General features: G+C 45.7%; 7 protein-coding genes across 7 annotated transcripts; 1 reads left to right on the forward strand and 6 right to left on the reverse strand.

The window, feature by feature from the left end:
- Window positions 1–27505: 27505 nt before the first annotated feature.
- Window positions 27506–28552, reverse strand: HRG_08948 (zinc-binding dehydrogenase domain-containing protein; the record flags this gene model as incomplete). The annotated part of the gene is made up of 1 exon (XM_044867419.1): window positions 27506–28552. The coding sequence occupies one exon, from the start codon at window positions 28550–28552 to the stop codon at window positions 27506–27508; it is 1047 nt and encodes a 348-aa protein (XP_044717440.1).
- Window positions 28553–29601: 1049 nt separating this feature from the next.
- HRG_08949 (kinase) lies at window positions 29602–31984 on the forward strand (the record flags this gene model as incomplete). The annotated part of the gene is made up of 3 exons (XM_044867420.1): window positions 29602–29843; window positions 29895–31807; window positions 31854–31984. The coding sequence occupies 3 exons, from the start codon at window positions 29602–29604 to the stop codon at window positions 31982–31984; spliced, it is 2286 nt and encodes a 761-aa protein (XP_044717441.1).
- A 1709-nt stretch (window positions 31985–33693) lies between these two features.
- Window positions 33694–35438, reverse strand: HRG_08950 (sugar transporter domain-containing protein; the record flags this gene model as incomplete). The annotated part of the gene is made up of 4 exons (XM_044867421.1): window positions 33694–34668; window positions 34748–34903; window positions 34966–35178; window positions 35241–35438. The coding sequence occupies 4 exons, from the start codon at window positions 35436–35438 to the stop codon at window positions 33694–33696; spliced, it is 1542 nt and encodes a 513-aa protein (XP_044717442.1).
- A 6785-nt stretch (window positions 35439–42223) lies between these two features.
- Window positions 42224–42661, reverse strand: HRG_08951 (cysteine-rich TM module stress tolerance domain-containing protein; the record flags this gene model as incomplete). The annotated part of the gene is made up of 4 exons (XM_044867422.1): window positions 42224–42299; window positions 42361–42428; window positions 42491–42560; window positions 42633–42661. The coding sequence occupies 4 exons, from the start codon at window positions 42659–42661 to the stop codon at window positions 42224–42226; spliced, it is 243 nt and encodes an 80-aa protein (XP_044717443.1).
- A 2512-nt stretch (window positions 42662–45173) lies between these two features.
- HRG_08952 (CFEM domain-containing protein) lies at window positions 45174–45786 on the reverse strand (the record flags this gene model as incomplete). Its single annotated transcript, XM_044867423.1, has 2 exons — window positions 45174–45638; window positions 45709–45786. 2 exons carry the CDS (start codon window positions 45784–45786, stop codon window positions 45174–45176), a joined length of 543 nt encoding a protein of 180 aa, XP_044717444.1.
- Window positions 45787–47515: 1729 nt separating this feature from the next.
- HRG_08953 (fungal specific transcription factor domain-containing protein) lies at window positions 47516–50341 on the reverse strand (the record flags this gene model as incomplete). The annotated part of the gene is made up of 3 exons (XM_044867424.1): window positions 47516–49145; window positions 49350–49502; window positions 50028–50341. The coding sequence occupies 3 exons, from the start codon at window positions 50339–50341 to the stop codon at window positions 47516–47518; spliced, it is 2097 nt and encodes a 698-aa protein (XP_044717445.1).
- A 5334-nt stretch (window positions 50342–55675) lies between these two features.
- Window positions 55676–57164, reverse strand: HRG_08954 (pyridine nucleotide-disulfide oxidoreductase domain-containing protein; the record flags this gene model as incomplete). The annotated part of the gene is made up of 3 exons (XM_044867425.1): window positions 55676–55833; window positions 56029–56847; window positions 56924–57164. The coding sequence occupies 3 exons, from the start codon at window positions 57162–57164 to the stop codon at window positions 55676–55678; spliced, it is 1218 nt and encodes a 405-aa protein (XP_044717446.1).
- Between the last annotated feature and the right edge of the window lie 1927 nt (window positions 57165–59091).

A 59091-nucleotide genomic window follows, 5' to 3' on the forward strand; every position in this document is an offset into this window, starting at 1 on the left:
GAAAGGGTAATCTTTATAGTCCGTATAGAGCTTTCCTAAGCTATAGAACCTTTCCTAGCTATTAAAAGCTTAGTAGAAGGCGTATATAGATAACTTCTTCTTCCTTAAGTAGGTAGTTAATAAAGGCGTTAACTATATCTATTTAATCGAGCTCGAGGTCGAATTCTATTACTATAGCTATAAGGGTCTAAAAAGACATCCCTACTAAGGTAGTTACCTTAGTAAGAAGATCCCCTTTTTCTTACTAGTTCCTATAAATAACTAGCTAGGCTTTATATTTTTAAAGGAAGCCGTATTTATTAGTCTTATAGATAAAGACCTACTTATAGCTAAGGACTTATTTTCCTCTTACTTTTTCCTTAAGGACCTCTTTAAAAGACCCTATCTCCTTATATAAGGCTAGGTGGTTTTTCTAGGCCTAGAAAAACTAGTCTCTAAAAGGGTGTTTTTCTAGCTACTTCTAGTTTACTAGTAGGTCTAGGAGGTCTCTTTTATATACCTTCCTTACTAATTGCTATAGCTTAAAGAGCCGGCCTACTATAAATGCTCTATAGGAACCGTCTTCTATAGGCGTTAGATAGAAGTCGGAAAAACGATCGAAATAAGGGAGAAATTAGTCTTCTTTCGTATCGGGCCCTATACCTTCCTTTACTTCTCGAAGTAAGAATAAAAAGGCAGCCTAATAATCCTTTAAGAGAGGTGCCTTTCCTACCCCTTTAAGGGTCGAGATAGGAAGACTAATAAAGAAAGCTACTTCTAGATCTTCTTCTTACGTAAGAAGAAGCATAGGGAGGTAAGCGTATTCTAGCTCTACTACTTTCCTATAGTCTCCTTCTTTATCTAGATTATCTAATCTAGTAGCTTCCTCTTCTTCTTTTTCTTCGAAGTTAGCGTTATCCTTAACTACTTTAACGTCGGTTTCTTTTTTCGTTTCCTTATCTAAGACCTCTTCTTAAGACTATTAGGAAGGGGGGATTTAAATCTTCTAAATTAGCTAACGTTATAAGAGTAAGAGGGGCTATTAATCCCTCTTTTTATCGAAGAAGCTAGATTTATCGAAAATTATATCCCTAGTCGAAATAACCTTCTATAAAAGAGGAATCTAGATCTAAAAGATATTCGTAGAATTATAGCTAACGAGGTAACTAATAAAGGCTCTAGGATTAAGCTTTCTTTTTTTCTTCTTTCTTAGCTATATATCGGTAGTTATAGTATATACCTTATAGCTATAGGCACGAAGGTAAGCTAGTAAGGCCCTCTTCTTAGTAAAGAGCTTAAGGGGGGATTTTTAGTTTATTCCTTAGGTAGTCCCTCTAAGGGTCCGGTTTTATAGGTAATAGGCGGTCTTAACGACTTTCCTTTAAAGGTCGTATAGAAGCTTTATAGTAAGTCTTATTATATAGGCCCTTTCTATTATAGCACCCCTTAATCTTTCTACCCCTCCGTTTTAGGCCTAGGTATTTAGTGCTAATAGGAGGGGTAAAATACCCCTTTTTCGTAGCTATTTTAAGATATCCTTCGTAAATAGCTCTCTATTAGACTATATCTTCTTTACCTCTTAGCTAAAGTAGGATTTTATTTAGTTAACGAAGTCCTAGAGGGCAAACTAGTTATACTTACTTAGGTAGGTCTATAAGAAATAGGGGAAAACCATCCCTAAAAAAGCGTCTATAAATAATATTACCCTAATAAAGCTTTCCTAGTCCTTAGAGACGTCGGTCTAATCGACCTAAATTTCCTTATATAGCTAGTCCGGCCGTAAAGGCGTTCGTCTAGAAATTCGTCTCTTAGTCTTTCCTTAGCTATAGTATTCGTATTCGACGGTCTTTAGGCCCTTTATTTATACGCCTTATTATTAGCCTAGCTTATATAAAGCTAGGGGGCCTAGGTAACTAAGTTATATATACTAAAGAAGACCGTCTTCTTAAGCTGCTAGAAGAGGGTCCTTAGAACCTACCCTCTTAGTAAGGAAAGCTAACTTCTTAAGAGATTCCTTTCTAAGGATAGGTCGGAATTCGAGAATAAATTAACTGAATTTTTCCTCGATAAGCCTAATAGTCTAATTCTTTTAGACTAGCCTTATAGGCTTAGACGTCGTATCCTAAAAGATTCCTTTCTTTTAAAGAAAGCGAAAGGAAATTAAGCCCGTTAAAAATTAAGGGCAAAAAGCTACCTTTTTTTATCGAAGAATTTATATAGACCTATTAGGTAATTTTATCGTGAAATTTACCCTTCTATATCCCTCTATCTATACTGTTAATTCCCTAGTAATAAGGTATTCCCTCTATACCTTCTTAAAGGACCGGAATCGTAAGAGTATATTATAGATATCGAGGGAAGCACCGGAGTTAAGGATAGCTGATTTTTATAGGGGATAATCGGAGGGTCCTAATAGGTAGTCTTACTAATCCGTAGGGAAGACGAATACCGGATTTACTATACTAACGATTTTTCCTTGAATTTACGGCTCGAATAAGGGCAGCGGCGTTAGTTACTATTTCTTAGTAACCCGAATCTTATCTATCTTCTTCTATAATAAGTAGTCCTCCTTAAGAGACTATTATATTATTTCTTATAGCCTCTTTAAAGGGTTAAATCCTTTAAGTTAGTTTTCCTTAAAGACCTACTAGTATTAGAATAATCGATAACCTAGGGATTTATATACTAAGTAGCTGTTTTATTATTTAGTCTTTTATTTCTTTAAGGAATCCTCGTCCTAATCTAGAAGGTCTGCTTAAAAACCTTCCCTTTTTACCCCTTATTGCTAATTTTAATAAAGAGGTTCGATTTCGACTAGTTCCCTAATTTTTCGACTAATAGACTAAAAGGTCTATTAAGGGACTAGTCGGGCCGGTCTAACTAACGGGACCGGGGCCGGGGTAGAAGGCGGAGCCGAGACCGGGCCTAGGGCAGCCGTTAAAGACAGTGTTAATACTTTCGAGGGAGGAGGAGCCGGAGGGGCAATAGCTATAGCAGTAGTAGCGGGAACCATAGTAATAAGGGCTATAGTAGCTATAAGGGCAGTAGGTCGAGCCGTCTAGGTCGAGTGCTAGCTACGAAGGAATAAGACTACTTACTATTATACTTAAGTAGCTTCTTTATTTAGTTCCTAGCTAGCTTCTCGAAAGATAGTTAAGTAACCGTTACTAATAGGCTTTATTAGTAGAGATATATCCTATAGCTACTAGCTAGAAAGAGCTTTTATAAGGAAGTATTATTTAGCTTCCTCTAGGATTTCTTCCTACTTAGCTAGCTATAAAGAAGCTAGTAGGTTCCTAGTAGAAAAGGCTCCTAAGTATACCGTATAGGTCTTCTTAATACGGTTAGTTATATAGCCCCTTAAGGGAGCTATCGAGGTCTCGAGCTTTAAAAGCTACTACTTAGGAGTCTCTTCCTCTTAAAGAGAGATTAGCTTTACGGCACTAACGGATTCCGTTATTACTATATAAGTAGTAGTTAGTAGCTTCGTCTCGTAAAGGTATTCTTTTTAGTAACTCTCGTAGTCGCCTAAGGTAGTAGAAAAAGCTCTCTACTATACGGAGGTTAGCTAGGAGAAGAGGGACTCTCCCTCTATAAATTCTATTACTCTAGGATAAAGAGGGGGCTTAAGAGGGTCCTACTTATTAAAGAAGACTAAATTATAAATAGTTCTATTTATATAAGCCTATAGCTCCTTTACCTACTTATCTTAATCTTAGGGCTTTATAAGAATCGTCTTATAGACTATAGGGATAGTAAAGGAGTCGGTTTTCGTTATTATTATAGAAGAGGGGGTAGAAAAGTCGGTTAAAAATCGGCTTTTCTAGTAAGAGGGGTAAAAGGATATAAGAAAGGTGCCTTTTATAGCAGCCGGAAGGTATAAGAATACTATTCCTCCTAAGCTTATAACTCTTATAAAGAGAGATATAAGAAGTATATAAAAATATATAAAGCTAAAATTAAAAGTAAGGGGTCGGATAGGTAGGGCAGAGAGATTTAATTCTTATAAGGGCAGTAATTATAATAGGGGAATAATTATTATATTACCTTAATTATCCTTCTTTCCTCTATCTAACGCCCCTCTTTATACCTATCTAACATCTTAATTAATAAAGAAGATCCTACTTAAAGAAGCTATTAATATCCCTTTAACTACTAAGCTTTTTACTAGTTTTTCCCTTCCTTTTTAGCTGTTGCCGGTATATCTATCTTATCTCTCGCTACCTCTATAAGAAGCTATCGCTACTTTTACTTCCCCTCTTACTTTTACCCTCCTTTTTATACCTCTTTTTAGCTCCTTCTTCCTTCTTCTATACTAAGTGTTTTTAGCTTCCTTAGTCCCTTATACTAAGGGATATCTCTAAGAACTATAAAATTAAGCTATGCTTCGCGATAATAAAGTAACTTTAGAAAGTAACTCTTTTATATATATAGGGTATATAGCGTTAATTAGTAGTACGAGCGTTTTTAGTTAATAGTTAATTATATAATTATCCTTAACCTTATCTTATAACGATATCTTATTAAGCTCTACTTTATTTTTCTACTATAAGGCTTAATAGGCTATTTTTATTAATACTAGCCTTTAGCTAAGCCGGTAGTTAAGTTATCGTACTAGCTTTATACTATACTTATTAAGTTACTAGTATTAGCCCTAGGTTTTTATTTTCTTAGTTAGGGGGCCTAGACTAAGGTTAAGGGGAGGTCTTAATAAATTTATTACTAAGTCTAAGTAAGCGAGGTCTAAGCTAGCTTACTTATAGTAGGGCGGGACTACTAGTATATTTATAAGCGCTTTTAAAAGAGCTAATTAGCTAATTAATAAGTAGGTTAGCGTAGTTTATTAGTTTAACTAAAAATTAATTATACCCTTAGCTAGATTTAAACTAACTTTAGCGTTATAGCTAGTAAACTTCCTAGGTATAAAACTATTATACTATAAGGGTTACCTTTAATTTTAATTCTTTTTTAAATAAAAATAAGCTAGAAAGCTATATTTTTATAAAGGAAGTTATTAAAGAACTTAAAGATAAAATTCCCTTACTTTTTATAAAAGAAAAGTCTCTTAATAATAATCCTATTCTTACTACTAGTAAAATAATAGTAGAATTACCTAAGAAGCTAAAAGGGTTCGATTTTAACTATATTAAATACCTTAATATTAATTTATTTCTAAAATATAATTATAGAAAGTTAATTCTAGCTAGTATAGAAAATTAAGATTTAAAAATTCTAAAGACCTATAAATAAGTAGTAAATAGCTCTAAAGTAGTATTTTAAAAAAGAAGCTATAATTAAGGAAATAATCTAGCTAATTAAATATAAAACTTAGGAATTTTCTTACCTCCTTAAGAATAAGGAGGCTATAAGAAGCTACTAGGTTTATACTATTAAGAAGGATAGTTAAAATAATATAATAAAATATAAAGCCCGTTTTATAATATAAGGATTTAAGTAGATCTATAGCTTAGATTTCTAAGATACCTTCTTAACTATAGCTAGACCTAAATCTATTAAAATTCTATTAATTTTAGCTATTATCTATAAATTTAAAGCTTTATAAATAGATATAATAAATGCTTTTATATACGCTAATATAAATAGTAAAGTATATATTAATCTTCTTATAGGCTATAAAGAATACGCTCTTAAAAAAATTTAAAAATATAAGTTAGCTTATAAAGCTAAAGGAATTAAATAAACTAAATTTCTAAACTTATATAAAACTAGTTAAATTAAAGTAAAGCTAAAGAAAGTATTATATAGCTTAAAATAAAGTCCTAAGCTCTAGTATAATTATTTTAAAATCATACTAAATAAACTTAGATTTCTTTTTTTTTAATAAATAAAGAAGTATTTATAAATAAAGACTATAGTATAGCCTTAGTAATTTATATAAACGACTTTCTTATAATAAGGCCCTTTAAATTTATAATAAAAGAAAGATTATTTAAAGAATTATTTAAAATCTTAGATTTTACTATCTTAAGAGATATAAAAGACTTCTTAGGTTTTATTATTATTAAGATTATACTAAGGACCTAGCTAAAGGTATTTAAAACCTTAATATTAAATAAGAGGGAAAAACTAAACTACTTAAAGGAAAACCCTCTTTTTTTTTAATATAAGTTTATCTTAAATAAAGTCTTAGTAGTAATATATAGGAAATTTATACTAGCTACTATAGGCTTCTCTTATATATTTATATTTTAATATAGGCCCTCTTAGGCTATAGCCGCTCCTATCTTAAGCGGCCGCGGCCTAGGCTTATTAGCTTAAGCTTAGGGTTATAGGTAGTAGTCTCTCTTTAAAGGCCTAACTTATAAGCGCTTATATTCCTTATAGCTCTTATATCGCTATTATATAGCTATAGTTATATTAGCTTATTAGTTAGGTAGTTAGTAAGGTAAGTAATATTTAGTTACTAAGCTAAGCGCTAGTATAAGTCGCTCTTAAGTAAGGCTAGCTAATTAAAATTTAGTTAGCTAGCTCTATTAATTAAAAATCGGTTCCTATTTAGCTATATAACTTCTTAATAAAGGGCGCAGTAGCCTATATTTACTATCTATTATATAGTTACTAATTATATATACCTAGCTTATATATATATATACCTACCCTCCTTTTATAGTTTTATTCTTACCTCCTCTTACCTCTTTATCTATTATCTCTTATATAAGCTTAAAATCCTACTTATTTTATTTCCCTATCTTTAAGTCTTACTAATACTATACTTAGATCTCTTACCTTTATTTTATAATATCTAACTAAGAAGCTAGCTTAGGTAGTAATAGATCGCCCCCTCTTAAGCCCCCTCTTTATAAGAAGGTTACTACTATAATAGGTTTAAAGCGCTCTATCTTATATTTTATATATATTAAGCGCCTTACTAATAAGCTAACTTATAAGTCCTTTACTAGCTATTAAAACTAGTCTTATAAGTAATAGCCTTAAATAAATCTTAGGTTAGCTTTACTTTTAATATTTTTATTAACTTTACTAGCTATAAAGGCTAAAGTATATATTACTTATACTAACTTTAACTAGTCTTATTATTAAGTAAGTATCTTTATCCTACTATAATATAGTCTAAGTTTAGCGCTAATTTATATTTAGATTACCTTTAAGGGTAAAGAGGCTATATATACCTTCTACTAAGCTTAGTCTAAGGTCGACCGTCCCCTTTTTATTAAGGGTTTAGTATAAGAGCGCCTTTACTATACTATTTTAAAGACTTATATTCGCGCTAAGTAAAAGGCCCTTACCGTTAAAGGTAAGGGCGCGTTAAGTAAGTCCGCCCTTAGTTTAGCTATAGTAGCTAGGAATATTAAGATACTTACCTTAGCTTTTACTTATTTTATAGATAATACCTATTATATATATAAGTCCTTAAAAAAGTACTAAAGTAAGTTTAGCGATACTATTAAAACCCTAGCTTAAGTTAAGCTTAAGTCGCTCTTAGTTACTTAAAAGACCTTTATAATAGTTAATAATCTCGCTAACTATTTCTATTTTATTACTAGTAATAACTATAATAATAAGGATAATAGTAATAATTATACTAAGCTTAGTTTAGCCTCCTTTAATAAAGGGAAGGGTAAAGGTAAAGGTAAAGTATATATTATATTTAAGGCCCTATTTAATACTAAGGCTAGGGGGTCTACTATTATTTTTATACTTATAACTATCTTAAAGTTAGTTTAGGATCCTATTATATCCCCCTTAGTTAGCTTTAATATTAAGCTATAGCTTAGTAGTTCTCTTATCGCTAAACCTACTTTAAAGCGTCCTTACTTTATATTACCTATTAACCCTATTAATACTCTTAACTTTATTTAGTAGTATCTTTATAATTATTAAAGTTTAGTCTTAGCTTAAATTATTATTAGTCTTAACCTCGATTAGATTTATAGTTATAGTATAAGCTATAGCTACTGCCTTTATACTACTACTAGTATAAGTCTTACCTTAGTATAGTCCTTAATTATTACTTTATTTTATAAGCTAGCTATTTAAACTAGCTTTAGTTTAAGCTTAAGGTCGGGCCTAGCTAGCTATTATTAAGCTTCTTATAATAATAGTAGTTCTTATACTCCTTATAAGTCTTAAGTTACTCCCTCCTACGCTTTATATACTACCTTAAAAGGGTCTTATTATTCTTACTATAATAGTAAGGTAGATATTACTATTAATAAGTTAGGCTAAGGTTATAGTTTAAGGGCTAGTTATTAGCGCTATCTTAGTTTAGTTTTAAGTTAGGTTTTATTTAATTATAGTCTTTTAATAATAGGTCTTATTTTATAGCTATTAAGGCTAGCTTAGTTAAGTCTCCTTAGTTCTATTAAGTCTATAGTTTAAGTAGTAAGGTTTACGCTTAGTTTAGGTTTAGTTTAGCTAATACTATAGTCTTATTATTATAAGTCCTCTCCTTTTCTTAGGTCGCTTTAATAAGGGAAGTAGTTAGCTAAGGTAGTCTTAGTTAAAGCTACTTTATTTTTAGCGCGACCTTAGTCTTATTATTTAGTATATCTATATATAGCCTTTAAGCTAGGTTAAACTAATAGAGCCTACTTAAGTAAAGGAACTATTACGCTAGTAGCGCTACTATTTTTTTCCTTTAAAGGCCTACTCTTATATTACTTATATCTTAGGCCTATATTAAAAGGGACTCCCTTACCCTTACTATTAATAATTAATTAATTATTATTTAATATATAGTATCTTATTTTTATTTATAAGTATATATTAGCGAGACTATATTAAGGACCTATTATTACTATTAAGATTATACTAAGGACCTAGCTAAAGGTATCTAGAACTTTAATATTAAATAAGAGGGAAAAACTAAAGTACTTAAAGGAAAACCCTTCTTTCTTTTAATATAGGTCTACTTTAAACGAGGTTATAATAGTAGTATATAGGAAATTTACGCTAGCTACTATAAGCTCCTCCCGCGCTATTATATCTCGGTATAGGCCCTCTTAAGCTATAGCCGCTACTATCTTAAGCGGCCGCGGCCTAGGCTAGTAAGCCCGGGCCTAGGGTTATAGGTAGTAGTCTCTCTTTAAGGGCCCGACTTACGGGCGCCTCTATTTACTATAGCTCCCGCGTTATAGCCGCGTAGCCGCGGTCGCGTTAGCTTATCGGTCTATTAGTTAGTAGGGTAGGTAATATCCGGTTACCGGGCTAGGCGCTAGTATAGGTCGCTCTTAAGTAGGGCTAGCTAATTAAAATTCGGTCGGCTAGCTCTATTAATCGTAAATCGGTTCTTATTTAGCTACGCGACTTCCTAATTAAGAGCGCGGCGGCCTATATTTACCTTCTATCGCGTAGTTACTAATTACGCGCGCCCGGCTTATATATATATATACTTACCCTCCCCCTTTAGTTTTATTTATACTTCTTCTTATCTCTCTATTATCTATTTCTTTTATAAGCTTAACTACTACCTCGCTTACCTTATTTCTATAACTCTAAGTCTCCTTAGTACTATATTTAGTTTACTTATCGCCGCGTTATAATATTTAACTAGGAAGCTAACTTAAGTAATAATAGCTCGCTTCCTTTAAAACCCCCTCCTTATAAGAAAGTCGCTACTATAGTAAGATTAAAGCGCTCTATTTTATATTTTATATATATTAAGCGTCTTACTAGTAAGCTTACCTATAAGTCCTTTACTAGCTATTAAAACTAGTTTTATAAGTATTAATCCTAGTTTTATCTTAGGTCGGTCCTACTATTAGTATTTTTTACTAACTTTAATAGTTATAAAAGCTAAAGTATATATTACTTACGCTAACTTTAATTAGTTTTATTATTAAGTAAGTAACCCCTTCTTACTATAATACTATTTAAGTTTAGTACTAATCTATATTCTAGATTACCTTTAAGGGTAAGAAGGCCGCGTATACCCTTTACTAAGTATAGTTTAAGGTCGATAGCCCTTTTTTTATTAAGGGTTTAGTATAAGGGCGCCTTTATTATACTACTCTAAAAATATATATTTATACTAGTTAAAAGGCCCCCGCTACTAAAGGTAAGGGCGCGTTAAGCGAGTCTACCCTTAGTCTAGCTATAGTTACTAAGAATATTAAGACGCTTATATTAGCTTTTACTTATTTTATAAATAATACCTATTATATATATAAATCCTTAGAGAAGTACCTAGGTAAGTTTAGCGATACTATTAAGACCCTAGCTTAAGTTAAGCTTAAGTCGCTCTTAGTTACTTAAAAGACTCTTATAGCGGTTAACGATCTCGCTAACTATTTTTATTATATTACTAGTAATAGCCTTAATAGTAAGGATAGCGGTTTTAATCTTACTAGGCCTAGTTTAGCCCTAGTCCCTTCTAATAAAAAAAGGGTAAAGGTAACGGTAAGGTAGCTACTACGTATAAGGCCCTATTTAAGGCTAAGGCTAAGGAGTCTATTATCGTTACTATACCTATAGTTATTACGAAGCTAGCTTAGAAGCTTACTATATCTCCCCTTATTAGTTCTAACGCTAAGCTATAGCTTAGTAGTTCTCTTAGCGCCGAGCCTACCTTAAAGTATCCTTATCTTACGTTACTTACTAATCTTACTAACGCTCCTAACTTTATTTAATAGCGTTTTTATAGCTATTATAGTTTAGTTTTAGCTAAGATTATCGCTAGTCTTAACCTTAATTAGATCTAAGGTTATAGTATAGGCTATAGTAAACGCCTTTATACTACCGCCGGTATAAGTCCTACCTTAGTATAGACCTTAGTTATTACTTTATCTTATAAGCTAGCCGTCTAAGCTAGCTTTAGTTTAGGTTTAAGGTTAGGCCTAACTAGTTATTATTAGGCTTCTTATAGTAGTAGTAGTCCCTATACTCCTTATAAGCCTTAGGTTACTCCCTCCTACGCCTTATATACTACCTTAAGGGGGTCTTATTATTCCTACTATAATAATAAAGTAAACGTTACTACTAATAAGTTAGGCTAAGGTTATAGTTTAAGGGGGCTAGTTATTAGCTCTATCTTAGTTTAGTTCTAAGTTGGGTCTTATTTAGTTATAGTCTTTTAATAGTAAGTCTTATTTTATAGCTATTAAGGTTAGTTTAATTAAGTTATATTAGTTTTATTTAGTTTTTAGTTTAATTAGCGAGGTTTATACTTAGTTTAAGTCCGGTTTAGTTAAAGCTATAGTCTTATTATTATAAGTCCTCTCCTTTCTTAGATTACCTTAATAAGGGAAGTAGTTAGCTAGGGTAGTCTTAGTTAAGGCCGCTTTATTTCTAGCGCGACCCTAGTCTTATTATCCGGTATATTTACGTATAGCCTCTAAGTTAAGTTAAACTAATAAAGCTTACTTAAGTAAAGGAACTATTATATTAGCGGCGCCGCTATCCTTTTCTCTTAAAGGCTTACTTTTATATTACCTATATCTTAGGCTTATATTAAGAGGGACTCTCTTACCTTTACTATTAATAAATAGTTAATTATTATATAGTAGATAATATCTTATTTTTATTTATAGGTATATATTAGTAAAACTATATTAAGGACCTATTAGTTAAAGAGGAAGTTATTAAGCCCGATCTTTCTTATATATATTTAAGTAATTACTATACTAATATACTTAAGGAGGCCCTTATAACGGTTTAGTATTATCGCCTTATTAAACTATAGTAGGAAGTTAGCAGGGTAAAAGGTAGTTTAATATTATTAGATTATATCTTCCTTAACGTTCTATTAAGCGGCCTATTCCTTATTTAGCTTTTTAAGTAACTTAGCTTTATTTAAGAGGTCGTTTAATCTTATTTAACCTTAGACCCCCTTTATCTCCTCTATAAGGGGGGGTCTACCTAGAGGTAGCGCTGCTAGGGGCTTACTCTCTCTTTAATATCGCCTCCTTTTAAGTATACTCGCGACCGCGTTAAACGCGCGTTAGATTTAGCTTAAGAGCCCTAAGTCCTTTAGCCTTTAAAGGGTATCCGTTATTCTTTAGTTTAAGTAAAGGTTAATTAAAGGTACCTATACCTCTACTTTAACTTAGTAAACTAAGGTCGTATAGTAAGCGCCTATTATTACTTAAAGGTAAGCTAACTAGTCCTATATAAGGTCCTACGCGATCTTATATAGTTTCCCTTTTATAAGTATTATTTTATAAAATATAACTATAGTATAAGAGATTAAGGACCGGACTACCTTACTATAAACTTCTTTAGCGCGTAGTAGGGTATAGCTTTATATAAACGCTATAAGCCTAGTTAGGGCTATAGTTTAGCGCTTTAACTTTACTTAGAGCTATTTTAAGTATGCCTTTTAATATAGTTTCTAGTATACCTAAACCCTTAGTAAGTAGGCCTCTTAGACTAAAGTTACTACGTTAGCCTTAAAGCGGACTAGTATTATTATTACTTATCTCCTTTATATAAAGTATATTAACTCGCTTTTTAATAGTTTAAAAGTAACCGCGAACTTAGTCGCTTACTTTATATATACCCTTTAAGCTTCCTTTAAGTATACTACTATAATAGCTTTATTAAGTTTAATACTAACTATATTTATATTATTAGCGAAGCTAATAGTATAAATACTATATATTATACTAAGCCTTTTATATAAGGGGGTTATATAGTATAGAAATAAGATTAAGGATAAGGGGGAGCCTTAAAGGACTCTTATTAGTACTTATAAGAAGGTATAAGTAATAAGCGTAGAATCGGGTAATCGATAACGTAAGCGGAAAGATCGGTCGAAGGAGTATAGGTTAGGACTTTATCCGGAATTTATAACGAGTATATAAGGGGCCGAATAATATATTAAAAGAATAGTATTGCAAAAGATACTTTCTAACTTACTTATTCTATCTACTACTCCTAGGGAAATCCTTCGTCTTTTATAGACTATTGCTCGCCTACTAGTAGACTAATTAGTTAGCTTTCTAGCACATTCTATAGTACTTAAAAAGCTCTATCTATAGTATATCTTCCTAACTTAGTAGGTGGTTTAATTGTAGCGTGATAGTTAACGTAAGACTATAGGTTCTAGTATAAGTAGTGGATTTAACTAGAATATTCTATGCCCTACCTATTCTCGTATCGCGGATATCTTTAGAACCGCTAGGCTAAAATAGGCAATAGGGTATCCGTTCTGCTCGTAATTAACTTATGTATTTTATATATATTTTTGTTTATAATGATAGGCTTATCCTAACCCGCTTTTCCTAGAGGAAGGTATAGATATCTAGTAGAGGTCTTTGTCTTTTAAGGGTTATTCCCTTAGACTATATTATAGAGCCTCTTTTTACTAGCTTATTCTATAAAGCCTCCCTATGCTTATTATTTCTTTATAATAGTAAAATAGGAATATAAGGGTATATTCTTATAGTACTTAAGTTAGCTTTAAGGTCCTTTTATTAAAGTAAAGGGTTAATCTTTTATCGCTTATAAAGCTTTATATTAACCTTATAAGCTATCTAAGGTATCCCTTAAGCTTTAGTTCCCTTATAAGCTTATTATGGTTAACTATATTAAATACGCCCTTAATATCTAGCTATAGGAATAATATAATACCCCTTTAAGCTTAGGTCGCGTATATTAGTTTTATTACTAATAGGATCGCTACCTTTATAAAGCGTTCCTTTTTATTTCCTATTTATTTATTTAATAAGATACCGTTTATCTTTATTACTCCCGCGATCTTTTAAGCTAGTATTTACTTAAGTACTTTTCCTACTATAGGTAGGAGGGAAATTAGTTTCTATCCCCTTATTATATAGTAAGCTTCTAGCCTCTTACTTAGCTTTTAAATAACTATTATATTCGCGCTATAGAACTAACCTAGGAAATATAAGAGTTAGGTATAAGCGTTAAAGATTATAGCTAGTTACTAAACTAAAGCTAGGCTATACTTCTTAATAAACCTTAAAGGGACGCTATTTAAACCCGCTACTTTCTAGCTTACTATCTTACTTAGCGCTACTATAATATTAGCTAGCTAGATTTATTAGTTAATTATAAGGGTCGCCTTAGCTATAGGCTAAGATAGCCCTTAGGTTATACTAGCCTTTAATAAGAAGAACTTAGCGGCTAATATTTAGGCCTTTCCTTTAAAGGGTTTTATTAGTTAATCCTTACCTTCCTTAACTAATAGTAAGATATAGGTCGGTTCTAGTAATAGCTTACTATAGAGTCTAGCTTACCTCTTTATATTTTAGAGCTTAGTATTATTAGCGCTAAATTCCTCTAAGAACTCGCGCTAGTAAGCCTTCCTCGCTTCGCGGACGGTCTACTTTTAAGCTATAAACGCCTTATATAAGTCTTCTTAGTTTACCTTACTCCTTTCCTACTTATACTTCCTTCTTACCTTCTTAGCCTCCCTTATTACCCTTCTTACCTCTAAAGTAAACTATATATTGCCCTTAAGTAATACTCGCCCTTAGCGTAGAACTATAGCTATCGCGATCTATATTAAAGTAGTAAAGATATAGTCTAGGTCTTAGTTAATATCCTTAAGCGTCTAAAGTATTAGCTAGTATAGTCCTAGCTAAGATATAGTCTCGGCTTTAACTAGCTTTACTTTTACTTCTTTCTACCTTAGGGCTAGTTTAGGTACTTAGGCCTAAGTATCGACCTATAGTATAATAGTCTAAGGGATATAGTCTAACCTAGTTAGGTCTAGGTCGGGCCTAGTATACTATATCTTAGTTTTTAGTATTACCTAAGCTAGGTTAATAATACTATCCCTTTAGCTATAGAAAAATCTTATATACTCCCTTCTGAAAGTAGCGAGTTTAAGTTATAGTCTTATTGCCTTTTATATAAGTTATATCGCGCTATCTAAGGTTTTATTATATCTATCCTAAAGTAAGTAATAGATATTAAAGTCCCTTACTATTACTATAAGGTACTTTAGTTCGATTACGCTTAGGTTATATAACGCTTTAGCCCTCGCGGCCCTTAGTAGTAAGTAAATTACTTATAGTTTAATACTATCCTTAAAAATTACCTCGCTTTAGTTTAGTTTAAACTAAGGCGACTAAGTCTCTAGCCTAAGCCTTTTATATATATATAGTATATACCTCCCCTCTTTATAAACTAAGCTATAAAGCGCTGCTTTAAGGGAACTCTTAGTATAGCTTTTACTTCTTATAGTACTATTAAGTTAAAGCTAGCTTAGTAGTAAAGCGCTAACTAAGCTAGCTTATATCTCTTTTATATATTTTAGAATAGTACTTTTAGTTATATATAGGTAAGGTTAAGGTAAAAAGGGTTATTTATATAAGGAGGGAGGCGCTTTATCTCTTAGCGCTTCTTTATCTATTATACCTATAAATATCGTTTATACTTAGTTCGGCCTCCTTAGCCTTACTAGCTAGCGGGTGTCTTAAGCTCGACCTCTTATCTTAACGCGGTCTACTTAGTTCTTACTTTTAAACCGCGGTCGATTTAAGACCTAGGTTTTAATAGTAAGGAGCACCTATTACTTAGTATACGTCTAGGTATTCGTAAACTATTAAGGTTATTATAGGTAGTTTTCCCTTACTTTTTCCTAGGCTTTATCTACTATAGGGTAAGTCTAGGTCTATAATAAGTAGTCCCCTTAGTATAAGATATAGTTATAAAGGATTTCGCCCTTCTTAGCCTTATATTTATTATTACCTTTATTATATACTATACTCCTATATTAGCTATAAAGTTATATTAATATATACCGCTTAGTAATATAGCTATATTTATAGTAGTTATAGTACCTTTATAGTTAGACCGACTTATTATAAGGTTTATATTAAAAGATTTATACTTTAAAGACTAAGCCTAGGTTATAGAGCTTATTAGCCTCCTCTAAGCTATTAACCTTAATAAGTATAGTTATTACCGTCGATATCTTAGATTAAGGGTATAGCGCTTAGGCTTAGAGGACCTTAACTTTATTTACCTCTATAATCTTATAAAGTAATCGCTCCTTATTTACTATTACTACCCTTAAAGGGATATTCTTAGCGACTACTATATACGCGCGGTAGGTAGTTATAGCCTTTAGTTTAAACATAGCCTTAACCTAGCCTTAGTCCCTTTAATAGGCTCTCGCCGCAGTATTAAATATAACCGCGATATCTCCGCTTTAAAGGCGCCTCGCCGCTATAGCGCTTATAGCTTTTAAGGCTATATTTACTACTTTTACTATATCCTTTAGTTCGCGGCTTAGGATTTTAGGCGGTGCCTTAGTAAGAACTATAATAATCTTATATTTATAGCGTAGTAAGACCTATTTTACTATAGCTTTATATTAGGTCGGTCTCTTAGTCTTAGCTACGACTATAGCCTAGGTTCGCTTAAAGCCCCCTAGGCTTAAAGCGATACTTAGGCAGAGTTCTTCCTTAACTACTTACTAAGGACTTATTAGTTAAAGAGAAAGTTATTAAGCCTAATCTTTCTTATATATATTTAAGTAATTACTATACTAATATACTTAAGGAGGCCCTTATAATAGTTTAATATTATTGCTTTATTAAACTATAATAGAAAGTTAGTAAGGTAAAAGGTAGTTTAATATTATTAGATTATATCTTCCTTAGCGTTTTATTAAGCGGCCTATTTCTTATTTAGCCTTTTAAGTAACTTAGCTTTATTTAAAAGGTCGTTTAATCTTATTTAGCTCTAGACCCCCTTTATCTCCTATATAAGGGGGGGCTTACTTAAAGGTAGCGCCGCTAAGGGCCTACTCTCTCTTTAGTATTACCTCCTTTTAAGTATACCCGCGACTATATTAAACGCGCGTTAGATTTAGCTTAGGAGCCTTAAGTCTTTTAGCCTTTAAAAGGTATTTATTATTTTTTAGTTTAAGTAAAGGTTAATTAAGGGTACTTATACTTTTACTTTAACTTAGTAAACTAAAGTTATATAATAAGCGCCTATTACTACTTAAAAGTAAGCTAACTAGTCTTATATTAAGACCTACGCGATCTTATATAGTTTTCCCCTTATAGGCGTTATCTTATAAAATATAACTATAGCGTAAGAGATTAAGGACTAGATTACCTTACTATAGACTTTCTTAGCGTATAGTAAGGTATAGCCTTATATAAACGCTGCGAGCTTAGTTAGGGCTATAGTTTAGCGCTTTATCTTTACCTAAAGCTATTTTAAGTATACCTTTTAATATAATTTCTAGTATACCTATACCCTTAGTAAGCGGGCCTCTTAGACCGGTATTACTACGTTAGCCCTAAGGTAAACTAGCGTTATTATTACTTATCTCCTTTATATAAAGTATATTAACTTACTCTTTAATAGTTAAAAAGTAACTATAAACTTAGTTACTTACTTTATATATACCTTCTAAGCCTCTTTTAAGCGTACTACTATAGTAGCCTTATTAAGTTTAATACTAACTATATTTATATTATTAGTAAAGCTAATAGTATAAATACTATATATTATACTAAGCTTTTTATATAAGGGGGCTATATAGTATAAGAATAAGATTAAGGATAAAGGGGAGCCTTAAAGGACTTTTATTAATACTTAAGTTAGCTTTAAGGACTTTTTATTAAAGTAAAAGGTTAATCTTTTATTACTTATAAAGCTTTATATTAAGCTTATAAGCTATTTAAGGTATCCTTAAAGCTTTAGTTCCCTTATAAGCTTATTATAGTTAACTATATTAAATATACTTTTAATATTTAGCTATAAGAATAATATAATACCCTTTTAGGCCTAGGTTATATATATTAGTTTTATTATTAATAGGATCGCTGCTTTTATTATCGTAAAGTATAGCTTAATTTTATAGTTCTTAAAGATATCCCTTAGTATAAGGGACCTAGGAAGCTAAAAATAGGTTTTAAAGAAGGAGCTAAAAGGAGGTATAGAGATAAAGGTAAGGGTAAAAGAGGAAGTAAAAGTAGTAATAGCTTCCTATAAAGGTAGCGAGAGATAAGACGGATATACTAGTAATAGCTAGAAAGAAGGGGAAAAACTAGTAAAAAGCTTAGTAGTTAAAAGGATATTAATAGCTTCTTTAAGTAGGATCTTCTTTATTAATTAAGATATTAAATAGGTATAAAAAGTAATGCTAGATAAAGGAAAGAAGGATAATTAAGTTAGTATAATAATTACTCCCCTACTATAATTACTACCCTTATAAGAATTAAATATCTTTACTATACCTATTTAACCCCTTACTTTTAATTTTACTTTTATATACTTTTATATACTTCTTATATCTCTCTTTATAAGAGTTATAAGCCCGGGAGGAATAGTATTCTTATACCTTCTAGCTACTATAAAAGGCACCTTTTTTATATCCCTTATAGCTCTCTTTTACCCCTCTTACTAAAAAAGCCGATTTTTAACTAACTTTTCTACCCTTCCTTATAATAATATTAAAAAACGACTCCTCTACCGTTCCTACGGTTTATAGGACGATTCTCGTAGAGCCCTAAGATTAAGATAAGACCCTTTCGAGCCCCCTTTTTATCCTAGGGCAACGGAATTTATAGAGGGAGCTTCCCTCTTCTCTAAGCTAACCTCTATATAGTAAAGAGCTTTTTCTACTACCTTAGGTAACTATAAGAGTTACCGTAAGGAATACCTTTACGAGATAAAGCTATTAACTACTATACTAATAATAATAACAGAATCTATTAGTACTATAAAGCTAATCTCTTTTTAAAAGGAAGAGACCCTTAGGTAGTAGCTTTTAAAGCTTAAGACCTTAATAGCTCCTTTAAAGGGCTATATAACTAACTATATTAAGAAGACCTATATAGTATACCTAGGAGTATTTTCTACTAAGAACCTACTAGCTTCTTTATAGCTAGCTAAGTAAAAAGAAATCCTTAAGAAAGCTAACTAATACTTCTTAATAAAAGCTCTTTCTAGCTAGTAGCTATAGGATATATCTCTATTAATAAAGCCTATTAGTAACGGTTACTTAACTATCTTTCGAGAAGCTAGCTAGGAACTAAATAAAGAAGCTATTAAAGTATAATAGTAAGTAGTCTTATTCCTTTATAGCTAGTACTCGACCTAGACGGTTCGACCTACTACTCTTATAGCTACTATAGCCCTTATTACTATAGCCCCCGCTACTATAGCTATTACTCCTTTAGCTCCTCCTCCCTTAAGAGCCTTAACCCTATCTTTAACGGCTTCCTTAGTCCTAGCCCTAGCTCCGCCTTCTACTCCGGGCCCGGCCTTAATAGTCCGTTTAGCCCGACTAGTCCCTTAATAGACCTTTTAGTCCGTTAGTTAAAAAATTAAGGAACTAGTCGAAATCGAACCTCTTCCTTAAAATTAGTAGTAAGGGGTAAAAAGGGGGGGTTTTTAAGTAGACCTTTTAAACTAAGACGAGGATTCCTCGAAGAAATAAAAGACTAAACGAAATAGCTACTTAGCCTATAAATCCATAGGCTATTAGTTATTATAATACTAATAGGTCTTTAAGAAAAACCGACTTAAAGGATTTAACCTTTTAAAGTAGCTATAAGAAATAATATAATAGTCTCTTAAAGAGGACCCCTCGTTATAGAAGAAGATAGATAAGATTTAGGTTACTAAGAAATAATAACTAATACTACTACCCTTATTTAAGCTATAAATTTAAGAAAAAATCGTTAGTATAGTAAATCCGGCCTTTATCTTCTTTATAGATTAATAAGGCTAAGACTAATAGTTAGAGCCTTTTAATTATCCCTTATAAAAATTAGCTATCCTTAACTCTAGTACTTCCCTTAATATATATAATACCCTCTTATAATTCTAGTCCTTTAAAAGGGTATAGAGGGAATATCTTATTACTAGGGAATTAACTATATAGATAGAGGGGTATAAAAGGGTGAATTTTATAATAAAACTACCTAATAGGTTTATATAAATTCTTTAATAAAAAAGGGTAGCTTTTTACCCTTGATTTTTAACGAGCTTAATTTCCTTCCGCTTTCTTTAAGAGGAAGGAATCTTCTAGGATATAACGTCTAAGCCTATAAGGCTAGTCTAGAATAATTAAACGATTAAGCTAATTAAGGAAATTTTAGTTAATTTATTCTTAAATTCCAACCTATCCTTAGGAAGGAATTACTTAAGAAGTTAGCTTTCCTTACTAAGAGGAATAGGTCTACTATAAAGGACCCTCTTTTAGTATCCTAAGGAGATAGCCTTCTTTAGTATATATAACTAGGTTACCTAGGCCCCCTAGCTTTATATAAGCTAGGCTAATAATAAGGCGTATAAATAAGGGACCTAAAGATAGTTAAATATAAATACTATAGCTAAGGGAAGACTAAGAAACGAATTTCTAGACGAACCCTTATACGGCTAGACTAGCTATATAAAGAAATTTAGGTTAACTAAACCGATATCTCTAAGGACTAAAAAAGCTTTATTAAGGTAATGTTTTTTATAGCCGCTTTTTTAAGGATAGTTTTCCCCTATTTCTTATAGACTTACTTAGTTAAGTATAACTAGTTTACCTTCTAGGAATTTATTAACTAAATAAAATCCTACTTTAGCTATAAGGTAAAAAAGATATAGTTTAATAGAGAGTTATTTATAAAGGATATCTTAAATTAGCTTCGAAAAAGGGGTATTTTACCCCTCTTATTAGCACTAAATACCTAGGCCTAAAACGGAGGGGTAGAAAGATTAAGGGGTGCTATAATAAAAAGGGCCTATATAATAAGACTTACTATAAGGCTTTATTATAACCTTTAAAAGGAAGTCGTTAAGACCGCCTATTACCTTTAAAACTATACCCCTAGGAACCTTAAGGACCCTAAGGAACTAAACTAAGGAATAAATTAAAAATCTCCCCTTAAGCTCTTTATAAAGAAAAGGGCCTTACTAGCTTACCTTTATACTTATAGCTATAAGGTATACGCTATAACTACTAATATATAGCTAAAAAGGAAGAAGAAAAGAAAGATTAATCCTAGAGCCTTTATTAGTTACCTTATTAATTATAATTCTATAAATATCTTTTAGATCTAGATTCCTCTTTTATAAAAGGTTATTTTAACTAAGGATATAATTTTCGACGAATCTAGCTTCTTTAATAGAAAGAGGGATTAATAGCCCCTCTTACTCTCTTAATATTAGCTAATTTAAAAGATCTAAATCCCCCCTTCCCTATAGTCTTAAAAAGAGGTCTTCGATAAGGAAATAAAAGAAGAAACTAATATTAAAGTAGTTAAGGATAACGCTAACTCTAAAGAAGAAAGGGAAGCTACTAGATTAAATAATCTAGATAAAAAAGGAGACTATAGGAAAGTAGTAGAGCTAGAATACGCTTACCTCCCTATGCCTCTTCTTATAAAATAAAAAGAAGATCTAAAAGTAGCTTTTTCTATTAGTCTTCTTATCTCGACCCTTAAAGGGGTAGGAAAGGCACCTCTCTTAAAGGATTACCTAGCTACCTTTTTATCCTTACTTTAAGAAGTAAAGGAAGGTATAAGGCTTAATACGGTTACTAAAGAAAACTAACCTCTCTTTTATTTCGATCGTTTTTCTAACTTCTATTTAATACCTATAAAAGACGGTTCCTATAAAGTATTTATAGTAGGCTAGCTTTTTAAGCCTATATTAATAAGGAAGGTATATAAAAGAGACCTCTTAGACCTACTAGTAAACTAAAAGCAGCTAAAAAAACACCCCTTTAAAGACTAGTTTTTCTAGGCTTAGAAAGACTACCTAGCTTTATATAAGGAGATAGGGTCTTTTAAAAAGGTCTTAAAGGTAAAAGTAAGAGGGAAATAGGTCCTTAGCTATAAGTAGGTCTTTATCTATAAAACTAATAAATATAGCTTCCTTTAAAAGTATAAGGCCTAGCTAGTTATCTATAAGAATTAATAGGAAAAAGGGGATCTACTTACTAAAGTAACTACCTTAATAAGGATATCTTTTCGGACCCTTATAGCTATAGTAGTAGAATTCGACCTCGAACTTAATTAAATAGATATAGTTAACGCCTTTATTAACTACTAACTTAAGGAAGAAGAAGTTATTTATATACGCCTTTTACTAAGCTTTTAATAACTAAGAAAGGTCCTATAGCTTAGGAAAGCTCTATATAGACTATAAAGATTACCCTTTCTTTAGTAATAATATTTAATAGGTTCCCTTAAAGCCCTAAGCGTTAAGAAAGCCCCTTAGGAACCATATATAATATAAAAAGGCAAAATTATAGTCTTCTTCTATATCGATAATATTATCTAAGCCTACCTAAAAAAGGAAGAAGTAACTACTAAGGAGGCTATAAAAGGCTTATAATAAAAGTATAAGATAACTAAGCTAAGGGAGCTAAAGTAGTTCCTAGGGATATAAATCCTTTAGAATAAGTCTTAATAGACTATCTAGCTTACCTAGGACGCCTATATTAATAAGGTCGCTTATAAATTCCTCCTTAATTCCTTAGAAAAAAAGCTTCCCTTTATACCTTTATTAAATAAAATGCTTTTTCTTAATCTATCCTTTTAAGCTAAGGAGTAAGAGAAACATTTATACTAATAGAAGGTAAGCTCCTTACCTTTTTTAGCTATTTCTACTAGACCGGATATCTCTTTTATAGTCTCCTAGCTAGTTAGGTATAACTAGAATCCTAGCCCTAGGTACTAAAAAGTAGTAGATTAAGCTATCCTTTATCTCTATTTAACGAGATTATATAGTCTATGCCTAGGAGGGTAAGAAAGGAAACTAGCTACCGATATCTTCCTTTATTCTAGCGATTTATCCTTTATAGATAATTCCTTAAATAGAAAGAGCTTATAGGGGTATATTATATCCCTTTTTAAAGGAACTATTACTTAGAGAGCTTCGAAGTAAGCTACTATTATAACTTCTAGTATAGAGGCAGAGCTACTAGCTTATTTAAAAGCTTTAAAGGAAGCTATTTTCCTTAGCTAGATATTAATATCTCTATAACTATAAATTCCCTCCCTATTAGCTATAGAATATAATAATATTATAGACTATATAAATTCTAATAGAAAACGTAAAGCTATTAACCTAGCTATAGTATATTAATATCTACTAGTATTAGTTACGCTAAGAGGTCTAAAAGGGACTTATTTCCGTCCGTTAGGTTTTAATAGTAGTAATAAAAGCTAACGGTCTTATAAAGCCCTTACTAAAGTAAAAGCTAGCTATCTTCTTATAGTAAATTAGGCTAAAAGACGTTTAAGAGAAGCTATCCTTAAAAGCCCGCCTTAAGAGTTTATAAGAGGAGCTAAAGGTATATAAGAGGAAGGAGACGTCTATAGCTAAAGAAAGGAACTAGGACTTATCCTAAAGGAGGGCCCCTAGCTTAATTGGGACTTCTTCTTCTTAAAAAAGAAAGACCCCCTTTCTTATAGGACTTAATTTCCTCCTTAGGCCCCTTTTCCTAAAGTAGGTCTAAAAGAGCCTAGGGCTAAAACCCGGATTTCTTAAGTAAGGGATAAGTATAGACTAAGACCTCCTTTATACGCTTACCGGCCTAATTATTTAGCTTTACCCTTATAGGGCAAGCTATAGCTAAGGGGGTATATCGTAAAGCGTAGCTTAATTTCGTAGTTCTTAGAGATATCTCTTAGTACGAGGGACCTAAGAAGCTAAAAAATAGGTTTTAAGGAAGGAGCTAAAAGGAGGTATAAAGAGAAGGGTAGTAAAAAGAAGGGAAGTAAAAGTAGCGATAGCTTCCTATAAAGGTAGCGAGAGATAAGATAGATATACTAGCAACGGCTAAAAAGGAGGGGAAAAACTAGTAAAAAGCTTAGTAGTTAAGAGGATATTAGTAGCTTCTTTAAGTAGGATCTTCTTTATTAATTAAAATACTAGATAGATATAAAGAGGGGCGTTAAATAAAGGAAAGAAGGATAATTAAGGTAATATAATAATTACTCCCTTATTATAATTACTACCCCTATAAGAATTAAATATCTCCGCCTTACTTATTTAACCCCTTACTTTTAATTTTACCTTTATATATTTTTATATACTTCTTATATCTCTCTTTTTAAGAAAAGTAAGAGTAAGAGTTACTAAGCTATAAGAGCTATAAAAGAGGCTTAAAGAATACTAAGGAAAGGCTATTAAATCGTAAGTAAAATACTATAATTTAAAGCACTAACCGCTTATATTAAAAGTAAGAGACCTTATAGTATTATTAATAAGGAACTTATACCTTAAGGGCAAAAAAAAGAAAACTCTTACCTAAGTATATTAGACCGTTTTAGGTCTTAAAAGCTATTAAAAAGTAAGTATATCGTCTTATACTCCTTAAGAAGTACTTATATCTTTATAACGTTTTCTATATTAGTCTTTTAAAGTTATAAAAAAAGCGTAAAGGAACCTATAAAGATAGCGAAACCCTATTAATACTAGACTTAAAGGATAATAAAGGTAAATAGGAAGTCTAAGAGATTAAAGATTAAAAAAGATCTAAGGGCAATACTTTTTTCCTTATTAAATAGAAAGGATAGCTAGCTAAGTATAGCTAATAGGTTAATACTAAAGATATAGTAAATAGCTAAGACCTTATTAAAGAATATACTACTTACTTAACTAAGAAAAAGAGGTATAAGACTAAGTAAGGTAAGGAAACCTATTAATATAAGAAGGCGCTACTAAATTAGTAATAAATCCCTACTAAATCGCTATTAATTTATTAATATATTAGTACGCTTAAACGTTTTATAACTATATATAAAATAGTAAAATAAGATAATAAAGGAAAACTATCTATACTACCTATTAAATATTATTAAAGAAAGTAAAAGTAAACTATAACTTTATTAAAACCTTAATAATAAAAGAGAAAAGGATAGTTATAACTAAATAAAAGAAAGATAAGACCTATTTATTACTTTTAACTACCCCTCCTTTTTACTAGTATAGTAGGAACTAACTAAGGCGCCCCCTTTACTATACTAAATACTTCTAGAAATACTAAAACTACCTTATCCTTTACTCCTTTTTTATTCTTTATATTAAGACCTATCTTTATTAGTATAGTACTTACCTTAGCCTTAGTAAATAGTAAGGTATACTACTAAGAAGTATAGCCTATATCGCTATTAATAAAGTAGAGTTTTAACTAAGATTCCTAGGCTTAGTACTTTAGGCTTATATAAGTAATATTAAATAAGAGCGCGGGGTTAAGGCGAATAATAAGCTCGCGGCGCTTATTAATTAGTATATAATAGTTAGTACGCTTAACTTAGTATATTATTAAGCGGTCGTAAATAAAAGGGTTAAATAAAAACTTATAACTATAGACTTTTATATACTTATAGTCTTAAAGGACTTATAATAAGCCTTCTTAGCGATATTAAAAGCCTTAGCTAAATACTATACTATAATAGTAAGATAGCGCTAATTACCCTCCTTAAAAATAAGTATGCTTATATCTAAGCTATTATCCTTAGTATCCTTATTACTAGTCTTTAGCTTATTAAGCTTATATAAGTACTTTATAATAGCGACTATATCGGCTTAGTTACTAAATATAAAAGTAGCGGCCTTAAGAAAGATTAGCTTATAGATTATAATATTTAAAGTTAAGGAGAAACTTACTTAGTTATAAGTTATAGTATATCTATAGTACTACTTATAGTATATTAAGGAAACCCCTAAGAAAATATAGCTAATTAAGAGTACCTTAATAAGCTTAAGCTTAATTATACTATACTCCTTAACGACTATCCTAAAATAATATATATACTAGAGCTTATAAAGGATAACCCCTTAGGCCTTAACTAAGCGGGCTTTAGCCTTAGATTAAGTACGCTTCTTTATAAGAGCGCGACCGCCTTATACTACTACTTAGGTACCTTTATCTTTAGCACTACTATTCTTAGGTTCGTTAATAAAAGGAGTTAAATCGCGGCTATCTCTATTATTACTATTATTATTATTTTACCCCTTATTTAGCTAAATATTAAGATTATTTTAGCTTATATTTAGCTAGGCCTTATTATTAATATTAGCCTACTTATTTTAAAGAGCGGCCTAGGCGATAATTTCTTATTAGCTAGAGCCGCCCTATTAAAATAAAGTAACTAGGTTATTAGTACTTACCTAAGAGCGCCTAAGTATAGTCTCCTTTTAATATTAGTATCGCTAATAAGGGTAATAGACTTATAAGTTTCTTAGCCTATAAAAGTAAGATTATTAGTTATTAGAGTTAAGGTATTTAATAGGGTAATAAGGGTATAACCCTCGCTAATATTAGGTCCTAGACTAAGAGTCTCTTAGGACTAGGATTCCCTTATACCTTTCTTAGCTTTCTTTACTAAAGGGGAACTAGTATTACTATAAGACTTTTAGGCTAATCGCTTATAGTTTAAGGGTAAACCCGCCGCTACCTACTCTTATATATAGCGTAGGAAATTAGCGTTATAGTTCTTTATCTTCTTTAGCGTAAAAGGTATTATTATTAATAAATCGTCGATAAAAAGTAATATAAAAAAGTATAAGGGATTAATAAAAAAATAGTATAAAACTCTATAGTAATTATAAGTAAAAGAGTTAAAGAAAAAAAAAGAAGTAGGAAATATATATATACGCTCTTTATATTATAGTTACGCGGCTAATATATAGGCGAAACTATAATAGTTACTTAGTAGTAACCGCTAGTATAATAACTATTAATATTATAGAGTATAGACTAATATATACTTATATAAGTATATACGCGCGATATATAACTAAAACTACCTTTCTTCCTAACTAAATATATGTAATATAGCGAAAGTAATATATATTAAAGATATAGCTAAGACGTCTATATAAGAAGGGAGATAATTATAAGAGCGCTATTAAGAGGTATAAGCTAATAAAGTACTTAGGTATATAGTACTAATATATTAGTAGGGTATTAGTAGGGAATTATACCTACCCCGCTTATAAGTTATAAACTACTTACTACTTTAACTAAAAAGAAAAAAATCCCTCTTCTTATAAGCTTTAGTCTTATAATAAGAAGAATATAATATATATAGCGTAGTACTTCTAGCTATCTTTACTACTTAACTAATCGTACCGTAATATATATTCCCTTATATTAAGCTATAGCCTAAGCTATATAGTTATATATAAATAGCTAGATCTTATATATATATATATAGGCTACCTATATATAGATTCGCTCTATATAGCTTATTAATATTATTCTATAAATAGTACTTATATATATACCTTTACTTACTTTATAATATTAAAACTATTATTATATTTAAAAGTAGTAGATATAGTAGTTAACTATTATATACTAACGAAGTTACTTAATAGATCTAGGTTATTATAAGCTACTAGATTAATAGGTTAACCTATTTCCCCTTATACTTTTAATATATATATATATATATAGTTATACCCGCGGACTCCCTCTTTTAAGTAAGGTAGTGCAATCTATACTCTCTTTCTTAATGCAAAGACCTAATAACTAGTAATATAGGGACATTTCTGCCGGCATTTAGATACACTATTTTTTTAAGATTTCTTTTTAGTCTGGGCCGCCGGCAACTACTACCTACCCACCAACATTAAAGTAACATAGCTGAGGCGGCGGCCATTATGCCATAACCTTAATGACCACCTTGCCGTTGGCATGCCTCGTCTCCGTCTTGTCAAAGGCCTGTTGGAAGTCGTCAAACTCAACGGCGCTATCGACGCGCGGCCTGCCGATGCCGGCGTCGACCAGCTTCGTGATCTCCGCGAGGTCGGAGCCGCGCGGCCGGACGAGGAACCAGGTGGCCTTGGCGAGCTTCTTGGACTTCGCCACCGATGCGGGCCTAAGGCTCTCGGGCGAGCCGCAGACGCTGAGCAGCACGCCGCCGTCCCGGATGGCCGCCCAGCACCCGGCGAGCGAGTCGCCGCCGGCGCAGTCGAGGGCCATGTCGCAGTGCGTCGAGGACGGGTCCTGGGCGGCAGCCCAGCTGGCAATCGACTGCTTGGTGTAATCAATTATGTCTGTTGCACCGGCCTTGCGCACGTCGTCGGCCTTGGACGGACCGGACACGGCGACAATGGCGCCCGCGCCGGCCGCCGCCGCGAGCTGCACAGCCCAGCTGCCGACGTTTCCACTCGCCGCCGTGATGAGCAACCTTATCTTGCCGTTGGCCTCGCGGGCCCGGGCGTCGCCGCCCTGCGTGGCCATGGCCCGCGGGTCCAGCAGGCCGTGCTCGAAGAGGCCCTGGTAGGCCGTCAGGGCGCTCAGCGGCGTGGCCGCGGCCTCGACCCAGCCCTGCGCGCTGGGCTTCAGGGCGAGGGCGCTCTTTTGGACGAGCGTGTAGTCGCTGAGGCAGCCGCGGCGGTTTGCTTCGTTGCGGAAGTAGACTTCGTCGCCGGGCTTGAAGGGGGACCCGAAGGGCGCCGTGACAACGACACCGGCGCCCTCGGTCCCGGGCACGCGCTCCCGCTCGGCCGTGAAGGTGTCGGGAAAGTAGCGCTCCCAGGTGAGCTCGCCCAGGCAGGGCGACGTGGCCTTGATCTGCACGAGGTGCTCCTCGCTGTCGCCCTCCTTGGGCCTGGGGAGCGCCGTCTCGGTGAGGATGAGGGCGTCGGTCTCGGGGTCCGGCTGGATGACGGCCCTGACTGTTTGGGGCAGAGCGGTGCTCATGGTTGCTTTGGTACTGATGGCTTTTCTGAGGATCTTGATGCTGGTAATAGGGGTCCCGCGTTCCTCGGGTGGTGAAGGTGGTCGATATGCTCTTCTGCGTTGTCATCGTCGTTCCATCCGTTCGGCTAACCCCGCCCTACTTATATCAGTATGCTCCTAGGCAGAGCTAGCTCCAGCTCGGGCTATTCGAGGCTACCGTCGCCGGGTCCCCGCCGGATCCTATTGGTGAGTATGGTGAGGGGGGCCATTCTCCGTGAGCGTACATGGTCCTGGACATCGGTGCAGATCCTCCTCACTAACTGGATGCTGTGTCATGCAGCTTCACAAAACCAATATTCTGGGTGACATGCTAACAAGCAAGCGAAATACTCGAGAAGTCGCGTAGGTAGGACCTGATCAGGACTACATAACAGCGCAAAAGAGAAAAAGGCTTAACGGCAGCCCGAAGGAGTATTATTACTTGCACTCATACCCATCTCTATCTGCACTTACACCCCATTTCTAAGCTGGGCGGTATGACTTTGGATACGGCCCGAGCCCTAGCAAGAACAGGTAGGTTCAAGATGGCGTCGGCGGGAAAGCACGAGTGACGCCTCTATCTACGGAGCTGTCATCTCGCGCCGTATAGGCATACGACACTATTTAGATTCGCCATACGAGGATCTGTAAATAGCCAAGTGTCGCGGCCCTCTAGGGTTGATCCCTCCCGGGCGGAATAAATTGCATTGCATTGGCCCCCAAGCAGGACGGCCGGCAGACTACATGCGGGCGCTGACGGCGAGGCCAAGCTTGACCTTTCTTCTCATCTAGCACTCGCATCTCTCCGCAGAGAAAAGGGGGCCGAAACAGATCAATTCCCAGACCCCGTCTGCCACCTATTGTACCTTCTCAGCCAGGCACGGCAAAAGGGGGGCCGAGTTGGCAATTGCGACAGGTCAGAGGAGGGCGCGACTGAAAAAGGCGTGTTGCGGAAACAGACCGACGCACACACACACACACACACACACACACACCCTCACGGGGAGGGAGAGAGAAGGAGCCAGCGCGACATGGGCGATCAAAAAGCTCACGGCCGGACCACCGTTGGAAATGCCGTCCCCGGACAACGCCAGGGCCGCGCGTGGCAGGACGAGCATGAGCGCAAGGACTGCGAGGCCATGACTGTCTGGGACAGAGACGAGCATGAGCGCAAGGAGCGCGAGGCCGTAGCTGCCTGCGACAGAGACGAGCATGAGCGCAAGGAGCGCGAGACCATGGCTGCCTGGGACAGAGACGAGCTTTGGCCCGCCATGTACGGCCGTCCCCGTCGCCTCCGACTCTAAGTTGCTGACCCTCGAGCCAGAAACAAGCCGCTCTTTAGTGGCTCCGACGCCAAGCGGTTTGATGGCCGTCTCGATAAGCTCGAGGTCCTCGCCATCGGCGCCTTTAGTAGGGTCGATATGGTCCAGTATGGCGCCGTCCATCTTGCCCGTAAGCGCATCGTCCGTAGGCGCGGCCTGACCATCGAGGACCTACGCCAAGAGGGCCTTACTATGTCTAAGCTCGACCATCACCACGTCGTCAAGCTCGTCGCCACCTACGCGCCTCGCGCCCACGAGCTCTGCCTCCTGATCTGGCCCGCCGCCGTCTGTAACCTAAGCGTCCTACTTGACGATATCGAGGACCTAAGACTTGGTGAGACTAAGGGCGACCGCAACGATATTGCCGATAGGCTCCACGCCCTTTGTCTCCTTAGTTCCGACGACGAGGAGGCGAACCCCGACACCAGCAGCCGCCCCTTTGACTTTCTTTGCACCCTCTTCGGCTGTGTTGCCCGCGCTCTAGCCTACTGCCATGCTAACGGCGTATGCCATCTTGATATCAATCCCTCTAATATCCTCCTTAACCCCTGCCGCGTTTACCTAGCCGACTTTGGCAATTCGAGGGATATAAGCGGCCAGCAGAACTGGACTACGACCAACGGCGTTCTTGGTAACGAAAAGTGGCGCGCCCCTGAGCTATACGCCGACTACGGCTCTAGTATATATCTTTCCGATATATACTCGCTTGGCCTTGTCTACCTTAATATCGCCACCGTGCTTTATAACGCCCGCCTTGCCGACTTTGAGGACGCACTACGCTACCTGCCCCGTCTCTCACTTGATGACCGCCTCCGCGCCCGCCAGGATAAGATTAAGAGACACCTAGAAAAGCTTACCGCCTATGCCCTTGGCACCCCGCGCTTTATTCTTACCTATGAGGGGCAAGAGACGGTGCGGCCCCGGCCTATCGTTAGCCTTATCTCTAATATGACGGCTCCTAACCCGCGCAATAGGCTGCCAGCCGAAAGGGTAGACGAGAAGCTATCTAAGCTTGGCGGCATCTACCAGATCTATCACGCCGAATGCTGTAAACGACCTATATCTTGGGTCGAGGATAGGTGGGACAAAAAGTTTATAGCCATGGCCAGCCTAGAGGTTAAGCACGAGCAGCAGCGCAAAAGGATTGTTGAGCTCGAGGGCAGGGACGAGATGTACGAGGCCCGTCTTGAGAACGCCCGCAGGGCGCATGACAACCACGTCACGAGGCTACAGGCGCTGCTAAGGGAGGCCGAGTACCAGCACCAGAGGCTAGAACTAGACAAAAAGGCGCCCCGGAAAGTGCCCCGGCCCGTTATGTCAGGCGTGAAGGGCCCTAGCGGAGCCACCCCCGCTGGCTTAGGACTGGCTAAATCGGGGCCAACGCCGGTGGTAATGGGACCGCCGACGGAGCCAGCCAGACGGGTCTGGTCCCGCGGCTTAGGGTCGCGGCTGCCCTTGCCCGTAACGCCCAACCGGAGCGGGACGCCTGCCGTCGCCTATGGCTTAAGCATAACGGACAGCAGTGTGCCGCCGTCAGTCTTTTCGGGCCACAGCATCGAGAAGAACGTCGACCTAGAACTCGAGGACGAAGACGTTTGGACGCCGATATCATCGTTAGCCTCAGAACAAGGGCACGAGCAGATTGTCGGGCTGCTGCTCGAGAAGGGAGTCGCTCCAGACTCTAGGAACAAGGACTCCAAAGACAAAGACTCCAGAGACACAAACTCTAAAAACAAAGACGGTTGGACACCGCTGTCGTTGGCCGCAGAGCAAGAGCACGAGGAGATTGTCAGGCCGCTGCTCGGAAAAGGGGTAGACGGCCCTACATCTTCGGACGATCTCAAGGACAAAGAACCCATGGGACGCAAAGATGGAAAGAGGTCTTTGTTAGATCGACGGATCGACACGATTGAGGGTACATTAGACACGGAAGCCGACAAGAAGTCTCCATGCTATCTCAGTCGATCGAGAATTCGATGCCCACGAGACGGAACTTGGCCTGCAGTTGAGTCTAGAGCTGTGCCAGCTCCATATGCAGCTACGGCGAAGGTTTATGGAAAGGCTCTGGCATTTCTATCTCACATCGGGCTGAGAGAGCACGACATTCCGCTTGGTCACCAGCGTGTTAGATGGAAGAATGTAAGGGCATCCATCATCTATTCTTGTTGCGTCTATGACGCGGTTTTGCTGATTTCTCTCAGAAACGCGGCAAAACGCTTTATGATGACTACGTGGAACATGAGCTAGGCGCAGCACAAGCGCTGCAAGACCATTTAAATGCATCGGCGTATCGATCGAGGACCGGTCCTGTAGGCGGCCGAGGGCACAATCCTTCACTTTCTGCTCTTTCAGCCTTTTCGATCAACAGCTTTGTGCAAGCAAGCGGCTCCAAATCTGGTGATATAGCTGACCAAGCTAGAAACTCCCGTGTTGAGAACGCCCAAAGCAGCCGTTCTCGGGAAGACCTCGAAATGTGTGAACCGTCTACGGAGGCTCTTTATCTCCTGTCTTGCATGGAACGGGGGAGATATGCGGTCGATCTCTGCCCAGAACTGGTTACGCACGTCGCGGACGACCGACATCTTTTCCACACACTGCGAAATAGCTATCACGAGCACAGAGGAAGATTAAGATGGTGCTGGTCGCTGAGAACGATTCATAGCATCCACTTCATCAAGGTGCGTAAATCAATATCTCCAGGAACCATCATTGTAGGTCTCTCCTGATGGCATGGAATTGGTTCACATACGGAGGTCGTCGATACATTGATGTGCGGTGTCACCATGACATTTGTGAACAAGGGAAGCCTTGTATTTGTCTTCCTCCGGCCAGTCTCGTTCGGCCTAAGGGATCGGAATACGAATGCAGTCCGGTCCCGTCCAAGTTATCACCACCCATTGGAGCACGGCTTATGATGGATTTCTTCACTAGTCCTGACGCCATAGAGCCAGACTCAACGCTAGTCCTGCGACAGCTTCCAAAGAGGACATGTGGAGACCTTCAAACACCATATTCAGAACTAATCGAAGCTTGGGGAATCTACTACAAAGAGGATTGGGACTGGACAAGAATTTGGTGGATTCTCCTGATTGGTTTCTTTCCTCCTAGCTTGTTGTTCGGAATCCTATGGGGAATCTTGAAGCAGGATATCCAGGGTGCGTTTGGAGTAGCGGGCTGGTGGATGGCGGGAGCCGCCATCGTGGTCGGAGTTATTGAAACCATGTCACGTGCCCAATGACACCAATGCATCTGGCACTGGCAAAAAGCGGTGTCGTTTTCGGGGCTTGACGCGGATGGTGGTGGGAAATAAGGACCATACCGAGGCAAGAATCGGCAGTTGGGCCCAGCGACGGAAGCGGGCCAACGGCCTATTTTCTTTACCCGTTGGCGGGGCCCACGGCACAGGGACCCCAGACTCCTCGGGGTCCTTGTCTTCAGTCCTGACACTCCCCCTAGGTTGATGGCTGAATTTGTTTCGCCAGCAAGCTATCCCTTATGAGTCCTGTAGGGGCTTGTCTGGCAGCTGTCCGTGAGACTTAGGAGGCACGACAGACACCTACCTGACACTTTCGAAGCTGACAGAAACCTCGCAGCTTATCGGTCTCTAGGCGAGCTGGTTACATATAGGGCTCATAACTGTCAAGCTGGTAAATACCGCTACACGAGGCAAAATCGGGGCACCACCATTAGGGGCATTCTTGACGCGTATTCACGTTGTTCAACTTTCGCCGGCTACTACAAACACTATTCACTCTGCCCGTCTTGCCTCGCGAGCAGAAAACAATCATGCCGGAGCAGCGGCTACATCTTCTTCTCCGGGTCTTCCTTCTCGAGATGTTGCGTCCCGGCCGGCGGGTCCTCGACGCTCCGGTGCCCCATGGCGGCGTCGGCTCCCACCACGGCCTTTGCATCCTCGTCGTGGGCCACGTCCAGCTTGCGGTGCAGATGCTCGGGCCCGATGACAGTCAGGACAATGACGTAGACGTAGACGCAGGCCATGAAGATGCAAATCACCTTGCCGTACTCGTACCGCTTGACGCCGTCGTCCGTCGGCGGCAGCGGGAAGCGCTCGCCGAGCCGGGCCTCGATGGTGGACGAGGCCGACGACACCAGGTTGCCCAGCTGGTACGAGGTGCCGACGACAAAGGTGCGAAAGGCGCCGGGCGACAGCTCCATGAGGTGGATGGGGATGACGCCCCAGGCGCCCTGGACGCAGAACTGCTGGAAAAAGGCGGCGGCCATGATGGAGGTGGTGCCGACGAAGCTGTAGGGGTAGAGCAGGGCGCCGCCGACGACGCAGCACACGAGGATGCTGAGGCGGCGGCCGACCGACTGGCTGCAGAAGCCGACGACGGAGCCGCCCAGCATGGCGCCGAGGTTGGAGACGACCTGCGTCACCGTCACCTCGGTGGCGCTGAAGCCGAGCTGGTTCTCGAGCATGGTCGGGTATAGATCCTGGCTGCCGTGGCTCATGAAGTTGAAGCCGGCCATGAGCAGGACCAGGTACGTCAGCAGCAGCCAGTGCCGGCGCAGCGCGACCTTGCCCTCGCTGAGGAAGACGGCGCCGGCCGACGAGGCGTCGCTTCCGGCGAGACGGGCCTCGTTGCGCACGCGCTCGCGCTCGCGGTAGTTGAGCGTCTCGGGCAAGACGAGGCGCCAGGCGATGAAGAGGACGGGCGGGCAGGCGCCGAACCAGTAGAGCGGGCGCCATTCGTGCGGCGTCGTGTTGACGAGGGCGCGGGCAAAGGCGGCGCAGAGGAGATATCCAAAGGCGTACTGTTGGTGACGCCGTCGACAGTCAGTCGGTCAGCATGTGATGGGGGGGGGCAAGGGGCTTGTTCCCAAAGACACTCACCCCCTGCTGCAGGATGCCGCTCATGAGGCCCCGAGCCTGCTCGGGACAGTCCTCGAGGGCCGTGGCCGCCGCGTTGCCGTACAGGCCGCCCATGGCGACGCCAAACAGGGCACGGCACGCGAGGAACTGCGAGTAGGTGCTGCAGAAGCCGGTCCCCTGGTCGTGGCCGTCAGCAAGCCGTCCGACGGATGCTGCCACTGCCACTCCTCAGTGCTCACCAGCTCGAGGACGATGAACAGCAGGTTGTTGACGACAAAGGGCCACTTGCGCCCGTAGCGGTCGGCGGCGATGCCAAAGATGATGGAGCCGATGGAGCGGAACATGAGGACCAGCGTGATGCCCCAGGTGATGTCCGTATTGGACTTGCCAAACGTCTTGCTGAGGGAGCTGACGGTGAGGGAGACGCTGAAGAAGTCGAAGGAATCCCACGTCTGCATCGCCAACAAGTCAGCACTCCCGGAACCCCTTCCCATGGCCCGGAGCAGCCACGCACCCAGGCGACGAAAGCGAGGCCGAAGAAGGACCACTGCTGGGCGTTGAGCATGCGCAGCAGCCGCCACGGGTTGGGCATCGCCAGCATCGGCGGCCGCAGCGACGAGAGGCGCGTCGCGAGGTAGCGCCCGGCCGACATGCCCTCCCAGGGCGCGGCGTCGCCGGCGGCTTCGTCGTGGCTGGAGGCAGAGTGTCCCATGCTGGGCAACCGAGGCTACCGTCGAGACTGATCTGTGGTTGATGGTGGTGGCAACGTCGTGGTTGAGCTCGAACTGTCTCGGGGGCCTCGGGAGCGGCGGCGGCTTGCCCAAAGCGTCTTCTTTTCCTCCAGTCGTCTGCTTCTTGCTCTTGTCCTACATGTACACGTCAGGGGGGGGTAGGTCGATGATGGAGGAGCAAAGGGGCAGGATCTGCTTGTCCTATGTATGTATAACACGGACACTTGCTGTCGACTGGTTCATTGCGCCGCCGTCTCCTCCTCCTCTTCACCTCTCCCCTCTCTCTCTGCGCTCCATCGCCAAACCCACCGCCTAAAAAGGCACCGCTTTGCCCTCTTTCTCCAGGCACTTGCATGACAAGCGGCCCTGATGGGCCAGCAGCTGACCAACTAACCCCCCTCGGGCCTCCATGTTGGAGGACTCCAGTGGGATCTGGAAGGTTCCATGGATATGGCGACTCCGTCGCCTGAGTCTATATAGACTCGGATCATCATCACATCTGTAGCTAGATAGACAAGCATCAATAGATTTCTCACTCATACTTTCCAATCCGCAGGTGCGGACAACAGGTTATGACCCCCTCGCGCTTCTACTTACTCAACTTAGGCTCCGAACAAGGTGTATCGGAGCCAACTCCAGTTCACGGCAAGACATCGCCTGAACAACTTGCACTCCAACTGAGGCAAACTATCTGGATTATCTTCAGCCAAAATGACTGAAGCCTCTCTTCAACTTCCCAAAATTCCCATTCTCAAGGGAGAGTCAAATCTTGAAGAATGGAAGGATATGCTCATTCAGACCCTGGAGGTCCAGGATCTGGAAGATTACATCCTCGCAGAAGTCCCGGAGCCCGTGGACCATGCAGAACGAGGAAAATGGAAGCGTGACCGAGCAAAGGTCATGCTGATCATCAAAGGTTCTATTTCACCAGTTCAGACGACCCTCGAAGCGGCCGGGTGGAGCCGATTCACAGAGAAGGATCCAAAGGTTCTTTATGAACTCATTCAACGAGCAATTCCGAAGGTTTCCGCAGATGCGACCGGAGACCTCGTAGCCGAGTTTGGCAGCATAAGCCGCAAGACTTTCGACAGCTTGATGGCTTACCAAACCCGCATTCAGTACCTAAAGCGACGCACAAAAGAATTGAACTGCGGCTTTGACGACAAAGCATGCCTGTGGTTCACCATCAGAGGACTTCGCGAAGTGTATCCCCAGTGGTATACCTTCCTTGAACGAGACATGAACAAAGGCTCTCTGACGTGGGAGAATCTCATGACAGAGATGTACGCTGAAGCCAACAAGGAAAAGACAGCTATGGCGCTCTCAACACTATCCACGAACAGCAACGGAGCATCTGCTACTCAACGCACCTCAGGTCCCTCCGCTCAATCTCAAAAACCCCAGTCTGAGCAGACTAGAAGATTCTGCCCGACTTGCAACAGATCGCACTGGGTTGGATTACCTATGTGTTCCTTCTGCAGAAGACATCACCAAGGCGGAGACGCGGAGTGTTTTGCAAAGCACCCGGAAAAACTCGAAGAATTCCGTCGCCGGAGAAACAGGCAGACGAACGTCGAGCCTGCCCGAGAAGAAGTTTCAATCAATCAGAATGCTTCTCAAGCAGCATTTACTTTCAACAGCGGCCTCATCGGAATGTCGATCACGCCTGAGGCGGCTCAGCCAACCAAACTAAGCCGAGCTGTTCAGCATGCCCTCAAGAGTCAGACGCTTACCCGTGACAGCATCATTGATGACTCGGGAGCAAGCAATCACACCTTTAACGACCTAAAATGGTTTAAGGATATTAAGGAATTGCCACAGGAACTCTCGTTCACGTCAGCCAACGGGGGGGATCTAGTAGCCAAGGCGATAGGCACAGCTTACATACGGGCCAAACGGTCAGACGGACTGGTGACCGAGATGAATCTCGGCCGCTCAGTCTATTGTCCCACCGCGCCAATCAATCTTCTTAGCTCAGGTCAGCTGAGAGCTGATGGAGCGATTCGCGACGGCTTCAAAGACTGCATCATCCACAAGGACTCCAAGACGGAGATGGCCATGATCGATTGGATCAACAATGTGGCAGTCATCCGATCGGAAACGCCGACGACTCGACAACAAAACCAGGGCAACATGCTCCTGGCAGTATCTTATCAAGTCATGCACGAGCGATTGATGCATGCATCGCCAGAAATCGTTCTCAAGGCCTGTGAACAGGCAGGGATCAAAATCTCAAACAGGGAAGCAAAGGAACACCATTGCAGGACATGCCACCTCGCAAAGTCTGCCTAATCGTCAGTCGTACGCCGCCTGTGCGACCAGCCCGACCGCTGAGTCTCGTTCGGATCGACCTCATCGAGAACAAGCCACTAGGTCATCGCCAATTTCGCTATACATGGCACGCAGTAGATGCCCATTGTGGATACCACTGGGTTCGATTTCTTCGACACAAAGACGAGCTCTTTCAAGCTACGAAAGATTTTGATGCTTACATTCAACGAACAACTGGATATCAGGTCCAAGAATATGGCATGGACAATGATGTGTCTTTCAACTGGACAACAGAGTTGATACCTGGGCCCGGGCAAACGGAATCAGTCTCAAACCGACCGTGCCTGGTACACCCAGACAGAATGGATTGACAGAGAGGGCTGGATCGAAGATCACACAGCTCGCTCGATGCATCATGATTCACTCCAAGCTTCCGGAATTCTTGTGGCCCTATGCTCAAGAATCCGTCGTCAAAGTTCTTAACCTGCTTCCGTGCAAATCTAATCAAGGACTCTCACCTCATGAGGTCTTTGCCAGTTTTCTCCGAGTTAACGAGGAACTTCACAAACCCTACATTCGCCACCTACGCACGTTTGGTTGTGTTGCATACGTACACATCAAGAAAGAACGGCGCGTACAGGCCAGGAAGATGGCTCCAAGAGCTGAAGAAGGAAAGTTAGTTGGCTGGGAAGGCATTCATGGCAAAATTTACCACATTTACGTGCCAGCTCGGAATCGAATCGTCCGGGCATGTGATGTTCGCTTTTACGAGAAACTCCTCCAGGAACCACAAAAGTCGGCAAGCGCCGAAGAAGTCGATACAATTAAGTACGAAGCTACGCTTCTCGACGAAGTTCAAGAAGAAGAAGCTGGAGCAACCATCGTTGAGCGAATATCTGATTCGCTGTCAACCATCGAACCGGGAGGAAGGACGACTGATAAGGGTCCGTCCATCGAAGAAACGCAAGACCATCATCTGCCAACGCCGGAGATAACGCAAGAGCTGGATGAATCCCACGATTCTTCTGTGAATACTCTGTCAGACTCCGAAGACAGCCAGGAAATTGACGGACTGGCTGATGAACGGCCAATTCCTCCAGAAACAAGCGAGACTTACACCACGCCGGTCGTGAGTTTACCTCGACCGAGTCGTCAAAACGCGCAGCGACCCGCAGGGTACTATCAAAAGCTTCATCACGGCAATTCGGGAGATCAGGCTTTAGCTTTGTTACCCCAGACGTAGTCTCTCCGATAAACCGTCTAGAAACACTTTGTTTGACAGCAATGAAGGCGGAAAGCCTTGCAAACTCGCTGCAAAGGCTACCCGTTCCTAAGTCATACAGAAAGGCTCGAGTGTCCCCAGATTGGGAGACGAAGTGGAAACCAGCATTTGACAAGCAGTACAAGTACCTCCAAGATCGAAGTGTATGGACACTAGAAGAATTACCCCACGATGCAAAACTACTTCCCGGAAAATGGGTTCTCGACGAGAAGAAACTTCCGACAGGAGAACTGGTCGGCAGAGCCCGCTGGGTTGTCTGTGGGAATTTTGAGGAACACGACAGCTGGGCAGTCCAGGATGTGTATGCTGCCGTTGCAAACACGACATCAGTCAAAATATTCTTAATATGGACAGCAATTCTCGACCTCGAATGTTATCAGTTCGACATCGCTACAGCCTTTTTGAATGCGGACATACCTGAGGGCACGAATATCTATGTTATGCAGCCAGAAGGCTACGAGGACGGTACAAGTAGAGTTTGTCTTTTGAAGAAAGCTCTATACGGCCTGCGAAAGAGCCCACTTTGGTGGTTTCTCACAATCACGCCCATTTTGAAGACCCTTGGATTCGAGCCCCTTGACGCGGATCTCTGTCTATTCAAGGACGAAAAGCGAGGCTGCATTCTGATCCTCTATGTGGACGATATGCTAGTCGCTGCACCAACAAAAGAGACAGTCTTCCACGTCAAGGAGCAGCTCCAATCGTTCTTTGAGCTGAAAGACCTTGGTGAAGTGAACGACTTCCTCGGATTTACGGTCATCAGAGATAGGCCGAACAGGCGCGTACATCTCACAGGAGAAGTTTACCGAGAAAATCATATCCAAGTATGGATATCAGACGCTCAATGCAGCAACAACACCATGGCCCCGAGGATTTGGGCTTCCGTCTACTTGGGCGTCCGACAAATCTCTCCAGAAATCCTACATCAAACAGACTGGCTCACTAAACTTTCTTTCAACTGGGACAAGACCCGACATTACGTACACAACAAACCGTCTTTGCGAAGCTAATGCTGGGCCGTCTGAACAGCATATGCAGTTACTTAAACACCTTTTCAGGTATCTCATTGGTACCAAGAACTTATCTCTGTGCTTGGGTGGAAAATACTCCATTGCCAATCTACCACTTCTCGCCTTCGCGGACGCGGCGTTCGCCGACCGAATACCGACACGCCACTCGACTGCTGGCTATGTCGTTCTTCTTGCAGGTTGTCCAATCTTGTGGAAATCTAGCAGGCAGACAATCGTAGCGCTATCTACAACGGAAGCTGAGTTCATGAATCTCACACCAACTGGGCAAGCTTTGCTATGGATAAACCGCATTGTTCAAAATCTTGGGATTCAATCTGCAAAACCGACAATCATATTTACAGACTCGCGCAACGCCCAGCTCACGGTACTCAACCCAATGAAATCGGCACGAACCCGCCACATCGACGTCCGTTACAAATGGATCATTGACCGAGTAACTCGAGGAGACTTTGACATCCAACATGTCTCAACACAGGACATGACAGCTGACGGACTGACAAAGCCACTCACCCAGGACCGTCACGTTGCGTTTGTTCGACAACGGACTTACCTGTCTTGCAAACACCTGATCCTGCATTCCAACTTCAGGCATTCGATCTTGTTTTCATCTAGCCATGTCTGGCTACGGGGGGGTGTTGGAGGACTCCAGTGGGATCTGGAAGGTTCCATGGATATGGCGACTCCGTCGCCTGAGTCTATATAGACTCGGATCATCATCACATCTGTAGCTAGATAGACAAGCATCAATAGATTTCTCACTCATACTTTCCAATCCGCAGGTGCGGACAACACTCCATGTCTCGGACTTGCTTTATCCCACATGTGTCAGAGGGGGTGTCAAGCCCTTCCGTCTTATCCGGGTCTTCGCCGTCAAGCCATGACGGACCGACGGCCCAGGCCACAGCAATTGCAGTCGTCATTGGACACACGCGGGGCGCACTTCGGAGCTACACGCGTTTCGGCTCACGTCTTCTAAGCCCGGGCTTGCGGACCCACGTCGTCTCTCCCTCTAGCCGCCAAGTCTGTCTGTGGAGAGAGGTCCCCGGATCCATGGCCCGCTCGTGGGGACCCGCTCCTCGCATGAGCTTCTCCGGATCTGTGGAGGCGGCCCATCCCATCGGCCTCGGGCTTGCCGAGAACCGACCGGCATCTGCCATATCCCACCTCCTCCGCCGCGGCAACTGCTTCTGTCACGCGCGTCATCAGACACGCATCTCGCGGCGTTTGAGGCTTCAGGAAACTAGATGCAACAAGATTGATGACGATTCGTTGCCTACGCGTCATGCCGTAAATAGACGTTGCCGTGGGCCTCTGTCTTCTCTCAAACAGAACGAGCAGCTACGGCTTCACACGCCATCCATTATCAAGCACCTCTAGAGTCTAGACTGGCGTTGCAAAAGCTTCAAGTCATCCATTATCATCCACTTTCGGTAACGGCCGCCAAATCCTGTGAGCATCGTGCCACATGGTTTGCATGGGCCGCTTCCCGGCGCGCTTCCTCCAGCAAACTTGCCACCTTTTTCCTTTCCCTCCTCGTCTCATCTTCGCCCTCGTCATCACTCATCATCAAGATTGGGCTCCGGCTGGGAAAGTTGCTTTGAGTCGTGGTGCCGCCCCAGGCCAATCGAGTAGCGCAACTATTTTGCTATTTGCTCCAGCTTGCACTATATTTACAAGCCGTTCGTGCACACATGGTATGTACTATAACTCGCTTTGACTTACGGAGTAATTACGTACTTGATAAAAATATCGGAATCTTCACAGCCAGCTGTCTTTGCTTTTATGACGGCCGGCTAGGCCCTACTTGGGAGAGTCTCACTATCAGCTCTAGGTCCTAAGCTTATACAGGTAATCATCGGCAAGTATCCGTAAAGGCAATAGTATCAATTAAAGTAGCCCAGCTAGTCGGCTGACTAGTCGCTACATGTTACCATTTACAGCCACGAGAGTTGACATGAATATACTTGGGAAATACCGATTTAAAATAACTCGCTCGGCAAGCAGCTACTTGTGGGCTGCCCAAATCAAACGCTCCCCTATTACACCGAGACTCGTAGCGGCGTAAGCAACCGGTAACCCACCAGTACGAATTCCACGTATATCCCCGTTCCTGAACCGTGCTTGTGCGGGGGGGCTTCTGCGATATCTGGTCGAGTCGGTCAGAGTCGGCTGCGAGGCGGCATCAACAGCAGTCGAGGCAGTCGAGGCAGCATTCGCAGCTCTCGCCGCAGAGGAAACAGCAGCACATGGCGGCGATACTAGAGACGGGACGCCGGGTCAGTCCAATGCCATGCGGTGGAGCTGCGCGATGATACGTACCAGGTATAGAGGCAGCCATGGCTCTTTTCTTGCTGGGGCGGCGGCGGCGGTGCTTGTTGGTATTGCATCTGTGCGCGACAAATGGTCAAGGCCGTGGCACGACAAGCGCAGAGTCGGGCAGCAGACGTACTTGCTGAGGAGGCGGATAGCCTTGGCCGCCGGGGGGGTATCCGCCCTGGGGCTGCTGCGGGTAGTAGCCGCTGGGAGAGGGCGTCAGTCGGGGAGAGGCTGCGGCGCCCGGAGAGCAGCGGGCGCGACACTTGGTCACTTACCCTTGAGGCTGGCCGTACGGTTGCGACATGGTGTATCAGGGGAAGGCGAAGGACGGATTGATGGGTGAGCGCCGAGCGGTCGTTTTGCAGCCGAGGGATAAAGGAGAGGAGAAGGCAATCTCGACGAGAGATTGAGATGCACATGCGGCACGTGACTGATGCAGAGCGCTGCTCTCGCCAGTTGCACCCCTGGAGAGGTGCATCTGCTTGCACTGCCCAGCACAAAGGCGGCGGGGAGGAGGGCGTCCTGCCTGCGGACCACTCACACAATGGGTTGCCTGCACTGCCCACTGCCCAGTGCCAAACGGGGGTCTCGAGGTGGGGAGCTGTGCTGGCAGGCCACTCACAGAGAGTCTTCTCCCCGCTCTGTGCCGTGTGTGCTTTGCTGTCTTACCGGGGGGGGGGCAGAGGAGTACTAAGGTATGGAGTACAGCACAGAATGTCATCTACGGGAGTACTGCAGTTAGTATGTATTCGAATCCCAGGCAGCATCCACGGCCGGGCCCATGGTGGCCCCAACAGCACACAAGCTTGGTATGTATACAGTACAGTACGCGCAAACCACGGTACATGTACGGATAGCTGATACACCCATCACCCATCTTCACGCCATGGCCTCGACTTTCGTTCTGTGGACGAGCTTCGACGGCACAGTACCAGCGGTAGCGGTGGCAACGACTCCAAAGCCAGGATCACCACGTCCACGTCCAAGATGGAAACGACCTCTGCGGCGAATTGGATCCCGTCTCCGCCCTGCACCACAAAGTACAGTACAAGCCTCATGCAGCTCCGCGAGCTGTCGTGGCTGACGCTGATCGGCTACGTGTCGGAGCCTGACCGAAGGATTCGGCTACCATCAGCCGCATCCTGGCTTGGGGAGACATCCCTGGCCTGGTCACCTTCCCGGCGAAATCGGGCGGTGTACTGTACTGTAGGATCCAACCGAGTTTCATTGCCAAGAAGAAGCTCGAGCTTCCGTAGAACAACTCGGGTTGCGGCTTATTGGTGCCGGAAAACACGGTGCCTGCTATTCATAAGTGAAGCTTTCGCTTGAGTCGAAGCCATAGTTTAGATCCATCAACCTTGTAAAATGCCGCTGCACCGGGCAAATAGGGGCACCTGCATTAGAGGTGCTGTTCAAAGCGTCTTTCAAGTCCCTCTTGTCCTGACGAAAATCAAACTCTGGACTAACCATGGTCTTTCTCGACATTGTCTTCTCTAAACCGACGAGTAAAACGCTCGAGTTGTATATAAATCAAACCATAGAACTACAAGCCCCACATCGTCCTTGAATGGCTTTTAGAGACAACATTCAGCTCAACGGGGCAACCAATGGCTTTGGGGGGCGAGATATACGCGTGCGCATAACAAACAATACTGTGACTGGGAACATAATGGCCAAGGCTGTTGAGGAAATAGCTGGTCCCCGTAGGCCCGTCCCGCGTTGATAGTTGTATCATTATCATCCAGACAAACCGATACACTTCCGATGGTGGCGTAACGGCCATCTGGCACCCCAGCCTGCCGCATGTGTCAATGCCGATATTGGCCCTCCAGTCTCGAGCGGCGAGTCAATCGTGACATGTCTACCTACATGGGTGCTACAACAGTCACAAGAAACGCCGTCGTCCGTCCCCGGCCATCATACATCCTTCTCCGTTCCCATGAATTGCTGCATCCCATATGTACCGTTCTTCGACACCTTCTCCCCCTAGCCGGCCACAAACCAGACCCACGACGACCAGCGGCAGCCCTCGACGCCCCTTCACCATCCCGCCAGCACGTCGGCAATAATACCCTTTGCCTCCAGTTCTCGCTCCCTCCACAATGGCGGCAGCCAACCGCGCACGCCCCGCGGCTGGATCTTCATGGCCAAGGTTGCTGGAGACACTAGTGACGAGAACCTGGTTGGATGATACCGCCACAAAGGACCTTGTCGGTCAGCTCGGCGATATGGCCGGGGCGCAGCCAGGTAGTGTAAAATTAGCAGCTGGGAGATGCGACGTGCTGCCGAAGCACGCCCCTGGGCACCGCCCCAGTAGGCAGGATGACGCCCTGGTTCCTTGGTTCCAGACCCGTCACCTTGCGGCCGGGGTAATTTTATAATTCTGGGTTGACATGGATAAGCCTCCCAAGTCTCCCTCAACGTCGCCAGCGGTCTCACGTCCCCAGAACAGCGACCCAGCGACGATCGGATGCAAGAGCCTGTCTAGCTAATTAGAGTGAACACAAATATAATTAGAAGTAACCTTGATATCGTCATCGAGTCAGAAGAACCAATCATCTTTTTATCCACCATGCCTTGCTACCTATAGCTGCTCAATATCCCGACCAAGCGTACACACCACCTAAGACAGGCTGAGAAAGAAGGTGTAGGCGAAGACAAATTTTAGAAGTTTGAATTTTCCACTGCTCGTCCACCGAATACAACACTCTGTCCCGGGCATGTTTGACAGGATCTCTTCCCTCATCTCATCTTTTACAAAGCCACATGACGCTTGAAAAAGAACACCCCAACACCATTCCTCGCAGATGTGCCGTTTACAGGACCATGGCGGCGGCCAGAATGGCAGCCAGGGCACCAGTGACAGGGCCACCTGCAGCAGCGCCGGAGCTGGAGCTTGGAGAAGCGCTCCGAGTCGAGGTGCTGGCAGCGCGAGATCCGGCGGCCGTGGGCGTGGAGTCGTCGTCGTCAGAGTCGCTCGCGCTGCTCGACGCGGCTCTGGTGGGGGTGGAACGGGAGCTGGTGTGGGACATGCTGCCGGCATGGGAGCTGGTTATGGACATGGACCCAGAGTGAGAAGAGCCCGACACGGAGGAGCTGCCAGAGACCTTGGCGCAGGCGGCGGCGGCGGCCGACTGGGCCTTGGGGATGTCCTCGGTCTTGCACTCCTTGATGATGCAGGGCGCGACAAGTTCCATGAGCTTCTGCTGGTTCTTGCAAGCACATGCGACGTCCTCGAGCTTGCAGCCAGTCTGGGGAACAGCTTTGGTGATGCAGGGAATCTGTATGAAAGCAAAGATAAGGCAGTCAGCAACAGGGCATTGATACGCAGCATCATCGGGAAGGCCCTACAGCGCATTGAGGCTGGCCAGCAAAGTCCTGGGCGGCAGCGAAGCCGGCGACGGCGAGGATGGCGAGAGTGACCTTCATGATTGCGAGACGCGTGCGTGTTTGAGTCTGGTAAATGGGTAATGCTCGTGGCTGATGGAGGGGACCAAGGGAGGGGGAGGGCAGAAGGGGAGGGCAAAAGGGGAGGGAGCTCGGCTTTATAAAGTGCAGGCGGCTGGGCGACGCCGACAATAACATTGGCTCCTCACAGCCCTGCGACGTGGAAATTACCGGGGGGATTCCTCCCTAAACAAAGCAAGGCAGCAACATGGCCTCGCCCAAGTGCAAAGTAAAATTACTGGGCAGGCGGCCGTTGCTTTGTTCTTGCAGCTTCTAGCCAACCAGCAACGTCATCGCGAGTCCACCACCATCGTGACTGGTCAGCGGCAGCCCTCTGCCGTGCTGACCCATGGCACGCTAAACAGGCCTGGAAGCCTCGAGGGGGCCATGCAGCCAACTTAGCAGCCCGTCGACCCGTGTGCTGTAACTTGCAACAGGCGCAGCGAGCACGGTATTACGGCAATGGCGGTGCCGGGCGGCGGCTAACAAGCAATAACACGCCCGACCAGGTACTGCAGGTATGCGTAACGCAATAAATGTTACTTTACTCAACCAACTGTGGCTAATATTAATAAGGCTGCATCTCCCAGGACGTGGTAAGATGAGACCATCCAGTTACTCCGAGCCGGCCGCCCGGTTTATATAACCACGAGGCAGCCTCGCCTGTTGATACCGAGGCGCCGCTGCCCATGCTCGCGGCTGCCCGTGTCTGCCCGTGGCTGCCCGTGTCCCACTCCCACACATTATCCCCGGCCGCCCGGTCTGAGCAACCCGCCCGGGCCGAACCACCGACTCCCGTTCGCGGCGCCACCTCGGGACGCACATGGTTTCTTTCTCACCGAGTCGAGTCTGGAGCCAGTCTGTATTCGCCTCTGGTTGTCGGTCACGACACCCGGCCATTTCCTCCAGCACTGACGAGTCCAAGCGGGCCAAGGAATCGGAGCGAACAGGTGGAGAGTGGAGACAGAGAAACAGAACAGGTGGGCCGTCGGCATCGCGCTACCTCTCCGCTCCTCATTCAACCCTGGCAAAGATCCGATTTGCCGCCTGTACATGTACCTTGACCGCGACTTATTAGATGCGCACATCGCTGTCATGTCCATCCATGTACGGGTCGAAATCTCGGCGCTCTCAATGCTCCGCAGTCACTCCCACCCCCGTGGCGCACCGCGCCAGAGGCCGTGCACCTCACACATGCAGCCCCCCTACCTTAGCATCCATGCAGGCCTCACGCCAACCCGTACCGCCTTTCACCTGCCCCTGGCATGCGGCACTTGCGGATGCGCTTCCGCCTCGACGCAAAGCATCCATCAGCCCCTGCAGTAGCGCATCATGTGCAAGTCGTGTGCAAGTCGTGTTGTTCGGTGTTCTTTTCTTCGCTACACATAGCACAGAACGTCTTCTGCCGGCGTGCAGACAAAAATCAATCCTCGTGCTTAAGCCGCCCACCATGCTCCTCGTCTCGAAACCATCATTAGCATCGAAGCTCGCGGCGGCTTGTTGACCAACCTCTCCTCTGCCAAACCCACCAACGCCTGCCCTCCAGCCCCTGCTCCACCATAACGGGTATCCGGCTAGCTATATAATCCTACAATGTCACCTCCATCAAGTCCCTTGATGTGCTGCTCCCCAATCATCGCGACAACAGGCCGTGACCGACCACAGATGGGCCCGTGGCTCGGCCTTGACTCTTTGGGACTCTGCCCTACAGTCAAACCCCACCGCCCATAAAGGCGGCCAGATCATCCAGGTCCAGTAGCTGCCGCTCAAAGGCCTGGCACAGTTCCGGCGCCGTCATGTCTTGGCTTGTCGTCTGGCCCTCTTGGTTTGGCGCCATGCCGTTGGGCGTCATGTCGGGACTCGGCTGCTTCGCCTCCTGCGCCTGCATGGGCGCCGTCGGGGCGCTACCCGAGGGAGGTGAATTGGCCGTCGCCGGCGTGGAAACGCCCCCGGAGCCGCCGTTGATAGTGGTGACGCCCGGGCGGCGTGGCATGGCCACGGGGGGCTCGCTGTCCTCCCGGACCGACTCGGAGGCGGAGCGGGCCGCCGTGGCGTTTTGGCCCGACGCGTTTCCGCCAGAGACTTGCTGCTGGTCGTAATCCATGGCGTCGGGGTTGGTGTCGGCATTGGACGAGATCTCGTCCTTTATGCCGGCACCGTGCGAGTTGGAGCCGTGCCTGGATGACCCCGAGGCTCCCGACGATGCGGCGGCGTCGTTGTTGAGGACCCGCTGCATCACCGTCAAGTGCCTAAGCCAGCTGGTCATCAGGGGCCAATTCTCAGTGCCGTCGTGCATGAAGCGAAGACCGTCCTTGACGATGTGGGCCGCAGTCTCGACGGCGTTGGGCGGCGTCAGCCCCTTGAGAGACAGGTATGCGACAGTGGCGCTGGCGGTGAAGGAGGAGAAGAGCATGAAGATGGGGAAGCAGGTGGCGTGGTCCTTTTCCGCACCCGCCTCGACGGCAGTAAGCAGGGAAATGGTGCCATGGCAGGAAGTGAACAGGCGATCAACAATGTCGTGGCACCTGGGGCTCATTCGGAACGACTCGACGGCAAAGTTGGGCGACGTCACCTCCTGCAGGAGTCGGCGGCGATGGACAAAGACGGTGGCGCAGTGGAGCAGGCAGTGGAGCATGGCAAAGGTGTAGCCCGATCCCATGGTCATGTGGAGGTTGATCTGGCCGGGCTTATCGACAAATTGCATGGGCAGGGAGGCGCGAAGGCCCTCGATCTTGGCAATCAAGTTGCTGCAGTCATCCTCGCGGAAGTTGGGCAACGACGTGACGGTGAGCATGGCCACGACGTCGCGCCAGATGGTGGCGGCGAGGACGATGTAGCCAAACTCACCAATATCGCCGGCCGGGGCCAGGGTCGGGGACATGGCGGTGTGGTTGAGCTGCTGGATGAGCGTCTTGACGTAGACGGCATTGCCAAAGGCGAAGTTGATGTCCGAGCAGGGAAGAGGCACATCGGATGTGTCCTGGACGGAGAGGGCCGAGAACCGGCCTGGCGTGCTGGTGAGGAGACAGTCGAGGATGTAGACGAGCCAGAGGGTGCGCCGGAACGACTCATCGCGCAGGAACTGGTCGGCATTGTCGGATGCATGGTGGCCGTTGAGGATCCTGTACATCTGCAGCATGCGGGCAGCCTGGCCGAGGTAGATGTAGGCGCGAACGGCATTGCGGGTCCCCCATTCGTGGATGATGAGAAGACAGAGCGCCTGGATATCGGCCAGGTTCGGATGGTCCAAGTTCTGGTTGATGAGGCCAACTGCCTTGGCGGCAAAGGTTTCGGCAGCCTGGGTGGGACTGCCGTAGCGGCGGATGAGGCTAGGAGAGCTCCTACAGAAGTTGGGTTATCGTCAGCAGGCGATGGGCCATGTGGGAAGCTGGCGAGACAAGACGTCCACGCCATCGCCGCCACAGGATGGGGTGAGACGGCAAGACGGCCCGATCGGCGGTCCGCACAGCGGCCCGATGTGGGCAAAGCCGGGGAGTCCGGGAGGGCGGCGCAGGGAAGGGCAGCCAAGGGCAAGAGTGACGTACCGGGCGGCACAGGTCAAGAGACCATAGACCAAGGTCGATTCCAACGATGCATTCTTGAGCTGTTGCACGAATGACGGCTTGTGGAACGCGACGCAGGCTGGAAACGTCTTGGAGACGACACGCTCGCACTCGGCGATAAGCTCTGGTGTGAGCCTAAGGCGCCCATTGTTAGAGAGGATGGCAAGGCGAAGTAGAATCCAACGCAAGTGAGAAAACGGAAAAGAGAAAACAAGCAAAAGACCCAAGCAAGTGAATTAGCTCCGTCGTTGAGGCGACGCCACCAAGACAAACGAGAGCAGGACAGGGCCCGGATCGAGGGCCGGATCGAGGGGGGGCGCAGGCGGGGGAGCAGACGAGGAGCAGCCAACCAATGCAACGGCGGGCGGCATGTGAGTCGAGCAGGGCGGGCGGCGACGGGGCTCCAGAGGAGAGGCCGCCGGCCACATGGATAGAGGAAGGGGGGCCCTTGTGGAGGGGGGCGGCCAAAGGACGGTGCGAGAGGAGAGGCAATGATGGGGGCGACGGGGGACGCGGCCAGGTACTTTTTGGCCGACAGGGCAGGCAACTGTTGAAGAAGAGCAGGGCAAAAAGCAAGGAGTTGATGATTGCGTCGGCGGCACCATGGGGATGGAGCAAAGGCGAAGCGGGACCGAGAGAGGAATGAAAGGTTCGACTCACTTCTCCGAGGCGGCCTGGACATGCCTGGCGGAGCCTGAGCCCACCACGGCCTGTCTGGCGTCAGAGACACCGGCGCCGGAAGCCGGGAGGCTGTCGCGAGCTGGGCGGTGGGCGCTGCTCGAGTGGCGTGCAGGGCTCTGGCCGTGGTGATGGGCCATGCTCTCCGAGGGCAGATAGCACTCGTGCATGCCCTTTGCGCAGTTTTTGCACGGCGCGCGCCCGTTCTCGTAGACGCACTTGGTCTTGCCCTTGCGACAGCGCACACAGGCGCCGCCGGCCCTCAGGGCGGTCGAGCGCACCACTCCCGACGACATGGCGAGTCAGCGGGCGGCGAGCGGCGAAAAAAAAGGGGGCAGAGACGAAGACGGGCCCTGGGGTGGAGTCGGCGGCGAGAAGAGGCGACGCGGGTTTTGCGACTGCGTGCGGTGCCAACAGGGCAGAGACGGTCAGAGAGGGCCGGAGGTCGCGTCAGGCCCCCGTTCTCGGTCGGGGCCGGAACAGAAGAGGGTTGTCAAAAAAAGGATGGAAAGACGCGACGGACAGGCCGCGCTGCAGACCAGAAAAGAAGCAAATTGCTGATCCAGACAGGAATTGCGGCAATGGTCGATGCGGCGGCGGCCGTCTCCCAAGGACCGTCTGCGGCAAGACGGCTGCTGCGGCGGATGGTGGTGGATGGACGTGGGCGAAAAGAAGGAGAGAGAGAAAAGGTGGTGGTGGGCGGGAGCGGGAGAGACGAGGAAAGACGGGAGCGGGCGGCGCTGGAGAGCGAGTGAGGACGGGCGCCTTTTTGGGGGAGCGGGGCGTGTCTGGTGCGGGAGGAGGAAGAGAGAGAGAGAGAGAGAGAGAGCGCGAGGTGGGGGGGAGAAGTGATGGGCGCGGGCGCGAGAGAGAGAGAGAGAGAGGGCCGGCAGCGGCAGCAGCAAGCGACGAGCAGCCCGCCCGCGACAACAGCACAGGGCACGGGGGGATCGGCCTTGGGCTGCCGGAGCCTGTGGCCCACCCTGCAGGACCCAGAGCTCCGCAGGGCCAACAGCCAGCGCCCGCGCCAGCGGCGGCGGCGGCGACGGCAGCAGCAGGTTTCGATGGGGCCAGGAAATGGGTCCGTACAGTGCCTGTACTGTCCAGGGGACAAGACGTGCCCGCTCCCGCCAGCCCTTCTCGTGGCCATCACGTCGCGGCAAAGGATGCCGCGGCACGTACATACGATACCAAGAGAGCGAGCGCGCGTGCGCAACTGCAAGGGGGAGAGACAGGCAGAGCATGACAGGCCGCAGTGCAGCCACCACGACGCCGCCGCCGCCGCCGCCGCCCGCCCGCCTGTCCGCCCATCAGCACCGCCGTCGCCGTTCGCCGCCTCCCTCAACCAAGAAAAAAGGCTGTTTTGTCGCACAGTGCCGGGCGGGCACGCGAGCAAGCACACGGCGGCCCACCGAGCCGATAATGACGCGCGCCCTGGAGAAACTCGGGAGCTGCCCGTCTTGATGTCCGATCGGCCATGCCTCTCCTTGCCATGGACCGGTGCTTATTCTGCATCTTCGTTCATTCGTCTTGCTTGTCCGACGACATGGTCGTACGTGACATGCCTGGCACGCGAGCCTCGATGGAACAGAGCGCCTCCGCAACCGTGCGCGCCAGCCAGCCAGCCAAGCCCGTCAGTCCGGCTGCCCTGTCGAAAAAAAAATCAAGACAATCTCTCGGGATGCGCAGCAGACAGACAAGGCCGAGACCACTGGGAACCCCCCTTCCCCAGCCGTCCCCCGTGTGCTCCGGAGGCGGGCCAGACGGTCTCGCACAGTGTGTAAAGCATCCCCGATGCACGGAGCACACACTGGTAGCAAAACCTTATAACTCTCGGTCGGTGGAGGCTGCCGCCGACGCGCCTTTCTGCACTGTACCGACGGGGGGGACAGACGAGAGCACGGAGAGGCCAAGGGGAAATCCTCCTGCCTTGCTCACACACCCCCTCCTTTCCGTCTGCCCATCCTGGGACGTCAGACGCCGTCCCAGTTTGGCTATTTTGGTCAGTCAGTCAGGTGGTGGTGGTGGTGCGCCGCGCCCGAACAAGCCTGCATTCCCGGCCGACGAGGCGGGCGGGCAGGCGGGCGGGCAGGCGGGCGAACACAGCCGCAGTCGCCCACGTCCATGTTTAGGACTTGGGGCCTGCAATGAATCGCTCTCTCTCTCTCTCGCTCCGGCTCCGGCTCTTGTTTCCCTGCGTTACCCAGTTCTCGTCCGTCCGGCCCCCCTCTTTCTTCCCCAACATCAGGTCAGCCTGGCTTGGCCCCCCCTCTTCGCCTGCTTCCCCTCCCCGAATTCACGCGCCTACATCATACGCACATACATACATACATACATACATGGCAGGCGACACGGATGGAGAGAGGGAAAGGGGGGAGGGAGGGGTGGGCAGCAGGCGGCCGGGGAGTGTCCACTCAGAGCGCGGGCACGAGGCCGGAGAGCCCGTGATGGGCGGCCCGTCCGAGGCAGGGCAGTTTTCTGGCTCAGCGAGCCGCCGTGGCCCCCCTTCTCCTTTATTATTCCTGGCCCCGGGACTTCGCGTGGCGAGTGGGGCCGAGACGCCAGTCGCCTCGAGTAATGCGCCCACGGCAGGCGACGTACTGTAAATAATACAGTGCCTACCGTACCTGTACCTCCCCCTGTACAGTACCTGATGGAGGCCGGGCCAACAACCATGCCCCGATGATTTCAGCGGTGGTCGCAAGGTGTGATTAGGCAGACAAGGGCGAGGGTCAGTGTTGGGCACGTGTGAGCGACAAACGCCCCGTTGGCCGCCTTCGGCTCCGTGGCCCGTTTTCTTCCCCTCGCTACGTCATGTATGCCGGACCAGTCAAGAGACGACAGGCTGCTTGCTCTCTCCTCGTGCGGACCGACGATCCAATTTCACTCATATGCATGCATGGATGCAAGGCAGACTTGGGGATGAAGAAGACACAAACTGGGGGCCGAGAGCGTGGGCGGACGGCCCCACTGGCGTTGACTGGCCGGGACACTGCCAGTAAGAACGGGACGCAACTGTGCCGGGCCGCGTTGCAGGGCAAGAAGCCGAGATGCGGCAGGCCGTCGCCAGTCATTGCATGCATTTTCGTCCCCCAGTGACGCCCTGCTCTGCCGTACTCTGGAAATCACCCATCGTATCCAGAGGGTCCGCGTCTTCCAGTGCTTTCTCGCCCCCCTCCCGGGACTCATTTGCTCATATGCTCATATGCATCATCGCAACCCACACGACGATTGCAGAGGCAGCCGTGCTGTGCGCGTTTGGACAGTGTGGAGAGTCGCGCGCAGGGACTGTGCCGGAGACCCAGCCCACACGCCTCTCGGCGCGGAGAGGAGGGGAAGAAGCCGGGGAAGGGCTCACATCGGTTGGGGGCCTCGTCGTCATCCTTGGGAACCCGGCACTCTCCTCCTCAGGCCCGAGGCAATCCGGACATGACCCCTTGGGCCCCCCAGAAAGTCACATCGTGGGCAGACAGGCGTGCACCGTGTGTATTCCCCGAAAAAGGCTACGGACGGCCTCGCTGTGCCGGAGCAGGCGCCGAGTAATTACAGTGGGGTGTATCTCGGTATCGCCTGCTTTGCCTCAGGCAGCAACTGCAACTCGCGACCTCGCCTTCTCGCTCGCGCCCCCTTCTCCCACCTTGGCACCTGTTTCTCCTCTCCTCTCCCCTCCATTCTCCTCTCCTCCCACTTGAACAAGGCCGCTTGGAACGGCTACTTTCCATCCATCACGCCAGCGGCTACCGGGCCATGGGTGATCCACCATCTCCGCTTCGGACCTCGGCGTACAGGGAATGGATGACTGAGGAACCAACCAACCAACTGACCAACAGCGTCTTGCCCATCAGCCCGACCGGCTGTCGACCTCTTTCCTTGCCCAAACCGGCCCCTGCCCGCTGCCGCTGCCGGGGAGGGGAGACACAAGATGAGGGGGGAGACGGCTTTGCACGGGCCTTGGAAGGACCAATGGAAAACGGCTTCATGCCACCCCGACAAATGGGGCTTCCGTCTGCCGCCGCCGAGACACGCGCCCTTTTCTTTTCGGTCGGAGGTACGATTAGCGGGGCCAGCCAAGGACAGTGTGAGCGAGTGCAAACGCCGCAAATGGGGACGGGCCGCCGCCGACGTCGAGGCGTAGCCATGCTTGTCAATTCCCTCCCCATTCCTTGGCAAGCTCCCCCCCGTCCCGTTGATGCTTTCGCTTCCGGGCCAAACTGCAGTGACCTCCGCGGGCAAGCGTTGGTGATATACCACGGAGCATGGCTGCTCTATTCGTCGTCACGGGCCCCCGTTTCTGCCCGTCTCTTCACCAGGGCGTCCGTCTCTTCCGGTCACTGCCGGGGCGGAGCCATCCAAGCGCGCTACGGGCACGAGTACGGAGAGGGGGGTGCTCCTCCGGTACTCGGTACATTGGCATCTGCCCTGCGACAATCCCAAGGTATTCGGAGGTCTCGAGGCGAGGGTACGTGCACCAAGCTGCACGCGTGCCCCGGGCCTTGACCGGCTGCTGTCAAGGTTGTACAGTGCCATTTTTACCGTGCCGGGAACAAGTACAAAAGACCGGCCCAAGACTTGCGGTACTTTGTCTCTCTGCCGCCCGGTCGTGTCTCGACTGCGGCCGAAGCGTTTCGTGCCGACTCCCCTTCACACTCCTCTCATCAGTCCCCTCCATCATGCGCGAAGACGGCCGCTATAGTCCGATGCCTAACATCGTCGATACTCGGCCCGGCGCTGTTTCTGATATACCTGCTAATCTTCTTCTTTTCCATCCCGAGGGCCAGTGCGGACAAGTAGTCGCAATGTGCTACTGCGTGAATGAAATGCGGATCGAGACTCCCAGGTCGAGTGAGAGGAACGCCCAGGGTCAGTGCCCTTGATTCCAGCGTTTCCAGCCACCGGCGTCGGAATGCGGTACGACTCCGTTCCATCTTCGAGGCTTGGCCCGTCTCCGGAACCGCCCAAGCGCTCGTCTCGCCCCGGCCGGCCCTGTCGGCGCTACGAGTGGCGTGATTGGCCAGCCGGTGTTACCCATCGACTCCGGAAGCTACGTCTACATCTCACCCAGGGCGAGACGCCTCACCGGGAACCGAGCCGGCACACGGCGTCATCATCGCCACCGTCCGTCACCCAGGGGCGTTGCCGTCCTTCTCCGATGGTGTCATGCGATGTCTACGGCACGAGACGCAGCCGCTTTCGGTCGGTTAGGACGCCTCGAGTCGGCTCGACTCGTTTGGCACGGTGACGGAGCAATTCAACGACGGATATCCGTCTCTCACGTTGTATTAAGTCCCGGCTGGTGTGCTCAACTTATGAGCAAGACTCCATACCGCGTGGCGCATTTGCCTTTCCCTCCCCCTTTGCGTTTGTGCCAAGCCAAATCCTCTGAAAAGCCCTGCTGAGAATGACTGCAATCATATACATTATATATCATCCCATGACGAAGGGAGCCGCCTCGCCCGCCATGGATATCCACATGTACTCTTCGGCCCTGGTACGGGCCTGGAAATTACTGTCTGAAGTCAACCAGACAGGCAGATGGTATCAATCTGCTTGTCCGGGGAAGGCAGACCACTTGGTCCAATAAGAATGAGAACAATCTTGAAGCGAGACCCTTGAGGCTCGTAGTGCGTCGCTTATTGGTCAAATTCTCCGGCGAAGAGCATCTCGTCGGAGCGGCCATTCATGACGTTCCAGACGGACCGGGCCTCCTCGTGGATGCTCCGCTTGGCCGGCTTGCCGGCTTGGGCAAAGGCCGCGAGCTCCTTCTCCGCCGTCTCTCGTTCGAGTTGCACTGCCTCGCGAGTCAGTTATTCGCCTGTTCCATACTTTTTTGCTCGTTCTGCTCTTCTTTACACTCTTTCAAATAGTCGCCAAGGGCTTGCCGCCATCAAAAACGGGCAATGGGGATAATTAGGCCGGAGGAAAAAAAAAGCGGCTCGTCAGGACCAGTGGGCGAGCGAGACAAGAGAGATGCTGCCAATCTTACCGTGCACAAATACTGCCGTCCGCTTGCCGGAGAAGAGGGCATGGGGCACATTGGTGCTGTTATCCGAGTTGGCGTCGCCGACGGCATAGACGCCGGGGATGTTGGTCACCAGGCCCTTGGATCCGTCGGCCGTCAGACGCCCGCCCAGCAGCTTGACGCCCATGGCCTCACCGACCTTGGACGCCTGTTCGTTCTTGAAGCTGGTCAGGAAGGCGTCTCTAGCGACGGGCTCGCCGCTGGCAAAAGTGACGAGGAACTTGTCGTGCTCGGCGACGGTCGGCAGGCTGGGGTCTTCGCTGCCGTTGGTGCCATTGGCTGTTCGCTCGACTGAGGCGATGGTGCGGTTTTCCACCCGCACGTTATGGATCTTGAGGTAGTCGCGCCACTGGGGGCTCGCCTTGTCGGTGGCAACCTGTGCCTGGGGCGTGTCGGTACCGTTGACAAAGGCGACAATATCCCTGTTGAGCGACAGGATCTCACGCACCAGGCCGGGAATGGACTCGAGCGGGGCGATGAGTCCCAGCCTCTGGTCCTCGTGCTCGTGGCCGTCGCACCAAGGGCACCAGTAGATGCCGCTGCCCCAGTTCTCCCGGATGCCTGGCGTCTTGGGCAGCAGGTCGCGAAGCCCCGTGGCCAAGATGATCTTGCGGGCTGTCTTGGTCATCGACTCGGCGCCCTTGTTGACGGCGTAGGTGACGCGGAAGTAGGTGTTGTTCTGCATCGGCTCAATCTTGGTCACGGTCCCGTTCCTCATCGAGACGGTCTTATAGTGAGAGATTTGCTGGCGACCAGCCCACCGATAGTACGCAGGGGTCACGCCTGGAGGGCCCATGATGAGCAAGAGCCCAGTTTCGGTTGAGGAGAGGCAAGGTGCAGAGGTATGACAAGTGCTTACCGTCAAAGCCCAAGACATCGTGCATGTGCCGGGTTGGGCCGTTGCGATACTCGCCAGAGTCGATCAAGAGGACGTTTCTCCGGACCCGGGCCAGGCCGCTGAGGGCACTCAACCCGGACGGGCCTCCGCCGACAATGACGACATCGTGGTCGATGTGAGGCTCGCCCGAAGTTGCTGGGGCCGCGGTTGCGAGCAAGGGCAGGCTCGACAGCACCAGCGCTGCAGCAGCTTGGAACCACATGGTGACCCTGTCTGGTTGAGGCTGAGAGAGGGGAGGAGGGAGGGGAGGTAGAGATATAAGTGAATGGAGGGAGGGTTAAGGGACCGAGGTTGAGGCAAGAGACACCAGACAACTGACGAGGGCGGAACTGGACAACAGCTACCAACTCGATACAACTCGCGCCTGGGATTGCAAGGACAAACGAACTACGAGACCAGGAGAGATCGAGCGCCACGTCTGGAATCGATTGGGGCCCAACGAGGGGTTCTTATGTATATGTCGACACCCACGGCCGCGGCGGTGAAGCCGCAAGCAAAGCCTGCAGGGCCAAGAGCCCAAGGCCCAAGCGGCTGAGAGACAACCTGATGATGGGAGCTGTCTCGGTCCGGTTGGGCTGTTTGGGAGGGGAAGAGACGCGGGGGACCAGGCCCCATGGCTCCTCCGTGGCTCTCCCCGCGCCCGCATCGAGGCAAGCGACCATGTCGTCTAGTCGGATTCGACAGGGATCGGCCATGGCACGGCAGGAGATTGGGAGGCGTCACTGGTCAATGCCCTTTCTCATGCCGGCTCTCGCGAAGTTGCCGGGGGGGTGTCGAGGGGTGTCGGAATGCGCCCAATGAGGAGAAAGACGGAGATTAAAAAACGGAAATATTTGGTAAGAAGCGAAGAGATGTTCAACGCAGTGTAAACACGGGATGGGTGCGGGTGCGGGACGGGCTGGCGCGGCGGCACCTCCCACAAACAGACGGCGATGTACGGATACGGATAGGCATGTAGAGAGAGACAAGAGGTCCAACGAGATCGGCCTATTTCTTTCCTTTTTCTCAGCGGTTCGCGGGGCGATGGTTTGGTGGTTCCCGAGTCCCCTCCACATCCTGCCTGCCCGCCGGCCCCTCTCATACACGAGGACTTGTCCCCCTATGAATTCCGCCACCAGAATGATTATCTCGTGTTGCACGCCCACGTCCTCACACAACAGTCTCCCCCAAGATCTACGGTTCGTGGTTATATGCAAGTCGACAACGAATGAAGGTTCAGTCAGCCTCGGGGCCGGCAACCGTCTTCCGTCCCACCTCTCTCTCCGGGGCTGCCGAGCGTTGCCGAGCGCATCCCCTTTTGCGGGCCGGCCCCGCAGGACTCCACACTGCCGTAATACTTACTCCATCTCCGTACTACGCAGCTTATTCTCGTTGTCCTGCTTCGGCGAGAATGGCCTGACGGGGTTCGGTGGGGGTTTTTTTATCCGTAGAAGCGGCCACACGGATGGGCAGCGTCGTGTTCCCCATGTGGGAGGCGCAAAGGCGGAGGGCTCCGTCACGGCGGTTACAGACGCTTGTTTTCCTTTGACCGACATGGAGACCGCGAGGGTTCGCGAGCATGACTGCTTTTCGAGCTTGTGACTCTGCGGATACGACATGGCCCGCTCTGTACGACGTACTGTATGAGACGGTGCCTTGCGCGCTCTTCACGATAAACGGCCAAGTCAAAGAGTCCCGGTCCCATATGTAAACCGTCCGGTCCACTCGCTCAACAAACGGCCCGACACTCTCGTTATCACTGGGGCCGTCTCTCAACGCGTGTCTTAGACGCCAAAAGAGAAAACAAAACAAACGTCGCAGAAGCAAAACCACAGCGGTCTCGAAGCAGTCAACAAAAGCTGTGTGTGCCGGTCCTGACCAAGACAGACATTGTGCATTACCAGGACACCCATGTAAGCTCTCCCCCACCGCTGCGCTGCCACCAAACGGCTACGAGCAAGCTTCCAAAGCGCAGCGGGCGTTGTGCCTCGAGGAGCAGGAATGGAACCATGTGGCGAGTTGTCGTCCACCAGTCCACGGAATTTCGTCAGCCCTTTCGGATAATCTTGGAGGAATGACATGATTTTTTATCTTATTTTAAACAAACAAGAGGCAGATGAGAACGGCCAGGAATTCTCCACCGCACAGTG

The sequence above is a fragment of the Hirsutella rhossiliensis genome (assembly GCF_020360975.1).
Source record: "Hirsutella rhossiliensis strain HR02 chromosome Unknown scaffold00011, whole genome shotgun sequence".
Lineage (NCBI taxonomy): Eukaryota > Fungi > Ascomycota > Sordariomycetes > Hypocreales > Ophiocordycipitaceae > Hirsutella > Hirsutella rhossiliensis.